The sequence below is a fragment of the Nyctereutes procyonoides genome, unplaced genomic scaffold (genome assembly GCF_905146905.1).
Source record: "Nyctereutes procyonoides isolate TBG_1078 unplaced genomic scaffold, NYPRO_anot_genome, whole genome shotgun sequence".
Lineage (NCBI taxonomy): Eukaryota > Metazoa > Chordata > Mammalia > Carnivora > Canidae > Nyctereutes > Nyctereutes procyonoides.
Genome location: NW_026575148.1, coordinates 7,287,031 through 7,349,826, shown reverse-complemented (window position 1 = coordinate 7,349,826; position 62,796 = coordinate 7,287,031). Strand labels below are relative to the sequence as shown.

Below are 62,796 nucleotides of genomic sequence, written 5' to 3'. Positions count from 1 at the left end.
TGGTTGTGGGTATACAGCAGTCTATGCCTAGTGACTTCAGCCAAAGCTGTCAGAGTCCTGGTTAAACCCTATGATATGTGTCTATGCATTTTCAGTCATAGCACTGGCGCATTAATCCAACAAATATTTATGTGAGCCCAGGCACTGTGCTATGTGGTGCGAATATATCCACCAATGCAAACACCATAAATTGTTTGATTCCAGTCATGCTAAGTGCTGCAAAATGAAAGGGCAGCAGCTATTTAAAGGAATAATAAGGGAACACAGCAGTGAGGGAATGGACCGGGTCTCCCTGGGGAGGTGGCATGGAAGCTTCTATCTGGGGGATGAGTGGAGCTGGATGAGAGGAGACTGTACCGGAAAGAGCACACCGGAGAGCCTTGAGAAGAAGGCCTTTGGTGCTCACTGAATGCCCATTTACCCAGATCGCTTCTCATTAACAAAACCATTTAGGTTCTGGCTTTTTTGTTGTTGAACTTGTTTTCTCAATGGCTGCTTTGCCCCTTATTTACTAAGCATTTCTGCGGAGATGAAGCCCAGACAAGATTCTCTGCTGGAGTCTAGTGCCTTATCACAGGCATTTTGGTAGTTGGGGTTCTTATCTGGCGGCCTTCTCGTGTTGCTAATAGTTCTGAAGAGAGTCTCCAAAATAGACTGTTATCAGTTTAGTGGCCAGTTGATCTCTCCCAGGTCGGAGAGTTTTTACATGGCAATGTTTACACTGGGGAGGAAAGTGACTGCCTTCCCCAGAAATTACCAGCCCACCTCCCCCCTGAAGTTGAAGGCTAGCACAGAATGAATGCATAGAAAGCCAAGATTAGCAAGTGCCCTGCCCTGGTGGAGGTTTCTGGGGTTGCAACAAGGAGTCTTGACCACAGGGATAGAGCCCTATCAGCCAGAGGCAGTTGCTCTGAGATAAAGAGTAACACCTATACTATTAAAATCTCCAGCCTCTTCTCTGGGCTGCCAGCAACCAGGCAAATCATCTGTGTAGTGTGACTCCTAAGGAGGTAATTGGTGGGCTCAGAGGAAATCCAAACAAGAGAGGAGGAGAAAGATGCCAAACATCAGAGAAGCTGAAAAAGAGCAGGTTAAGAAAAAGACAAAGGACAGATTTTAATCTTTTATTGGATGACCATAACAGTCATGGTTGGAGAGTTAAAAAGATAACCTGGTAAAACTGATTTGCTCAGGAGGAGTGTCCTTTAAGATTCTGTTCCCACCAGTAGAATATGGGAGGGGGGGGTTATAGTCGTGGATGGGAGCCTCGGAAGGATGTCTGGGATGTGAAATGGCGTGAACTTAAGGGTGGTGTTCCAGAACGAGGCACTGTCATAGTAGACTGAGGTGATTATCTGGTTGAAGAAGACAAGGCAATGAGGAATATCTGGCTCGGAGCACAGAGAAAGGGATGAAAATTTACCTTCTGTAAATAGGAATCTACTTCAACATTCTTAGAAGAGAAACTAAATTTCAAGGAGGCTGGGAGAAGACCTTGCTGGGTCCCCTCAGTGACTACTAGGTAGATCCTAGGGATCAGCACCAAGGCCAAGAGGGCAAGCTCCTGAGACATGCTGGCAAGAAGTGGGGTATAGTCGAGTGACACGGTTAGTATTCTTGTCCTAGTGCTGATACCATGTGACCCCTCTAGGCCTCTTTTTCCTTGAGATATCCCATCTCACGCTAAAAAGGGTTTAAAGGAAGGATTGAGAATATGTGTCAAAAAATTGTCTGGAAAAGGCACAAAGTAGTGTATGCTATAAAGTGATCTCTCAGAAAATATCCACCTTGCTTCCCAACTTTTGCTCATTTTGATTCCCAGAAGTGCTCTTGTTCAGAAATCATTTACAAATGCAAAAAAAAAATTAAATATTGTTCATCAGTTTCTAAAAGCCATCAAGTACATTTTGCTTAAGTTCAACAGTGTTTGATGGTCGCTGTGGCTCCGTGCTAAGAATGAGGAGAGAAGAGAAAAGCTAATTTCTCTCCTGACAACTTTGGACTATTATATGTTTATATTATACTTTATGTTTAGGATTTACAATAGTCACATTCTGCTCTTTAACCATAATTTTATGTGTTCAGTTCAGTTCTATAATTAAATGGATTCAAGACTCTACTTCAATTCTTTGACTCTAAGCCTTCCCCATTCTTGAGACTTTATTTTGATTCATCTCAGAGTTAACCAGATTCTGTTGTGCACTTTTTTCCATAATTAAATGTCTTCAATGGGAAATTTGAGGTCAGTGTCTTCTTTCCCCCTTTGTAGGAAACCTGCTTTTTCTGCCTAGATGCCCATGGGAGTCTTCTATTGTCCCTAAAGTTCAACTAACTTGAGTATGTGTCTTCGTGTTGATTATTCCATTACAGGTTTTCCCCCCTAAGATCTCTTTCAGTGTGCGGAGTCAGATCCGACTTTATTTCTGTGGTGTTGTCTTTCATTTTATTTTTGATATTTTTATTTTCTGCTCCGTTTGTTCTGTCTCTACTTCAGGAACACTATCATCCCATATGCTGACTGGCTGCTGGCTGTCTGGCTGTCCATCTTATACTTTTTATTTATTTGGGGATCCCTCCCCATTAATGCTATTTTATTCTCTTTAGTCTGGCCTCTGCATCACTGAATATGTTTTCAACAACATCTGTTCTGATGTGATCTTCATTTCTATTACCTTCTTCAATTCCATTCATCACTGATGAATGTTAGCTTACTTTGTCTTTTGCCTATTCTTCTTTGATCTTATATTTCACTTCAGAATTATTTCACAAAGACCTTGTGGATTTTTAAAATTGGGATTACAGACAAATATGCATCTGAAATTCTCTGGTTTTCTAGAATAATTCTTCTTCAGAGTATTATTCTTCATTTTCCCTTTGGTTTTTTAGTTTCTTTGCTCATTTTTGTTATTTTTATTTGCTTTTGCTGTTATTAATGGACGCACGTCTACTTGAAAACATAGATCCTGCTCTAAAGGGAATGCAGTTCTCTCCTGATTTGCTATTTGCTTTAATTATGGAGAGGAATCAAACGGTAAGCTGGAGCAATGGCAGGCTTCAAACTGGGTTTCTACTGGGCTTCAGTAGTTTTTAACCATATTTGCCATATTCTCTTGACCTCTCGAGTGAGCAGATGGCCCAAGCAAAATATAAGGATCATGGTGGAGACACCCCAGCACTCTGATCCTTTGTTGGGTTATTGATGTTTATCTGTAGCTGCTTGTTTGAATCAATCAACCACAACAAAGCTGGCTGCCACTGCCACCTTTTCATACTCCCTGCCTCACCTCCTAAAGAGGAATTCTATTTCGGGAAATAAACATGTCTTGCCCAGTAACTTCCTTCCATCTGTCTGACCATCCTTCTCTTCTCTGCAATGTAGAGCAAACCCCCTCAGTTCTTGTGCTAAGTAAAAGAGCATCACCTGGACTCCTGAGAACACTTACTTTCAGAAAACCTTGAATTCTAATTGGAACCCAAAAGGTGCATTTCAGCTCTTTCCAGCCTCCCTTGACAGGTACTTACTACCTATGTAACCTGAGGTAGGGTGGCATGATGGCAAGACAATGGGCTTCGGAGTCATACAGACGTGGGCTCACCTCTTGGACTGTACAATTACTATGCTCTTTCGATGAAACCACTCCTCTGACCGTCAGTTTTGCCTTTGGTAAAATACCCAACACTACCAACCTGTTGTAAGAACCAAGTAGAATAACGCAAGTCAGGATCCCTGCACAGGGCCAGGGTCACAGTAGGTGTTTCGTAAATGTTTATTTTCTTGCCAAATTAACTCTGTTCATGTTTCATCCCTTAATTGCTGCATCTGTTATATTAACTGTTTAACACATAGGAAGGGTTTTGTCTAAGATGAGTGTTCTACCCCCTTGGTAATTCTATCTGCTATGTAATTGTGTAATTCTTAACTGCATCATTGCCCTGTTAACTCTATCTCTGAAAAATCAGAAGAGGCCATCATGAAAGTGCTCCACAAACTGTTAAGGAATAGCCAGCACAAGGAAACAGCATTACCTTATAACGTCTACCTTATGTTCCATCCTTCAAAAAGAAATCGCAGCCCTCCTTTGAGGGGGAGAAACCTCTAACAGATTTGAACTGGGTTTTACCCTGCTGCGTATTTAGACAGTTTCCCTATCGACTGAAGGCTGTTTCTCTGAGAATATTCACAGTCTGCTTGAGGCTGCCTTGGGACCTTGCCAGCGTTTTCCATAGACACGCAACATTATACACACAAGAAGAAAATAGGTCAGAGTCCCCTGTAGCTGTGCTGCCTCTTTCCTCAGCTAAAGGTCATTCTTAATCCTTCCCCCGCTCCCAGAACGCTGTGTGCCGTGGTTTTTCAAATGTTCTAGGAAGGAAACGGCTTCTGCAAAGAAAAGCAGGGAACACATATTTCATGGGACCAAGGGACCCTAAATGTTTCCCAATTCCATCTAAAACTCTGCAAAGACCAGTTCTAGGGAAACCTCATGTGGGTCTATTTCCTATCGTTAGATTTTGAAATGATGTCCCTGGATAGGACCACGCTTGGAAATTTAGCTGTGACCCCCACCAACCACCCCCACCCCCCGACAGAGCAGGGAAAACGGGAGGATCCCACGGGCCTGCATCACCACACGGGCACAGAGGATGTTTCAATCGCAGCTGGAGGGGCTGCCACCAAACCCAGTGACTGCCGCGCTGGGGCCTAAGTGACACTGTCACGCTTCTCAGAAACCTGGAAATGAAGACAAATCCTGCGAATGCCACGGGGCACCCCCAGGCCTCTGTGGAAGATGTGGTGTGGGCACAGCACCCACGGGCCTGCTGGGCCTCGCTTCCCCAAAGCACCTGCTTCTCACCAGGAGCGCCGGCTGCCCCCAGACCTCGGCCTGCAGCAGAGGCCACCCTGGGACACCTCCCAGGGCCACTGGCAGTCCCCCCATCACCCCGAGGCCCGTCCACTAGCTAGACCACACATCCGTCACCATTTTAGAAAAGCAGTTATTTTCACCATTTGTTGTTCCTTGTGTCTGAGCTCATTTCCCCACTGCCTAAACCTACCACCCCAACTCGAATTCCCTTTTTCTATTCAAAGCAGTCCCCTCACCTAGCATTGACTCAGCCACTATCAAAGCATGTGTCACTCTCTTAGACATTTGTCTGGAAATGCTGTGTATGGTGACTCAGGAGCGAACAAGTAAACAGGAGCACACAGGTACCATCCCTTTGGGGTGACAGCCTTTATTTCATTTTCTAAAAGGGGTGCTTTTCCAGGCATCTGCTCATAACGAAAACAAAGACCAGACCTGTATACACAGACACTTATATACATACATGCATATATAATACATGCACCTATTTACATACGTATATAAAATTTGGTCGATGCTAACATAAGCTGCAAAAACCGTACACATTAAAAGAAAGCATAGCAGCAACATCTCCTAAAGATGATGAAATTTAAAACTACATCACTGAAAAGAGGAAATAGACCACCTTCCTTCTAGGATCTATTCTTTTGCTTCCTTGAGCACACACTCTATATGGATATCGCCAAATTGTGGATATCGGTACATTTCTGCCTTCTTTTAGCCACCCCCTCCATAAAAACAAATGATTCTCCCAAACCAAGAAATGGTCTTTTAGTAAGTACACATGCTGGGGTGGGACTATATATGTGCTCACTGTGAAACCGGTAAAAATGCCTGCTCGGCCCACACTCTGTGGCTGCCCAGGCCTGGGGGCTGGAGTTCTAGGAGAATGCCCAACCCAGGCTCATGTGGATGCCTGAGCTGACATTTCTTGCCTCTTCCAGTTCCCACTTTCAGGTCGTATCTTATGATGGGCCTTCTCTCCCCTTTGTCTGGCTGTTAGCCCATCCTTGTGCTAACCTCCTCGGCTTTCTTATGGGGCTTGGAAACCTTCAAATAAAGTCAAGATGGCACCTGGGTGGCTCAGTGGTTGAGCATCTACCTTGGGCTCAGGGTGTAATCCCGGGGTCCTGGGACAGAGTCCCCACAGGGAGCCTGCTTCTCCCTCTGCCTGTGTCTCTGCCTCTCTGTCTCTCATGAGTAAATAAAATATTAAAAAAATAAATAAAAATAAAGTCAAGATGAACCAAAGAGTTTATTTTGTCAAGTACTCTAAAATCTTGGCTCCCTGTTGTAGGACTCTCTGTTCACTGTAGCAAAAGCACAAAACAAGTATATGTTGTCTCTACTTCCCAGATGAATTTAACCTTCACTTCTCACCATTAAATAGAAATATGCCATCTGGGAATGAGCTGGGGAAGTTGGGTTTTATAAGTAGATACACCAAGAAGATGTAAGTCATGCTGTTTGTAGTACCCATGGCTGTCCTTTGAAACAAGAGCAAAGAAGCCACTCTGGCAGGGGTGCCTACCCTGGGGCCCACAAACCCCCAAGCAGCTCTTGGATAAATTTTAGGGGTCTATAAATTAGGATGGGAAAAAAAAACATACCTATTTTCACTAACCTATAACTAAATTTAGCTTTCTTTTAATTATGAAGGTAGGCAACAAACCACAATAGTTCCCTATGACTTTGTCACCATTAGTTCTACGAGCACCTTGAAATATCATTAACATTCATCCCTGCTTTAAAGGTGCAACGCTTACTAAACCCACCAGATCTTATTTAATGTATTAATAAGGAAGCACCTATATTACTATATCACACATTTTTTTATTTTTTTAATATTTTATTTATTCATGAGAGACACAGAGAGAGAGAGAGAGAGAGAGAGAGAGAGAGAGAGAGAGAAGGCAGAGACACAAGCAGAGGGAGAAGCAGGCTCCATGCAGGGAGCCCTATGTGGCACTTAATCCCGGGTCTCCAGGATCACGACCTGAGCGAAAGGCAGAAGCTCAACCACTGAGCCACCCAGGTGCCCTATATCACTTTTTTTTTTTTTTAATATTCTTCAAGGGCAGCCCAGGTGGCTCAGCGGTTTAACGCCGCCTTCAGCCCAGGGCATGATCCTGGAGACCCAGGATCGAGTCCCGTGTCAAGTTCCCTGCATGGAGCCTGCTTCTCCCTCGGCCTGTGTCTCTGTCTCTCTCTCTGTCGCTCATGAATGAATAAATAAGTATTTTTAAAAATATATTCTTCAATATAATTGGTTTCCTTAGCATTCTATGTATTTTGCTTCAGACTTTCAAGAACACCACTCTAAGAAGTGTCCACAGGCTCCACCAGACTTCCAAACAGAGCCATGGCTCAAAACCAAAGACTGAGACTCCCGCACTAGGGTTTCACAGAGAACTTGAGTTGCTGGTTTATAAATACATCATCCCAATAGGAATATGGCAAATGATAATGACTAATGCTTAAGAAATCTGATTTAGGCATGGGCTTCTAATAAGTGCTCAACCCTTCTGGGTCAAGAAACTTCAATGAAAGGGTGGAGAGAGAGAGAGAACCTGCTGTCAGCAAGCTTTCAGAACTGCAACGCAAGCCATTGCATAACCATAGGCTGGATTCGCTGGTTGGTCTCCTTTATTCAGCTTGCTGAGATTATGATATTCTTGTCTTCAAGAATGATTATAGGTTATGAGGCCTACAGGTTCAAAACTGCCCTCTGCGGCTATTTGTAAGTTCCTCCGACTCTTCATTTATTGCCTATTGAGTTCCCTGGTTCTTTGCCGTAGAAGTTCTAGCTTATTCCTTTGACTCAGGGTTTCAATTAGAACTTTACAACAAAAGATGGTTCTTTGTCTTCAAGAGAAGCTGACTCCACAGTGTCAGGTCCTACTGGACTTGAGATGACTCTTCCCTTAATTTCAGTTGATTCATATGTTCAGTGGCTGACTCAGAGGCATGGCTCAATAATGATGACATCATTTTAAACTTATAAAATTTGAAGGCAACCAGGGACAGAAATAGAAGGGAAAACATGTAGAATGGAATGATAGGAATAAAAGGAAAACTGTATAACAAATGAATGACTGCCAGTGGCCCTCTGTCTTGGGATAAAATAGTAACTTTACTAATAATAGCACATAATTTACATGTGAGTAGGGTTTATATAGTCATTATTCCATTTCAATGTCCTTAACAACTCAGCCAACAGTTACAAAAGCTGTAACTCAGAGAACAAGGACCAGCCATGGGCCCCAGCTTAGAAAGTGGGGCATGAGCCAGGGCAGGGCACTAGGCTTTCTTCTCTTGAGGTCTGAGCTTCATACAACACAAAATCTGAAAAGCCCAGAGCCCTTGAGGGTCCTGCTTGAGAAAAACTAATCAAAACACACAAGAACTATGTACTGACTGAAAAAGAGACTAGAAGCAAAACAGTAAACATCAGCACTCCCTGTTCCTCACTGTTTGTTTCTAACACTCACCAAAGATAGAAAAGGCCAGAGAAGAACTGTTGGCCATTTTAAGTGAAAGAAAGGATAATACATAGAGAAGATAGGATTTAGCAAAGTAGAAGTCAAAAACCATTGAGCATCTACTTTAAGTTGTATTTCCATTTTTAACAAGTTTCTTGCTTATCTTTTCAAAGGTTGGGTTTTTGTTCCCATATATGGAAATATTATACACGTATACTCTATTACCCACAAGGCAACAGGACCTATGATACAAATAATGATGTTTTAAATGGTTTTTAAATCCATTTCCTATTTAGTTCTCTGAATAATATCCAATGAAGATTATGTTGGCTTTATTCAAAAATAAGTAAATAACTACATCTCTTGGTTATTTTGTTTCTTATGTTCTCTCATCCAACTACAGGGAAAGCTTGGTGCTCATAAAAAGGGAAAAAAACAAACAACAAAAAGGACGACGGAGGGCCCCGTTGGTCTTTAAGCATTGTGCGTGTGAGCAGTTGCCCCACAGGTTTCCAGATCCTGATTTGAATCTCAGGGGCCAGAGCTGTGCGTGTTCCACAAAAGGCCCTTTGAAACTGTTCCCTTCCTGGTCTGACAAAGCCCTGGATGGCTGACCTTTGAGGGACACACACGTTGGTTTGGGTTGGCCTCTGATCTCCGTGAAGGACTATGAGCCATGCTCATCTGTCTGGGAGCTGCTGCCTACTTCCTCCATTATATTTAGCTCTTCGGTTATTTTCCTAATGAGCTGTCTGTTTGCCTCCAGCCTTCCAGCCAGAAAATGAATGTGTGCAAATTATAAACTAAGTACCCAGTGCTTGAGACCTACGAAGAGCTGTTCTACACATTCTGAAATCCACCCACTCGAGAGTTCTTGCTGGGGCTGTGTCTTTATTCTGTTTGCCCCGTTGGCTGGGCAGGATCACGACCCTCTGGCTTAGAGCCCTACGTTCTCTCAAATGACCACCTCCATAGCTGCCCTTCCCCACAACCGCCCCGCCTTGCTGTCTGCTAAGGTAGCCAAGGGGCAGATCAAGCATGAGCTTACTGTGGTGGCAATTCAAAGAGAAAGGAAAAATTAAACATATTTTAACAAACCAGGTAATGACCACGGGAGAATTTTTCACGATGATGATGTGATTTTGACTAGTCTATTTTGAATTGTGTCTGGTGGGGTGGGAGGAGAACGAATCTATTTTTTATTTGTGGGAACTCTAACCATTAGCCTCTACTTCTAGCATCCCACAGACTGGGTTTTGCCCTGCTCCACTCCTCAGTGAATCTCCCACCCAGAGTTGATGTGACTCAGAGAATTCGATCCTGTTGGAATCCTGTGGGACTAGGTGAGCCTCAAGCTGCCTTAACGTAGACTTTTCAGCTCCTCTCGCTTTAACCTTGCACAGCCCAAATAATTGGAAACTGTAGAAACTCACTACTTTCCATCTTTAAAGCCAAGTGACATTTTTTTGGGTGGTAGTTTGGAATTTTTATTTTCATGGAGTTGATGAACACCAAAATATATACATGGTTATGTCTTCACGGATAGAATATTGCACGACCCACACCTCTCATGTCTTATAAAAGACTTACATGCATATTTTAATTAGGTCCCATTATATAAAATGGACATTGATATTTTTAATTTTAAGACCTAGGAGGTGCTGTGTAATCAAGCTCTCTCTCTAAATCATAAGAAGTAGTTTGCACATCATGGTGGATAAACTCTTTATCAGTATGTCCATGAGAATCAACACAGATGGGCACATGGCTGCTGAGCAGAAGTGGCTTTCTGCTCAAGGTGACACCAAAAGGTTGATTTAGACACCTAGAGAAGATTTGGAGTTGATTTAGCAGCTGTTAGATACTGCCAAGTACTGAGTGCTTGATTTTTAAAAATCTTTATTAAATATATATATTTATGTATATATATTTGCACAAAAAATAAACCACATGGAGAGTGTACATCTTTTAGAGGACTTACATTAGCACTTCTTAGGGGAAAACAAAATGTTACCCAGAGCATTTGAGATACAGTGTAGTTTTTTTTTAAGACTTTATATATAGCTTTTAGAAATAGTTTTGGAAGTAATAAGATTACAGACCAAAAATTTAATGACTTGGTCTGCAGTGACAATTTTAAACTTCTATTTTCAGGGTTCAACCAACCAATACACCCCCTCTCCCCACCTAGACCTGTTTTTCCCCCGGTAACTTTGTGCTGGGCAGGAATGGAGGGACAGAAGTTGCAGGGTCTGCTTGACATTATGTGCCTACTTCTTTTCTAGCCCTGGCAGGAAGAAATCTTGGGGCTTGGGATTTTATAAACATTAGTTTCTTACTCAACGCTCTAGGGAAGGTAAATTCCAAGCCCTGGCAGAGGGGAATACGCCTCCCAATTTCCGAAATTGGACAGTCAGGCCTAGTTTGAACCATGGGCTCCAGCTGCACCAGAGTAAGCCTGGGTGGCCACACTGTGGCCACATCAAAGCAAAACACACATGCAATTTGGGGACATTTGCCCTGCAAGGTTTGATGGGAATGCGAGTGGGAGGAGAGGCAGTGACAGTCCGTACCTCTTAATTCTGGGTGCCCCATCACCCTGGGACCCCCAGGATGAACTGCTTCCCTCTGTGGTCTGGGACTCACTTGTCGAGACAAGAAGCTTGTTCAGCCTCACCCATGAATGAAGAGCAGATGGAGAAGTAAGCCTCACTGACCACTGCTCCCCAGAGTCATTGCTCTCCCACACCCCTCATGGAAAGCTCCCTACTGGGGGAAAAAAAAAATCAATCTTCTGGCCTTTAAATCTGCCTTCTGTCCAAGTCAGAGGTTGCCAAGCACAAAGCACTATGGGGGCTCCTATCGCAAAGCTAACAGGGCCCGAGCCACCGGAAGGAGAGGGCTGCTCTTTAAAAGCTTTTAAATGCTGTTATATTTTTACAACCACTTACTGAAGAGGTGAATTATTTTCTACTCCTCCTTCCCCAGAAGCACAACCATTAAGGTTACCTGGAAACCTGTCCAGGAAGCATGTGGCAAATAGCAACCAAGCAACAGAAACATCCGGATCTGTCCTCTAAAAGGAGATGGTATCAACAAGGTCATATTTGGGTAGAGGTGGACTAGGAAAGTTTATGGGTTTGCACGTCCTGGCTATTTGGGGGGGCTGTTTACACATGCGATTGGGAAGGGAGTTTGTTCTTAGCTTAGCTAAGATGGTCCAAGTTGGAAAAGAGATTTGAGATTGGATGCTCCCCATACTAAAGACCACCCCATGGAAGAAAGAAGCACAAAGAGAACAAAGAGGCATTGGAAGGCACTGCCTCTGATCTAGAACTTCCAGTCCATTAGAGATGTGATGTACACAGAGAATGACCCGAGGGCAATTTTTTTTTTAAGATTTTATTTATTTATTAGAGAGAGAGAGAGCACAAGCAGGAAGAGTGGCAGGCAGAGAGAGAGGGAGAAGCAGACTCCCCTCGGAGCAGGGAGCCCCATGTGGGACTTGATCCCAGGACCCCAAGATCATGACCTGAGCCAAAGGCACACATTTAACTGACAGAGCCACCCAGGCGCCCTTCAAGAACAATTTTTAAGTTTCAGAAGCACGATGACATACCATAAAACAACATCTCCTAGGGAGACAAGACTTCATTCCTAAAGTGATTTCCAATAAGGTCTTGAGAGAACAGCAAAGAAGATGGGAGAAAAGATAGGGTGGGGGCAGCTGACAAGGTATGTTCTCCAGACTTGGGCTCTGAGGACATGAAACAAAATAATGAGAAGAGGGTTGGACAAGAAATTTACAGTGTTGTTTATTTTGATGTTTTAAGTTTCATGACTTTATGGGCAAGAAGGGGAAATGACTCCTCTGTCTCTTCATGACCTTAGCTAGTGGAAAAAAAGCCTTCACATTGTGAAAGCTGGGTTTGGTTTTGTTTTGTTTTTTACTGTTTTTGCTTTTTTTTCTTTTCTCTCTCTCTTTTTTTCTATTTCTAAAGAGCTTATTCCTAATGTGTATTTCATTTCCAACCAACACCCTCTCTATGTCAGATGAGGTGATAAAATTTATAATTATAGAGAAGCAAAGCTGTGACTCAGCTCTTTCACCACGCAGCCTTGCCCACAGACGCGGGGCTTTGGGAACTCCAGCTGGCCTGAAAGCAGCAGCAAGGAGAGGGGACGGTGGAAAAAATGCAGGATGAATACTTGCTGTACCCATTCCCTCTTGCTTTACCCCAGAATATATCCTTCTTCTGCTTCAGCATTAAGAAAGCTAATTAACAAAACTTGTCATTCTGAAAGCTAAGCTATCTGCAAAACCCTGTTTTCTGAAAAACCAGATTTTTTCCCCCAAATAATTGTCCCAATGAGGCAAGCTATGGGACAATTCCTGGGCTTTCCACACTGAGGGCTTTCCGTTCAGTAGCCAGCAGTTTTATCAGGGGCATCTGGGAATCTGCGTGAGTCAGTAAAACACGGCCACGGATACTTGAGCAACCATGGAGAATGAGACACTAAAAATACAGACAGGAAATCTCCGCCACACAAACAATTCCCAGGAAGGGAAAGGGGGCGAGTGATAAAAGCCTGGCTCACATGCCACACACCTCTCAAATTACATAAAACCAGTTCTGTCAACCTGAGAATGCCAAACAATATTCCAGCCAGCCTCTTGGCCAGCGTGTTTCACAAATGTTGGACCCATCAGATACTAGCACTCAGAGAAGAACACTCACCTGAGCACTGGGGGACATGGCCAGGGGCTTGGCCCTCTTGACTTGTAGGAGACACCTCACCTCAGCCCCTCTGAAAATGGAATGAGGCACATATCAGGCCTGCACCTGGTCTTCCCCGCTCACCTCACAAAGGGCATGAGGTGTTTAAAGGCATGAGCTGCCAGCTGGAATCTTCAGTACACCTGTGATATATACCATGGTCTTAAAAAAAATTCACATAAGCCGTCTACAAGTCCTAGCTTCACATTCTCCAAAATGATGTGAATTCACCCTATTTATTCTACAAAGGCCACATAGTAAAAACGCCACACCAACGCATGGTTCTTTGAGTGAATACCTGTTGTTTCTGGCCTTGTTCTTATCTACTGCCCTGATAAATCAGGATCAATCCTAATCTCTTGGCATAGTTCCCCTTTGCATTTGTTTCCCACATAACACACACACAAAAACCTCACAAACTTATAAAGAATCCGAATTCTTTCATTTTCAACTCCAAAACAGGTCTCTGAGTGAGCAAGAACAGGATAGAATTTACATCACAAGCTAAGAATTACTCACGACACTGCATATATCCACGAGAATATATTACAAATACAAGCATCATTCTTCGTGAGTGCCCTAAGGGGTGGGAATGGGGGTGAGTTTATTTGAAATAAGCTAAATAAACTCTGCTGGGCTTGGTTTTCAAAGTGTTTATGCTTTTGTTTGCTGACTCACCTGAAACCTCCATGTCCTTGTGCCTGAGAAGTGCTCAGTGCTTATACTCACGCCCTTCCTGTGGACCCCCACCCAAGTCCACTAAAGCCAGAGTCCATGGGACAGAACCCCTCCCCCCATGAGCCCTGGAAGGAAAAGGGCAATCTAGAGAAACCACAGATTCCCTACCTTCTCCAGGCTCCAAAGATCATTTTTCTCAGCAAAAACCTACGGGAACCAAAAATAAAAAACCAGAAGCAATACATAACTACAAACACAAAAACTTTAACGAGACATAGAGACTTCTGTAGGAGAAGCCTTAGGGGGAAGATTGAGATTCGTGATTTCACAGGGTGTAAAAGGGGATCGGACACCTATAGGAAAAATCCTGGAGAAACAACTAGCCAAGGCCAGGAATGAGGATGTGGGGAACTTCCCCAGAATCTATTTCCCTCTGAATGTGGGAGAAGAGTCAGAGGAACGCGCTGGCAAGAGGCAGGTAAGAGAACCCCCTTTGTATGGCTACCCCAGTACTTCAAGGCCAGGCCAGCTGCTGCTCCCCACCAGACTCCTGCAGGTGAAAGCCTTTCCTGTGCCCCCCTCCTGGCAAGTTACCAAGTTAACTCTCTTCAGGTGCTTCTCCTGAGGTGAGCCCAGGGCATCATTCACACTCCCTGTTCACTTAACTCAAACCCTTCTCAGGCTTTCCAGATCTGTTCTCTCTCCAATTCGAACCCCATCTTGCGTCTCTTCCCCCATACCAAAATTCTGCCATAATCCTTAGAACAGGGAAGCCTGGGTGGCTCAGTAGTTGGGCGCCTGCCTTTGGCCCAGGGCATGATCCTGGAGTCCCAGGATTGAGTCCCACGTCAGGCTCCCTGCATGGAGCCTGCTTCTCCCTCTGCCTGTGTCTCAGCCATTCTCTCTCTGTGTGTCTCTCATGAATAAATAAATAAAATCTTAAAAAAAAAAATCCTTAGAACAGATCAACTCCAGTCATCTCCATTTTTTTCTAGGTGCTGGAGGGGGTGGACAACAACTCTGGGCAGGTCCCCTCAGTACACTCCCTCCTCACTCGCATTTCTTGCTCCCCCTCAGACCAAGTCACCGTCTGCAAGAACAACCCCCTCCTGGGCTTCCCTCCAGGATAACATTTTACAAGTTTCCCTTGAATTTCTAAAGGGCGTGCTTTGGGACGCATAAATAATATACCAGGCAAACCTACTTTCGGAGCTTAGGGCGACGACGACGACGACGACAACAACAACATCTCAGAATACAAATCTGTCACGAGTGGGTTTATAAAGATAAAAGTGCTCCTGAGATAGTGCAGTCTCTTGAGTGAGCACAAGTAGAGCTGGTGCCCCCGGGGTCAAGCGCGGGCCCAAAGCGCGGGCCGCCGTTGACGCAAACTGCGTCTGAGGCAGGGCCGCGGCCCGAGGCGTCGCAGCGACCCCTGGGGCCTGGAGACGGGCCCGACCCGGCGGTGAGGCGGCCGGCAGGACGCTTCGCTCGGCCCTGGGCGCCCCGCGGGTCTCGAGCCTCTGACGGAGGCCCCAGGGCCGCGGCCTGCCGGGAGCCTGGGCCGCGCGGTGCGCAGCGCCCCCTGCCGGGCGCCCCCTCACGCAGCGCGGGCCCGCGGCGGCGGCGGGAGCAGCAAAGCCCGGTCGGTGGCCCCGCCCTCGAGGGCACTCGCGACCCCCTCTTCCCTGCAGAGCGCGCGGTGTCCAGGTATACGGGGGGGCGTCGGGGGTCAGGGGGCGCCCGGGGGGGGCCTCTCAAAGGGAGGAGGGTGTCACGGTCGCCCCCGCCCGTGCCGGCTGCGCAGCGAGCTCCCAGCTGACAGACCCGCCGCCGCGAACGCGCCCATTTAACCTCCTGCCCGGTGCACGTCGCTAGAGGTCGCGGCCTGGCTCCCCTGGAGGAATCGCTCATAACCTGACCACGTCGCGGGAGGACCAGCAAACTAAGGCGTTTTCCCCGCTTTCGAAAGACGTCGCCCCCACGGAAGCAAAGCCTCGCCGTCCGTGGGCGGCGGGGTGGAGGCCGCGACCCGGGGCCGAGAAATCCAAGAAACGGGAACACTCGCACCTCAACGCCTGCCCGGCCGGGGCGGGCCTGTCGGAAAACTCAGACGAACCTGGCGCGTGGGCTCCTGTCGCCTGCTCCTTGGCTCTTCGGAGCCAGGCGCGCGCGTGGCACAATTATGAGGTGACTCTCCCTCCCTCAGAGGTCCGCGACCTGAAGCCGTGGGCACTTGGGGAGGCAGGAGGCCTGCAAGACCTGAGCAGAGGCGCTCCCGGGGAAGGCTGCCCCCTCGCCGTGTCGTGTGCAAGCGTTTGCGGCCAGCTCTGGGGATCCAGTGACCCACAGCCCGAGCCTCCGGGACTTTCCTGGCGGCCGGAGAATCAAGGCAGCAGCGTGGTGAGGCCCTACTATGCCAGGCGGCAGGCTAAGTGCCTTTTCTTTCCTCATCTAGTCCTCACCAGGGCCCTAGAAGAGCCGGCACTCTGCTTAGTCAGCCCTGCTTTACACAAGTGGAAACTGAGGCCCAGAGAGTTTAAGCAGCCTGAGGTATGAGGATAGGACTCAAACCCAAGTCTCTGTGGCCCAGAGACGACGCTCCTGATGCTCGCTGCTTCCCAGCTGGTAGCTACGCGTTGCTAGGCCGTGAACTATAGTATATTTTACTTGTTATTTCAAGGCCAAAATGACTCATCAGCCACATGACTACACCACCCATTTTCACTGACCCCTCGAGTATGAAAGCAGGACTTGAAGAGCTTTCGTTCACTTTGTTTGGAGCCAGGATGACAGACCAAGAGTGGTTGGAACACACAGTGCTAGGTCAGAGGTCAGGGGACAGACCTGGGCTCTCCCGGCAAAAACAAACAAGGCTCTGGGTGCCATGGTGGGGGGCGGGGGTCACAGGCTGGGGGTTGCGCTGTGCCTTGGACCAGATATGAAAAGTGGCTTGCCCCATCCTGGGCAGCTGGGGCTGGTGAGGGAAACGCCGTCCTGGATCCAGCTTCCAGTTTGCCACATACCAGCTGTGAGCCTGTGGCACAGACGTGAAGGGCAGCCTGTGGCAGCGCCGTCTCTGAGAACTTCAGATCCGGCCAGAGCTTCTCACTGTGAAGTGGCGATAATGACATCCATGCGAAATTGTTGTCAGGAAACGTGACTCAGGGTGGGAGAAAGTGCTGTTATTCTCCAGGGTCCTTTTTTCCTTTTTTTTTTTTAAGGTTTTATTTATTTATTCATGAGAAACACAGAGAGGCAGAGACATGGCAGAAGGAGAAGCAGGCTCCATGCAGGGAGCCCGATGTGGGACTCGATCCCAGGACTCCAGGATCACGACCTGAACCGAAGGCAGACGCTCAATCACGGAGCCACCCAGGCGCCGCAGGACTCCAGGGTTCTGCAGATATAGCTGGAGGGTTATCAATTTCACATTAAAAACAAAAACAAACAAATGTATTAATTTTGGCATGCACTTTTATGAGAAATAGTAAACAGATAGTATCTGTGGAGTCTCTTGCCCTCTGGTAAAAACTTTTGGACAGTTACAAAGTTTGAGGTTTCTGAGAGGCAGCGTGACCTGCCCAGTACCCAGAGTGACATGTTGACCAAAGCCGTCCCACACAGCCCAAGTTCACTTCTACCAACAGCAGCGCTACTGTCCCTATTGGGCCAACCAGCCCTGAAAGCAAAGAGCAAGTAGTGCCAGGTTTACATATAGAGGCTGTGAGGAGTGCAGGAGGGAGGAAGGCGAGAGAGGAGTGAATCCTGGAGCCCAGGATTATTCATGAGAGACATAGAGGCAGAGACACAGGCAGCGGGAGAAGCAGGCTCCATGTAGGGAGCCCGACGTGGGACTCGATCCTGGGTCTCCAGGATCAGTCCCTGGGCTGAAGGCAGCGCTAAACCGCTGAGCCACCCGGACTGCCCGAGCCCAGGCCTCCTGTGGAAGCAGGGCACCAAGGGCCCTCCGGCCTCTTTCTCCCTGGCCTCCTGAGAAGGCCCATCCTCCCCCTGCGGCCCCGCTGGCACTCTGGGTGGCACAGGCCTCAAGCCTTCAGACAAAGGCCTTCTGTCTAGGAGGTGCTGGGAAACGCCACACAACACAACACATTTCTTTCTAAATTGATTGTTTTTCCTAAAAGCTATCTAAGTCCTGGAAAGCCATTTCCATGAGCTGATTTTAAAATACCTTATTATGGTATGTGAAAAACCGTCAACAGCCTGAGTGTCTAGCATTAGGGGAATGGCGAAGGACAGGCTGGGGTATTCCATGACGTCCATGGGAGTTCATGAACACACACAGAGAAGTGCCCTAAAGTAAAGGAAGGCTTGGGTGGGGCTCTAACAGAAAAGCAGAGAAAGAAGCTGCAGGCAGAAGTGTCTTCTGGTGGCATCTGATCAGCATTGAGCCTAAGGGTGTGATGCAGTAGTGGCGGATACATGGTCTTTTGCATTTGTCAAAACCCACGGAACTGTATAACACAACGATAAACCTTAATATAAAAAAGGGATTTCAGCTAATAATAGTGTTTAGGGGCACCTGGGTGGCTCAGCCGGTTAGGCAGCTGCCTTCGGCTCAGGTCATGATCTCAGAGTCCTGGGATCGAGCCCCAACATCGGGCTCCTTGCTCAGCAGGGAGTCTGCTTCTCCTTCTCCCCCTTTCCCTGCTCATGCTCTCTCTCGCTCACTCTCTCTCTCAGAAAAATAAGTAAAATCTTTTTTTTAAAGAGCGTTTAAATATTGGCTCATCACTTATAACAGCTGTGCCACCTAATGCAGGATATTAATAACAGGGCAAGGTGTGTGCAGGGAAGGAGTTTATATGGGAAGTATTTGTAATATCTGTCCAATTTTTCTGTGAACCTAAAACGGTTCTAAAGAATGAAGTCTTTTACTTTTGTTAACAAACTAAAAATAAATGAATGAAAAACCAGAAGGAAATAATCAAAATGCTAACAGTCCTGGTTTTTGGATGATGAGATTATGACTAATTTCTTTTTTTGTTTTTACTCTTCAAATTTTCTACATTCTTGTTTTGTCTGTTTTTCCTTATGCATCACTTTGCCAACCAGGTAAAACAAATGTACAGTTTTTAAAATCTTGCCTGGGGGGCAGCCCGGGTGGCTCAGCGGTTTAGCGCCACCTTCGGCCCAGGGCTTGATCCTGGAGTCCCCGGATTGAGTCCCACGTCGGGCTCCCTGCATGGATCCTGCTTCTCCCTCTGCCTGAGTCTCTGCGCCCACCCCCCCCCCTCTGTCTCTCATGAATCAATAAATAAAATCTTTTAAAAAAAATCCAGCTACCCTACTGGAGAGTCCATGTGGGGATCACATGGAGAGGGAGATGAGCCCAAATGAGCCCAGCCTTCCAGCCACCCCTGCCAAAGAAGCAGACAAATACATGGAGCCATACTGAACTATCCAGGTCAGATCAGCCACCATCTGGATGTCCTGAAGGAAGGACCTCAGTTGACTCCACATAGAGAATCACTCAGCTAAGCCCTGCCTAAATTCCCAACTCAAAAAATCGTGAAATACGATAAAATGGTTGATTCAGTCACTAAGCTTTGGGGTAGTTCATTATGAAATAATAGATCACTAGAACAGCTCTTAATAAATGTTTGTTGCACTACAAAAAAAAATAAATGTTTGTTGCTGGATGGATGGATGGATGGATGGACGGACAGATGGATGAAGGACCATTGTATTTCCTAGAGAAATGATGCCCAGAGAGCTAAAGAAAGTTGTCAAAGCTACCACGGTGCACGTTTGTCATTCACCCTCCTCCAGGATCTGAACCTCCTTCTTTTGGAGAATCCCCTCCCATCTGAATGTGGCTGGAATACAAGAGTCTAGGTCGGAAGTAGGTTACTTCATTTGTTAACTACATCCAGGACTGCTGTGAGAAGTCTGCTGTCATCTGACTCTTGCTCCTTTAAAAGATGGTTTCTTTCTCTCTAGCAGCTTTTGGACTTTGCTATATGAAACTTAAATGCTCTAAAATTTGTCTAGATATGGGTTTTTCTGTGTCTCTCTGTGTGGTACACCACAAATCTAGTCAATCTGAGAACTTTTGAAGTTCTTTAATTCTGGGAAATGTACCTCCATCATTTCCCCAAACATTTCCTGTATTTGGTTTTTAGTTTTCTCTTTCTCTGGGACTTCTGTGATCTGGATGTTAGCGTCTCTACTTCTTTCCTCTTTATATCTTAATTTTCTTTTTATATTATTGTCTCTTTCTCCTTTCTTGTTCCCTTCTGGGAAAGTTCCCTTAACCTTATCTAGTTCATCCTTCAACCATATTTATCCTACTAATTATCTTATATATTGTGTTCTTTATTTCAACTATTGTATTTTAATACTTACTAGTTCCACTTAATTCTTCCTATGATCTCCTATGCTAGTTTCAAGTTACTAATATAGGGGCACCTGGATGGCTCACTGGTTGAGCATCTGCCTTGGGCTCAGGTCATGATCCCGGAGTCCTGGGATCAAGTCCCACATTGGGCTCCCCACTGAGAGCCTGCTTCTCCCTCCGCTTATGTCTCTGCCTTTCTCTGTCTCTCAGGAATAAATAAAGTCTAAAAAAAAATCATTTATATATTCTCATTTTCTTTAGGATATTTATCTCAAGCTCATTTTATATCCTCATTCTGTTCATTCTAATATTTTTGCTTGCACAGTACGTATTCTCCAATTTGGGGTACTTTCTGTCCTTTGAGCCTGTACTGAAAGGGGGAATCAGCTCCTCTCTGATACTGCACATTAGAAAAAGAGTTTAAGGAAAGGGAGGTGATGCACTCAAGCACTAGAATCATTGCTCCTATTCCCATTTGCAACACCTTTATGAAGAAGCACTATGGAGGCAGGTAGTTTGTTCATAATTTTTAAAATCTATGTTTCTTTCTTGCTTTTGTAGTTTTTTCAGTATTGATCTGGGGACAGGAGCTGCAGCCATGTCAGTTGGGCAATTGTCAGGAAGTACAGATTCCAAATAAATAATTAATTTCAACTAAAAGGACAAAGAGAAAAAGAGGAACTCACATGTGAAGCAAAATTGGTTCCCAGCTTGTGGGGGACCTGGATTGTTGGCTTTGAGTGTCCCTACTATCGTCTTTGCCATATAGTCACCCAGTGGTCCTTTTAGCTGACCTGCAGAAGCAGGTGAGCTGGCCACAAAGCAGTGGCAACTAGGGTCTTGGCCTCAAGTGATCCTGTCACATTTGTGTTTGAAGTTCCTACAGCACTCAGAGGTGGATTCAAAATTGCCTAAGACCTGTCTTCTTTGGTTATTTCAAACATGTACCAAAATGGCCAGAGCAAGTAGGAAAAGAAGGTGGACTGTCAGCTTTGGGGTGGACTTCACCAAGGAAAGCCCAGATTGGCTGCTGCCACTGTAGCGGTGATGGGCCAGGTGGACAGGGACAGGACACAGAGTTTCAGGTTACACAGAACAGCAGGTCTCAGAAACAATAGGGCCTTGTTCTGTACCACTTACTGAGAAGTGTCCTCGGTGTCTCTTTGCTCTGAGAAAGTCATTTCCTTGGTAACAAAGGCACGTCCTTGTGTGCTGTGCTGGGAGTCTACAGCAAAAGGCCAAGGCCATGGCGTGTATGCGCATTGCACTGAGCTCTTGAAACAGTTTTTTTTTGCAGATGCTTATATATCAATAAACTACCTTTTAACCCTGTTTCCTTAAAGAGTTCAGAGTTATAATTTTTTCTGACTCATAGTCCATAAGTTAGAAAGAATCAGAGTGACAAATCTTTTGAATGTCAGCATCTGAGCCTAACTAACACCTGAATGTTTCAGCTTCATCCCCACTGGTCAGGCTCAAAATCTTACTAGCCATTCCTCTCAATGCCATTGAAGATTCCTGTTCCTGACCCTGAATTCCACATCATACTTACAATTTTTTTTTTTAAGAGAGAGAGAGAGAGAGCACACGAGATTGCATGCATGCATGTGCGGGGTAGGAGGAGTGGGGGAGCAAGCGGCAGGGGACAAGGAGAGAAAGAATCTTAAGCAGGCTCCACACCCAGCATGGAGCCCAACGCAGGGGTGTGTCCCAAGACCTAGAGATCATGACCTGAGCCAAAATCAAGAGTTGTATGCTTAATGTATCCTAAGCCACACAGGCAACTCATGCTTATAAATTTTAAATTTGAGTTAGAAGCATTCTATCATCTAAAGTCTATGCATTGTTATTCATGTACACTCTTACAGAGATATAATTAAGATATCTCAGTGATATGTTGTTATACACAAGACACCAGTTGAGTGAATAAGATATAATATTTGTCACATAGCAGCGCTTTACATACACTAATTTATTTGTGCCTATCAACAAGTAAAACACAGACCATCAAACGTAACGGGCAACTGGCTGGCTCAGTGAGCATGTGACTCTTTTTTCTTTTTAAGATTTATTTTTTAATTTAATTTTTTAAATATTTTATTTATTTCTCATGAGAGACACAGAGAGAGGCAGAGACATAGGCAGAGGGAGAGGCAGGTTTCATGCAGGGAGCCCGATGTAGGACTGACTCCCAGGACCCTGGGAATCACACCCTGAGCCAAAGGCAGACACTCAACCACTGAGCCACCCAGGCATCCCAAGATTTATTTATTTGAAAGAGAAATAGCATGCCCAAACACATGAGCAGAGAGAGGCAGAGGGAGAGGAAGAGAGTCTCAAGTAGACTCCCCACTAAGTGTGGAGCCTAATGCAGGGCTTGATCCCACAATCCTGTTATCATGACTTAAGATGAAACAAGAGTCAGAAACTCAACCAACTCAGCCACCCAAGTACCTTGAGCATGTGACGCGTCATCTAGAGGTTGTAAGTAAAAGCCCCACGTTGGATGTAGAGATTAGAGATTACTTAAAAATAAAATCTTTTAAAAATGTTTTTACAAAGAAGACCATCAAAGGTAATAAATAAGTGGAGAAGAGATGGAGAGATTGATGGACGAATGGATGAGTAGATAAAAATAAAAGTTAAGTCTATTGATTTGCCAGACAAAGGAACACAGTCTAGTGAAAAAAATTCACTGAGTAAGAGTTCACTGATAGGAAAAAGAGTATTTAAAGTCCTGGGGTAGGGAGCTGTTCACATGGTTCTTGCTAAATAAGGACTGAAATCTAATACCCTGGAGAGGACATAAGGAGTCCACGGGGTTTAAACCCCACAATTGGCTAAAACAAACCTTACTGCTCATTATTTAGGAAAGGCTTCCGTTAGGAGCACTAAGAAGAATCTAGGGTCTCAGGGTCAATACAAGGTCACGGTGCTTTATCAGCTCCATCTGGCCTTTGGTGACAAAGACATTTGTCATTGTGATCCCTTCTGGGCAAGCACTGCTATAAGCAGAAAATTTCCCTTTACATTCGTCACCACAGCCTTTAATAGAGTGCAGGTATTCTTAACCCCACTTTACAGAGCAGTAGATGAAGACACAGGAAATGTTAAGTAATCTGCCCAAGGTCAAGATAGAATTTGAACCTGAGCAGGGGAGTTCAGAGCCCACCCTTGAACCTGATCAGGGGAGTTCAAAGCCCACCCTTGTAACCCTTCAACTGCTGAGCACAGGTCTAACATCAATATCGATATATGTTGCTTATTTAAAATAATTCAAGCTATTTAAATTATATTTATCAAACTTATTTCCCCATTTCTCCTAAATTAAGTGGACAAATAGTAAGTCAAAGAGTACCACAATTAGTACTACAACTACACACTAGGTTTAACTTGAGATCTGCCTTTAACCTTGGCAAACTGCTTTGTACATGTTGAATATTTTATGAAGAAAAGATGCAAAAGTGAAGCATCTCTTGGAGTTAGGGAAAAGCTACATTGTTTTTTCTCATTTGGGGAGATTTAATTTTGAGAAATGGGCAATCTCTGATAAATCTGACAACTGAGAAAGTTGGCTAAGCGGCCTAATGGAGTTTTTTAACTCCAAAGGAGTATCACCCAAAATAATGTAATGTGACTTTCACCTCACCAGTGAAAATTGATAAAAAGGCAATTCCAAAAGAGAAGTTCCCAAATTTTAAAGATCAGTGATATGGCATTGGAATACATGAACTACCTCCCAAGATGATTATTTTAACAATAATTATTAGGTGTACATAGGTCAGTGTGTTTATTGCAAAACTCTGTATGATGCAGCATAAGTGATACCTCATATGTACCCCAAATTTAAACATACAGACAACTGCATGGCTTCCCTTCTTGCCAAGCCTATGGGTTACAAACCCAAATATAGAGTGTAGAGTAAGATTTCATTAGGAGAAAGAGTTCTGGGGCCAAGAAAACCATAAGTACAGGACTATGGCATCTTTGAGGCTTTTTACAACACAAAGATTCTCAAATTCAGTATTTCAAAAGAGCTTCTGGCAGCTTGAATTATTTTTCAGCAATGAATTCACACTGAATCAGCTATATTCTTTCTCTAAATTTCTCTTGTAAGTGATGATAATCATTTATAGGCTTGTATTAAGAATCTTGTCACTGAGAACTCTTTCCTTACACTCATTAGCACTGAGCTCCAGGCAACTGAATTAACTAGCTTGGAAAGTACCTTGGACTCCCACTTCACCAGGATGCAAATAACCAGAGAGCTCAGAAAACCAGATTTATTTTCTGCACACTGCTTTTCTAGAAGGAAGTGAAAAATGACAATATTATGACTATTGTTAATACTGTTACTACTAATAATCATAATAATAGCTACTATAATTGATAAATACTACTAAAGACTTCACATTTAGTTTTCTTCTTTATTTGGATTTGTAACGTGTTACTTGCCAGAATGTAAAGGGTATAGAAGAAAACACAGCATCAACAAATTAAATGTCTCTGTGTGTGTGTGTGTGTGTGTGTGTGTGTGTGTGTGTTTTCTTTCGATTCCTTTCCCCAGTCCCTTGGTCTCTCTCCCCAGAGACCACCACAATGATTAGTCCAGGATAACAAAACAAGTATGTATCGCTATCCCGTCAATAATATATATACAGATATATGCATTAAAATATGTGTGTACAGTATACATGTATGTGTATATGTATTTCCATACACGAATATTTTTTCTGTTTCCCATGTGAAATACAGTATTCCAGTGATGTCTTCTTTCTTTTAATATCTCTTAGTCAGTTCTTTTATTTTTTTTCCTGGTAGGATTTATTTATTTATTTATTCATTTATTTATTTATTTTTAAAGATTTTATTTATTCATGAAAGACAGAGAGAGAGAGAGACAGAGAGAGAGAGAGGCAGAGACATAGGCAGAGGGAGAAGCAGGCTCCGTGCAAGAAGCCCAAACGGGACTCGATCCCGAGTCTCCAGGATCACGCCCTGGATGGAAGGCAGGGGCCAAACCACTGAGTCACCCAGGGATCCCCTATTTATTTATTTTAGAGAGAGAGTGAGAGCGAGCAAGCATGTGAGCAGGGGCAGGGAAGGGGCAGAAGGAGAGAGTATCTAAGTAGACTCCTCAATGAACACATAGCCTGACGTAGGGCTTGATCTCAAGACCCATGAGATCAGGACCTGAGCTGAAACCAAGCCAGTTCTTTATGTCAGCCTCTTTCTTTTAATGGTTGCATGGTATATTATTTCTGGATGTATACGTTTTTAGAAAATAGAAACTTAGATGGGATAAAAAGTTTTTTATAGATTTTTTCCAATCTGTTACATTTATAGCACTCTATCATAATAACTAGTGTGCTTTATGATGACACTCATCCCTGTTGGAATCATTAAGAAAAAAACTAAAATTATGTTTATGTTGGTATAGTCTAGTATGTTTATTGTAATTTTGCTTAAAATCATATTCCCCCTAGTATTCAAAGATCTGAATACTATTCACCCTACTATCCACCCGTTGGAAAGAGCACTGCTAGTCCTTCAGCACACACACTCTTCCTCACTCCCCACTAGATGGTGCTCACACACTAATGTCTCTACCTCGGCCTCGGGGACCCTTTCACTCTACACACTGTCCTAGGTTAGGCCGGACGCTGGACAAGGCCAGACTTGAATGAAATTGCACCATGTGAAGTATGTTTCTAAGCCCAGTAAAATGTCCCTAGATCCACAGAGTAAGGGCGAGAGCGGTAAGGCGCTCCAGTCAGAAAAGCAGAAGTCTACTCACAGTGGTGAGGAAATGACTAAGGCGGGTGGGGTACAAGTGACTGGCCCGGTGTTTTCCTCCTGGTGATGCTTCCAGTGATAGCCTAATCTCCCACTCCGGGGACTGGCCCTGTGATGCTGAAAGGCCAGTACCCAGCTCACAGAGACATCCTCCACGACCTTCCTACTACCTCAGCCTGGCCAGCACGTGCACTGGGGAAAGAGGGTCTGGGCAAAGGACCAGTGTGGGGGCCTCCTGCCTGCTGGCCCTGCTTCCCCCTGGTATGTGCCCTGGGGTAGCAGCTCGGCTTCTGCTAGTACAGGCAACTTGCCACAAAGGGCAAAACTCCAGACTTCCCAGGCTATGAACAAAGCTCCTCTCCCCATTTCCTGGAGTTCTTTCCACTCCATTCAGTTTCTGAAGTAACTTTTGAGCCACTTCCCAAAAGAAACACAAGGATATACCAGCTTCACAAAGAGACAAATCCCCATCTCTAGGTCAGTTTATAAACATGGGCCAGGGTGCATGTGGCATGCTCCCAAATGCTACAGTACCCACAAAAAGTGTGCCATCGTAGCGCCAAACTGTCATGGCGCTTCAAATGACCAAAGTGTCATGTCTAGAGCTGAAAAGACCTTGGCAAACATCTGGGGGCCCCAGAGGGCGTTCCAAAAGTCCCTAGAGCCCTAGGCCTTCAGGAAGTTACATCAGGGGAATCCCTGGGTGGCTCAGTGGCTTAGTGCCTGCCTTTGGCCCAGAGCGTGATCCTGGAGTCCCGGGATCGAGTCCCATGTCGTGCTTCTGCGTGGAGCCTGCTTCTCCCTCTGCCTGTGTCTCTGCCTCTCTCTCTCTCTCTCTCTCTGTCTCTCATGAATAAATAAATAAAATCTTTAAAAAAAAAAAAAAAGTTACATCAGGATTCCCCTGTGAGGCTGAGCTCTGCACAAGCTATATTTGAACCAAAAACCCTTCCAGTTGTTTCTGTTATTTTTCAGCTGGAACACCACTGGTCTAATCCAAACTGTTCACTTTACAAATGAGAACCCTGAAGCAGGCTGGGGACTTTCCCTAAGACATACACAGTGGAGACCAGTTTGAATATGATAAAGAAGGAAGAACAAGCAATGAAAAAGAACCACATTTCAACTGGCCAGTGGATTAGAAAAGAATATTTGTCAAGCCAGGTGAACCTAACAGCAGTGTTATATTTGCTTCTCAGGTTCAATTAAGAGATACACTTCCTCTTACCAGAGACACAGATGTGGAGCAAGACATATTTCATACTTACTAAACCCCAAGCCCACACCCACTGAAAAGTAACAGAATGCTCCTATCATTGCCCAGATGCATTTTTTTTTTCTTTTCCATCTCCTCACTCACTCTCTCAAAGCCATTTCCTACTCTTTGTCAAAACAGAGTCAAGAAAGAGGCAACACTCCCTCCTGCGAGCCTGATCCAAGTCTGATCAAGGCCTGGATCCAGACTTGGCAATGGAAACACTGGTAGATGTTGACAAAAAAAAATCCTCTCTCTTTGTCAACTTTTTTTTTTCTCTTTCTCACCAGCTTCTGTTTCCCCTTATTCTACAAATGTGAAATCCATTTCAGACTAGCCTCAGGAACTTGAGTCAAGAGGGGAGTTGGGAAAACCAAAAGCAAGCATGAAAGATCAAGTCTTAAAAAGTGGTGGGAAATTATCCAGGTCACAAGGAAGAGGACACTATTGCTTTCCTACTCCCCTGGGGAAGAGGAAACAGGAGGTGCCCTCTCACTTCCCTGCTGTATTCAGGTGAAGGAAGCCCATCTCAAACCAAGTTAAGCAAAAAAGGGCACCGATTAGCCCAGGCAATGGAAAGGTCCAGAGGCGGATCATGTTTAACTAGAGGCAGGGGTTCAAGTAACAACACCACCACCAATAAACAGGTATCTATTTCTCCGTCCTTTGTGTGCACTTTTTTTTTAAAGACTGATTGATTGATTGATGATAGACATAGAGAGAGAGGCAGAGACACAGGAGGAGGGAGAAGCAGGCTCCACGCCGGGAGCCCGACGTGGGACTTGATCCCAGGACTACAGGATCAGGCCTCGGGCCAAAGGCAGGCTCTAAACCACTGAGCCACCCATGGATCCTCTGTGCACTTTATTCTTTCCACCACCTCATCCTCACTTGGACTTTCCTAAAGGGAAGGCCACATGTCAACAGTTGCAGGCATACAAATGTAAAGCCTCTCAGGAAGAGAACACCCGTGTCCTACCGGCTCCCAGTACGGGGAGTTGCACCTCACTGGCTTGGATGGTATCGTGCACCTGTCTTTGAACACACTGGTTTGGTTCCAATGGGCCAGCCTGGGTCACACGCCCACCCCTGGCATTGGGATTTGAGAACTAACCAGAGGTCACGTCCTACCAGAACGGAGTCGTAAAGGACAGAAGCCAAACAAAGGGCCAAGGGGCGCTCTCCCAAAGGGAAAGACAGGTTCTGGTGCTGGAAGAAGAGACATGGGGCAGCCAAAAACCCTACCCGTGCCCAGGGCTGCTGCTCTCAGTGCTGACAGATCTGCGTCCCCGGGACCTCTGGCAGTCTGGGGGTCAGGCTGACAGCAGGAGCTGTCAGGTGAGCTCCCCGGGCCACTCAATTATGTGCTCGGCAAACAAATGTTCGTTTGCAGTAAGTTCTGAACTCGGACTGAGCTCACGCAGGGAGTCCTAATTGGGTAAAGTGGCTTCCAGGAGCCCCCGTGTCAGGAAGTACCGCAGGCTGACCAAGGCCCCAGGGCCTTCTTTTGAGCCTTGGCTGATTATCAGCTATTTTTTTCTTCCTTCCTGCAGACCCTGGGTCACCAGCTGCTTTGTTTTTCTGTCTACTTTGTTTCCTGGAGTTTTTCTTCTCCTCCTAAGTTTGATGAGGCCTAGAACATCCCTTCCAGCTACTGTTGATACTCCTGAAAACTTGGAACAGGGATCCCTGGGTGGCGCAGCAGTTTGGCGCCTGCCTTTAGCCCAGGGCGCAATCCTGGAGACCCGGGATCGAATCCCACGTCGGGCTCCCGGTGCATGGAGCCTGCTTCTCCCTCTGCCTGTGTCCCTGCCTCTCTCTCTCTCTCTTTCTCTCTCTCTCTCTCTCTCTGTGTGTGTGTGTGTGTGTGTGTGACTATCATAAATAAATAAAAATTTTTTTAAAAAAGAACTTGGAACAAAAAAAATTTTTTTAAGAGTTTTTTTTTTTAATTTATTTCAGAGACAGAGCATGAGTGGAGCGGGAAGAGAGGCAGAGGGAGAGGGAGAAGACTCCCCACTTCCCCACTGAGCAGGGAGCCCGACGCGGGGCTTGATCCCAGGACCCCAGTATCATGACCCGAGGTGAAGGCAGATACCCAACCGACTGAGCCACTCAGGTGCCCCCAAATTTTCTCCTTCATTAGAGACATACTGAGGACTGGGGATATTCCAAAGACTCAGAAGTCTCCGGTTTTCTTATGTTCACTATTCCTGATCATCACCCTTTTCAGGTTCCTAACCTTAAGGAGTTCCTGAACCTTCATGACATCTGTGTCTCCTCTTACATGCACGAAGTGGAACCCCCAGAATCTCTCTCCCACCCCCCACATATGAGCGCTCCTTCATCATGTCATGTAATCCTCCTCTCCTCTGAGGGAGGTTCCCATCTTGTGCAATCTAATATCATCCATCAAAGAGGACACCGGGGGCTGGAGAGATGAAGTCACCTACTTGAATTCACATGACCAATTAGTGATAGCAAGGGACTGAAACCAGGTCAGCCTGACCCTAAAGGCCTGATCTTGACCATGACAAGCTATCTTCCATGGAGCTCTGCTTCAGAAAGCCCTTTTTCATCATGGAGGCCTGAGGGCACAGAGTAACAGACCAAACAGGGGGCTACTGGAGCCCCCAGACTCAAGAGTGACATCTCCACCTCCAGTGGTTGTGGGGATGAGTGATCTCAATCTCCATGTCTAACGGTGCTCCCCTTCCCCACAGCCAACACAGCCAGAAGTGGTTATCACAATAGGGGTTTTCTCCATGTGTTACCCCAGCTGGGGCCTCACCAGAATCACCTCTGCTTGACATAGTTGAGTGTATCTCAACCTTAATTCATCCATGTGCCCTTCTGATGAGTGCAAAATTCTTACCACTGTCCCAACATCTAGATCAGTTCCCAGTGGTTTCTTCCCTTCCATTCTGTCTTTTGCATCACTCCATCTCTGAACTTTTTTTTTTAAAAGATTTTATGTATTTATTCATGAGAGAAACAGAGAGAGGCAGAAACACAGGCAGAGGGAGAAGCAGGCTCCACACAGGGAGCCCGATGCAGGACTCAATCCTAGGACCCCGGGATCACGCCCTGAGCAGAAGGCAGGCACTCAACCGCTGAGCCACCCGGGCGCCCTTGAACTTCACTGAACTTCACTGTCTGTAGCTTGAATTGCAAGAGAAATCCCCTTTTATTTTCTCCATGTATAAAAATACTGTGTGATAGATTTTTAGAATATGCCCACAGACACCTAAAATATTTAACAGCTCAGATGGCATGAACCCCAGCCAATCAGAATTACTGCGGCTCTTCCCAGCACACTGGCGACTACCACCCGAACACCTGCCCATCCAGCCAGGGGTCCCTGTGGTACTTCCTGAGGGCCTCTCTCCCACCATCACAGATGAGGATAACTGAAGTAGGTCCTAGTGTTTCTGCAAATGTTGCCACAAAACTCCACCAGCTAAGGAAGAAGCAAAAATGGAGGTTGCATAATTCTTTTTTTTTACATAAAACTTCCTTCCTGACCCATTTCTTCTTATACAATGGAAGAGAATTTTGAACCATGAGCAACAACAGCCAAGTGGGCCACCGGGTGTCAGGACGAGGACCTATTGTCTCTCAAGTTTCTATCAGGTGGCATCGCCCTACTACTCATCTCAAAATCCAACAATTAGGAAACTTAGCAGGTACCTATCCAGCAGCCACCCACTTAGTCCTCCCAAAGGAAGCTTTTGAAGTCATAAGGGCGTGGGGCACTTGGTTTCATAATCCATGAACATTGACCCAGTCCTGGAAGAAGCAGCCAACACCCAAGCCTGAATACTTCTGCTCCTGCTTTCATTAGACGAGGAGTGTACTGACATGACAGGGAACTTAGGGGCCTGGGCCCCTCCTGAGAACACAGCTCCCAGTGTAGAGCCTTCGGGCCACATCAGAAGTGAGGAGCACTGCTCGGCCCAGTAACACAGAAGGGCCCCAAAGAGATAGAGGCAGAAGCTGAAGGAAGGTAAAAAGTTTCATGGATATGATGCAGTCACTGAAAGGATTTATTGTTAAGCGCATGCGAAGACCCCTCTGATGATTCCCAGAAATATATGGAAGGTCTTCACAAGGACCACTTCTACAACTGGAAGATTCAGAGAGGAGGAAAAAAAAAACGCACAAATAAGAACAGTGAAACAGATGCTATATTTTGGTTCACAAAAAAATAAGGCATATACTGTTCAATCAAATTGTGTGGAGGAAAAAAAAAATTGTGTGGAGAGCCCGTGGGTCAGCGTTACCCGGAATGTAAAGGTGAGCTTCCATCCGACTAGTCCTCCTACAAGCACGTTAGAAGTAAGTTAAGCTATTTCTAGGATTCTGAAGAAGCAGAAAACTGAGCAATCGGCTCTTGAGATCTCTTTAGGATCACCTCAAATCTCCAGCACCTGAGCTGAAAAAGCCCCAGAGCTCCCCAGTATCAACAATTTCTGGATTTAATCGCTCTTGGGGCTCTGAGTGCCAGCTCCTGAGTGCCCTCCAGCCATGCGTGCGACACCCCGCCTCCCTCTCAGTTCTGGGAGAGAACCCTCTGGAGGGTCAAAGAAATGGATCCTAAGAGTACAGGCCGGCTGAAACAACCCAAAGCTCCAACCACAGGAGCTGGGTGGAGCTTTGGTTACGTGCGCTATGGTACGTCCACTAAATGGAGTACTAAGTAGCGTATATAAAGATGAGCCAGAGAGGCAGAGATGGGTTGTCACCTGATGGAAGCCAGGGTAGGAAGGTGAGCGCAAAGGCTACTGTTAAAAAATACATGAACTACTATCCTCAGATACATGGTTGCCTTTGGAGGAGGAACATGAGGTGAGGGGTCAAGAGTAGGAGGAAGTGTGTCTTTTTAAAGGATTTTGGGTAGCAGTGATCCAGAGTCACTCTGACACATTTCTAAGGAGGAAGAAGGGAGAGGAGAAGCTGCCCACACAAAACCATTAGGGAACCAGTTTCAGCTTCACTGAAGATGCCCCGGAGGAGGCCGAGGTGGGCTTCATATCCACACCCCAAGGAACCCACAGAGATGTCTGGTCCCACAGTCTCTTCAGCACCTGCTCCCAGGAGCTCCTAAGCTGGCCTCTCCCAACCACACGGTTGGCTCTGCGGGCTCGGCGCATGCCTTCTCCTTTCTCCACACACCAAACTTCAATCCCACCCCACCCCTCCCTTTAAAGCCATTAGATGGAAACTTTCTTCTTCAACGACCTACCAGTAAACTAGTAATCTCTGTGTGTGGTGGGTATCATTCCGCTACCCTGGAGCCTAAGAACTGCCACATTGATTAGTTGTTCCACAGAAAATGGAATCTGTCTGAACCCAGCCACCCTGCCCCCGTCCCTCCTTGGGATCATCGGAGAATTCTAGAGTTCTAAAGTTTCTGGGATGCAGGAACATTGAGCAGGGCCCCTAGATGCATCATGGTAGCCATCCCCATCTCCCCGCCCAGCGTCCTGGTCCCGGCTCCACCTGCAGGCTCTTCTGGTGGCCTCGCCACCTCCAGGCCATGTCAGGCCCAGGGCATTCCCCCTTGGTGTCCAGACCTCACCCCAAGGACTCTACCACTTCTTGCACTTGCTTCATCCTGGGTGTATGACAGGTCAGGATGCTGGATGGTGAGGGGCACACAGGTCCTCAGGATTTAAGACCTGCCACCCTCTCTCTGCCATCAGAGCCAGACCACTCCCTTCCCTTCAGAATGCACTTCCCATCCCCGTTTTACAGCTCCTTGCATTCCAGAACTAATATTTCCATCTTAAAACACAATAGAACAGAACACTGCCCCCTCCCTTGTTATCACAGGACACGATAATCTGAACCTCAGAACACAAGGCCCGTTTGTCCTGCCTGGGATGGGGAGGGAGAAGTCACCCACACCACAGAAAACCTCCCCATGGTCATTATCAACTCACTACTCTGTTACACCCTCCCCTCAATAAACCTTTGTGTTTTATAAAGGGGACATATTTTCCATAAATAAATAGGGATATTTTCAAAGGGAAGGAAGGGTAGCCGAAATCCATTTTCCTAGATTTATGGAGAGTAATTGTCATAGTAAAAGAGCGCCTCCCAGAAACAGCGCCCCCCAGAGTAGAGAAGCTTGCGGAGGTTTGGCAGTGAGGCTGGGTACGAAGAGCATCCTTGGGCCTCCTGGCCAGGACAGACCTCTGAGCGGGTCTTCCTCTGATGGAAGAAGGTCTTTGGTCGGAGCACAAACCCAAGGGGTCCAATTAATCCAGAGTGGGACCCAGGCTGGTATTTTTAAAGCTCCTCAGGTGCATCCCATGTGCAGACGGGACTGAGAGCTGGTCCCATGCGGCCTGAGCCTATAAATTTCGTCGGTGCTACAAACTGGCTTCTAAGTCCCAACCTGTATCACCGTAGCGTGTCCTCAAATAAACTTGCTCTGCGTGTTCTCTGCGTATTCAAGCTCCACACAGTCTCCAGAAAAACACATTTATTATTTTTTTAAAGATTTTATTAATGTAGTTGAGAGAGGGAGGAGGACAGAAGCAGAGGGAGAAGCAGACTCCCACTGAGCGGGGAGGCCTACTTGGGGCTCGATCCCGGGACCCTGAGATCATGATCTGAGCCCGAGGCAGATGCTTAACTGACTGAGCCACCAGGTGCCCCTAGACCAACACATTTGGATGCCAATGTCCCCTTTTAGCGTCAGGGCCCTTCCTGCTCCTGGGTCACCCCACAGTAACAGGTGTCGGAAGCGGAGCCCCCAGTCACCCTCACTGGGATTCGAGAGAGGAAAGCTGAGAACCTTTTGGCTCCCGCAGCCAGACAGGGCAGTAAGGAAAGCCGCAGCAGCCTTTGGGGCAGCTGCAGCTGTTGGGATCTGGGGTTGGGGCAGCTGAGGGGGCCTGGATGCGCCCCCATGCTGCACCTCTCACATCTGCAGAGCCGGATGAGCACTCCAGCTCGTCCCCCTTCCCCCCCGGCCGCGAGCTATGAAGGCCACCACTGCTTTCCTGCCCTTGTCACCATGTGACCACTTACTCTTGAAGCAGTGAAGACCTAGGAGGGGCTCGGGGTCACCCAGGCTGGTGGACAACGGAGACATCACTCGAGGTTCCCATGGAGGTGTCCCTGGAGGTGCCCCGGGTGTCCCCGGAGGTGTCCCTGGAGGCCTAGGACAGATGCACAGGACCGGTCCCACAGCTGGCCACTAACCTCCCCTGCACCACAATTTCTAACTTTCGTGCTTTAAAAAGCACCTTTCCCCAGATTTGGGGAGGGCATTTGGAAGACTAACAGGTGCGGCCCCCGCACCCCACTCGCCAGGTGGCTGAGGGGCCTCGGGCCGCAGTGGAGTCAGGCCACACAGGCCAGGCCGCAGGCTGCTCCGTAAGCCGCCCGCCAGCGCAGACCCGGGCCGGCCACGCGAGCAGCCTCGGACTCGGACTCGGAGCAGAGATTCAGGGTTCCCTCCTCCGGGATGAGGTGGGTTTTGTGGTTTTGTTGTTGTTGTTTTAAATATAATAGTGGGAATTTTTAAAAAGATTTTATTTATTCATGACAGACACACAGAGAGAGAGAGAGGCAGAGACACAGCCAGAAGGAGAAGCAGGCTCCATGCAGGGACCCCAACGTGGGACTCGATCCCAGGTCTCCAGGATCACACCCTGGGCTGAAGGCAGGCACTAAATCATTGAGCCACCCGGGCTGCCCCTGGGATGAGATTTTCATGGTCAGAAAACAGCCTCAGTTTCTGAGCACCCTCTGCTGCTCTCCCATGCAGACTGGGCCTCGCTGCCCCCTGGCCCTGCACGCTGGCCCACCCCTCAGGGCCACAGGGTGGCCGCCCGGCCAGGCTCAGGCATTGCCAGCCATCAGGTGACAACCTGCCTTCTCCACAACGAGTTTGATCTTTCAGTAATTCAGAGTCCAAAAGAGGATCCTTAAGACTCCACACTGACGATAGTAGAGAAATGACTCTTCCACGGCCCTGAGAAGGCTGTGGTTGGTTTGTCCCCCTCCCCACTGCCCGCCAGCCGCCCAGGGGCTCCCACTGATTGACAGAGACTCTCTGGTCCAGCCTGCTAGCCCCGTGGCTGCGAAGTGTGGGACTTGGGCCTGGGCCATTCCCTCTGTCCGTTAGGCCCCCCTGTCGGTCAGCTCCCAGCAGAGGCAGGGTTACTAAATGTGGGATGTGTCCCCTCATGTCTGTACTACCACCTTCTGGGTCTCTGGGTTCCCAGGAGGGTATCGAGAGTGACTATGCAACTTTCATTTTTGGTCCTTATTGTTTCTTCTCTCTCTTTTTTTTTTTTTTTACAATTTTATTTAGTTATTCCTGAGACACACACACACACACACACACACACACACACACACACACACGGGGGGGGGGGGCAGAGGGAGAAGCAGGCTCCATGCAGGGAGCCTGAGGTGGGACTTGACCCCGGGACTCCAGGATCACGCCCTGAGCCAAAGGCAGATGCTGAACCACTGAGCCACCCAGGTGCCCCTGTTTCTTTTTTTTTTTTTCTTACATAAGTAAGACATGAATACAGTGTTTCATTTGTTTCAAATACTATAGGAGACTACAGAGCAATGCTGAAACCCGGCACCATCCCTCCCATGGCCACTTTCCTCCCCAGAGGCCACACTGCCCACCACTTGCAAGGTCTCTTTCTAGGCACTGATGTCATATGTAGTACATGGATCCATGCACCTATGTCTCTTTTTATTTCTCATTTTATAGATATTATTTTGCAACTTTTAAGACTTGATTTTACCTTGGTTTTTCACTTGGAAACCTTTCACGTTATGCTGTATGGACGGGGGAGCTCATCCACATACATGCATACACATCACACACGCTCGCATAGATACCCTCATAGCCTACATTGTGACCTTCACACAGAAGATACTGTCCTGCATACGTGATTCTGCAGTTTGATTTTTCAGACCCTAGAAAACTCAGCACAGACATAGCTCCCTCATTATTAACAGCTGCATCCTGTTCCATCATTTGGATGCGCCAAAATGTATTAACCAGAAGCCCACTGAAGAACATTCTTACTCCATACATACCTGTCACCTGTCTTCGGTGGAGCCTCACGGTGGAGGAATCATGAAACCAGCGAGTTGCTGTGTGGAGACAGGACGCAGGGCCCAAGCGGGTGGAGGGAGGGCCCCTGGACAGCTGTTTCCACTTGATTCACCTGGAGATTTTGCTCTATATTTCCTGTCAGCTCAGATCTTTATTTTCCAGCTTCAGCTCCTTTCAGGTTTACCTCAAGCACCTCCGGGCCAGTCACTCCCTGTGGCGGCTCCACATGCCTGTGCCTAGCGGTTGTCTCCGGGTGGGCCCAGCTGTCCTTTCCCCCACAGGTGCTCTGTCCCTGTGATTCACTGCCTGTCAGCATCTCATCTCAGGTGGAAGGAATGGTTTTTGCAACCGGTTGCACCTGGACGTAGCCTCTACTTCCATAGAAGGCAGGTGCTGTACAATTAATTGATAATCTGAGATCAGGAATTTAAGGTTTGGATGCACTGGTAACTCCTTGACATAGGTGGTTTGCTTTCCTCTACTCCGGCCTCCCCGGGCAAACAGACCTCGGACCTCAGTTAGTTGTTAGGGTCAGTAGAGCCAAAGTAAAGTTGTGTTTCCCAAGAAAGGCTTGAAAAGGCTTTTAACTTTATTATTTTGTTTCAGCTGCTCCTATTTGGTCACAGAGTCAACTATCCACCAACTGTTTGCCTAGGAGCCTGAATTTCCTGTCATTGGGCATATAACTTTTTTTTTTTTTTAATGTTTTAGATCCCTGCTACTGAACTAGATTCTCATCTTCATTTGGCCCTCAACTCCTCCCATTCCGCTCTTTTGTGATCTTCTCCTGCCTACCCCTGCCTCCTCTCCAGCCTGGAGCCCATGCCTGGCTGTTCCAGCCACGTGTCAGAGTCTAGAGTCCCCTGTCCCTCGGGCTCTCACTGTGCCTCCTGGGCTTGCCCGGAAGCACACCCCACGTCTGTCCCTACCACCCAGGCATTCATCCTGAAGATGTGCCCCTCTTCTCCCCAAGGTCAACCCCACTGCCTGCCCTCTGTCCCCTGCCCTCAGTTCTAGTCTGTGACCTTGCTCCATCAGCCACCCTCTTTTTCACTTATATCCACCCCCCTTCAACTGCTTGCTTTCTCTTCAAAAACAAATTTTAAAAATGTCCTCAAGTCTCCCTCATACTAAAGACTTTTCTCAACCCTGCTATTTCCTTAAACTATCGCCCTATTGTCACTTCCCCTTCTGCCGAAGTTCTTTAGAGGTTAGTCTGCACTGTTTTTTCTCCACTTTCTTACTGCCAATCACTACTTTACATAAGTAACAAATGAAGCACAAAAGCAATACCCGCACATGGTACAGATTCAGTGAAGAAGGTATGGCATGGAAAATAAAGCCTTTGTCCAGGAGGGAGAGATGAACAAGCAGAGCACAGAGGATTCTTAGGGCAGGGAAACTACTCTGCATGGTGGATATAAGTCATTATGCATCTGTTCAAACCCACAGAACGTATAACATCAAGAGAAAACCCTAATGTAAACTATGGGCTTTGGGTGATTATGACTTGTTTATGGAGGTTCCCCGGTTGTAACACGCCTCACTCCGGTGGGGGATGTTGATAATGCCCAGGTTGCGCGTATGTAAGGGCAGGGAATATATGTAAGAAATCTCTGTACCTTCCACTCACTTTTTCTGTGAAATTAAAACTGCTCTTAAAAAGTAAAATATAGTTTAAGGGGCACCTGGGTGGCTCAGTCTGTTACGCTTATCTGCTTTCGGCTCAGGTCATGATCTCGGGGTCCTGGGATTGAGCCCCATGTCCTGCTCCTTGTACTGGGAGGGGTATGCTTCTGCCTCTCCCTGCCTGTGTCCACTCTCTGTCTCTGTCTCTCAAATAAATAACATCTTTTTTAAAAAAGTAAAATCTAGTTTAAAAAACACACACCTGAAATTTATATAATGTTAAATGTTAACTATACAAAAAAAAAAAAAACCTTCTGAGGAAGTATCATAAATAAAGTAGGGCTCATAGTCAACTCTGGAGGCAGAAGGTAGAGCAAACTGGCCTTTTCCCCTTACAGATGGCACAAGGAAGCACGGAAACAACCCTGATTCACACATATACATATATACACTCCACATGTGTACACACACACACACACACACACACACACACACACTCATATTGCTCCATCCCTTCCCAGCTGTATGCTCTGAGGATCTTTGAGCTGAAGGTTGACCATATCCTCAGTTGATCCCAAGTGAGCAGCTTACCAGAAGTCTTATCCTGACCTGCAAATGATGCTGGAGTAATTGACTCTCAAGCCTCGCTCTGGTATGTGGGGTGAGGTCCAAGGTGCCTAGGCCTTTGTGTTGGTTCTCCATTGCAGTGCAACAAATCACCCCAAAACGTATCCACCTAAAACAACAGGCATTCTTTTATCTCATACATTTTTTGAGAGTCAGAAAGCCAGAAACAACTGGGTGGTTCTGGCTCAGGGTCTGTCATAAGATTGCAGTTAAGACCTTGGCTGAATTGTAATCATCAGGGGGTCTGGGCAGGTTTGACTGGGTCTGGAGGATCTCCTTTCAAGATAACCTATTCAATAGCTGTTGACTAGAGACCTTGGCTCTTTACCACATGGACCCCTACACGCGGCTACTTGAGTGTCCTCACACTATAGCAGCTGGCTCCCCCTAGAGTAAGAGATCCAAGGAAGAGCAAGATAGAAGCCACATATTAAAAAAAAAAATATATATATATATATATATATATATATATATATATATAATTTATTTTAGAGAGAGAGAGAGGGAGAAAAAGGACGGAGAAGGGGAGCAGACAGAGAAGGACAAGCAGACTACACACTGAGTACAAAGCCCGATGTGGGGCTCAGTCTCATGACCCTGAGATCATGACCTGAGCCAAAATCAAGAGTCGGATACTTAACCAACTAAAGCCACCCAAGCACCCCCACAATGTCTTTTAGGACCTACTCTCAGAAGTCACATCCATCATTCCTACAACATCCTGTCGGTTAATAAATGGCAGCCCTTTCAATGCAAGAGGGGCCCACCACACAGGATACAAATTCCAGGAGGCCAGTAGCACCGAGGGCCAGCTTGGACACTGGCTCCCAAAGCTCTACAACTGTACATCTGCCCGGCCCCTCACTCCCACCGGGGCATCCTTGCTCCGCTTGGTAGACCTCAAACCGCCAACTCAACAGGGGTCACTTGTGATTTTAAGTAGTCTGCAAACTCCCCGAGTCTGCTCTCCTATCTGCAAACGGCAGGTACCTGCTATAGGGGGATATTTATTTATTGCATTATTTTGATGAGCTGCCTTGGGCAAGGAGTAACAGGAAACTGCTAAAAAAACATTTAGGCCTGGAAGGCGCTGCACCTCAGTAAAAAACATAGACGAAACTGTGTGGAACAGGAGAAGCGGCCCATCTTTGATTTCAGTGTTTTCAGCTTGGTCCGACTAAGCAAGATGAAGTTCCTATTGGCGGCTGACTGCTTCTAAGAAGTTTGCCCTGAGAGTTGGCCATGAAAACTGCAGGTTGCCCCGCCGCATGCATCTTCCCCTTCCTTCTTCCTCGAGAGCTGCAGCTTCGCTCCGGAGTCCACTCCTCCCCAGCAGAGCCCATCCCCTGGGACAAGCTGAAACCATCTCCCTCCAGCAGTTGGCCTGATCTTCTCCACAAGGAGAGTCACCCCATTCCTCTTGCTAATCTCTGGGCCCGGAATGAGCCTACGCAACCGTTCGGACCAGTGATACAAGGGGAGGCTTACTGTGGGAAAACTTCTAGCTTCCTCAGGACATTTTTGTTCACAGAGTTGAGGCATCCCACCACCAGGCCGAGGGTGAACCCATCCCAGGCCAAGGACAGGCAGATGGAGTCAAGGCCACTGAATTATGCCTGCCATAAAGCTGGCCCTATTCCTGGAGGGTTTTAAACAAAATCTATATTATAATTCAAACCAGTTTGAGTTGGGATTTTTGTTCCTTGTGGCCAAAGTCATCCTTCTAAGAAACACAAGAGTAATTAAGCAGGACAGAAATGCCCCCCTTGCCTCTGATGCAGCTACCTTGAGAAGGATGGGGGAAAGCACCCCCTGCTCTTGATGGTGAAACGGGGTAGTGGACAATAAAATCAGAGTGCCGCATGCGGTCCAGGGGAAGGCCGACTACCGGTCCCTTCCTGCTGGTCCAGAGAACTCGGCAAAGTGTTCGGGAAAGAGAGACCCTGACTGTGGGGTGGGCAAGCGAACCAGTTCCGGCCCAGGGGATATAAGGCAAGTCTGCTGGGGAAAAAGCATGGGAGGAGGAATGCCCTGCCTGTGCCCCCCTGTACCTCCCACCTTTGAACACAGGTGTACAGATGATGGCTGGACCAGCTGCAGCCACCAGGGAAGGACCCAGGAAATCCCAGAGACGCCTCCCCAGAGCCCCTGATCACTGACCCTCGGAGCCACCTTCCTGCCTCCCAACTTCGTGAGAGCCAAGGAAAATAAACCCCTAATCAAAACTAGTTTTAACTGAGTCTTCTGTTAATTTACACCTAAAACATCCAAATTGAGATATCCGGTTGGAGGCTAGGGCTATAAAAAAACACTGGGGAATTATATTCTGCGTGATGCTCTAAAATCTAAATCCATGTGCTTTCCCTCGAAGTACCCAAGAACTCCTTCAAGGAGATCCGAGGCCCAGCCCAGGGGGGAGCCCTTACCTTTCCATCTGTCTCCAGTTGCGAGGCCAAGATGGAGATGCTAACAAAATCTAACAGAGAACTGATGAGGGCTGGTTGAAGGCCGGCAGACAGGATGAAAGAGGGGGACAGGGGAGGCTAAATCCTTAGTCTGATCACTCTGTATAAACAAAAGCAGGGGCATGGGCAGGGTTGGGGGGGGCAGGGAGTGGAGTACAGACCCTCCCAGGTCAACAAGGCAGGTGCTGGAGCTCATGGGAACATACGTAGGTATGGAAGAGAGGAGGGTGCCTTCGGTTTTGTTCACACTGAGGCTAACATGCCTTAGGAACCCCCAGTGGGTCTTCTCCATAGGCCACGAGCTATCCATTCCTGAGGCTCAGGAGAAAAATCTAGATAAGAAAAATAAACTCTGTACTCATCAGCAAACAGGTGCTAGCTGGAGCCACGTGGGCAGATGACGTCTTTCAAGGAGGGTGTGGGATGGTGGTGAGTGACAGTGAGAAGACAACCAAGCCACAGGATAGACCACATGTGTGGGCAAAATTCTTGAGAAAGAATGTGAGACAGGATGCCCAGAGATACAGGAAAATGACTTTTCAAAGAAGAGAGCTTCAAGAGGGGACGGTGACCTGCAAAGGGGGCAAGTCAGGAAAAGGCCTGAAAAATGTTCATTTGTGACCAAATTTTCCCCGGCCCCATCGGCCTGTGATACACGCGAGGTCACACCGGCAGTACGAGCCACCGTTTCACACGCATCACCGGCCTGTGGCCAACCCTCTGCAGAGCCAGGACTCCCTGAAAACGAGTCCTCGCTTCCCGTTGTTTCTCTGAGGGCCTGGGAGTGGGGTGCACAGGCCCGAGCAGAGTGTCCATGTGCTGGCCCCCACACCCCCATCTGACGCCAGGGCCCCCCGCGGCCCCCCTGGCGCAGGGCCTCCGTCTCTTGCTCTGCCAAAGCCACACACCTTGGTGATGCCAAAGCAGCGGAGTATTCTTCTAACTTCTTCCCTGAGCTGGAGCTACGGCATTTTCTGAGAAAAGAAGAGGACACACCCTATTTGTCATTTGTTGGAGTTCCGTGGCTCACACAGCGCCTCAGGCCAATGCCTTCTCGGCAGGTGGCCATCCGTCCCAAGGCCTGGGAGCCAGTGCCCAGGGCTGAGCCTGGGGTGGAAGACAGTCTCCCTGTGATCCCAGTCTCTGCCCCAGGGACCCAGCCCCCCAGGGACCCTGTGTCCACTCCATCAGCTTACCAAACGCTCCCTGCACACCCACACTTTGCAGTTAGGCTGTCAGGACACCTGGCCACCCTGTGACTCAGCAGAGGGGCGTCAGCAGGATGGTAGGCAGATGAGGAGGTCAGATCGCAGCAACGGGGGGGGGGGCAGTGAGAGGTGGTGGCGAGGACTATGGAGAGCAAGCCAACAGCAAGTTTCCTGAGCCCTGGCTGTTGGCAAGGGGTAGAGCCAGGTGAGCAGGGTCAAAGGAGATGAAAGCTGGTGGTGATGATGGTTTTTAACAAGGAACAGAGTCGCAGCTGTTGAAAAAAGAGGCACAGAGAGCCACAGGGGGACCCAGACAGTGAGCAAAGAGGGAACAGCCAGGTGCAAGGTCTGCCCATGAACCCCAGGCCCCGGGGAACAGAAAACAGCACCCCTGAGGTCCCTGGAGAGACCCCGGCCCCAGGGAGAGCCCCCTAAAGGAAGGGGAGATGGGCGGAAGCCAGAGAACCGGCTCTGTGCTTCTGCAGGGGGGAGGTGACCCCGCAAGCTGCTCCAGGCACCCCGAAGCCCGGTCTGTCCGTGGCCGGGAGCTCCCTGGGGAGCTCCTCTGTGTGACTCGAACTCTAGGCTTCTCCCTCTGTCATTTGATCTTAGTGACGATCACAGCTGCATCTGGGAGTCCACCTTCTTCCCGCGGCCCAGTCCCTGATCCCCACACCCCCTCCCCAGGGTGGAGGCGCCCCTCACTGCCCCGCCCCCAGCTTCAGCGGAGAACTTCCCACAGAAAAAGATTCACTTCTAAAGGTGGGTTTTCCTTGGTGTATGTATTTAACTTACTGCGCCCCGAGGGGTCAGAAGGGCCTAGAACGGAAGGCCTAGCTGCCCAGGAGCACTGCGGCCGCACAGGCCGGAACACCACGCAGCCCCTGCTCTGTGTCTCAGGACCCTGGACGTGAATGTGGTGGCCGAGTCATTGCACCGCTGCATTCCCCAAACGGTGAAACCGAACAGCCACCATCCAAGGGTCACCCAGAAAAATACCCTCCTTGAACCCGCAGTGTGAAATGAGGGTGCATGTTGGAACGTGCTTTCATGGCAAGGCGGTGCTCAAGGGTCACAAATTCCAAGGCTGTGGCAACAGGGAAGCAAGTGTCCCCAAGGCAGGCACTGGCCGATGGCTTGTGACAAGCCAGCTGAGCTGGACACTTCCCCCTCCACCACCCCCACCCCCGCCGCTGCCACAAATGGACCTACCCGACTTCGCAGGGAGACAGGTTGCAAGACCAGATTCCTCCGCGACCTGGAGAGATTTTTTAAGGGTTGGGAACTAGCTCCCCAAGAGCAATCAGGCTGCAAACACCCCTCCACCAGGCCAGCCACCAAGCCCTGGGAGCCACGTCAAGATGGGAAGCAGAGTCACAATTTGGGTTTCACTTCCTCTAAGAGGATTTCAGTGTTTCCTGAGTGACCCTGCTTCTGCCGGAAGACGCGAGGACCCGGCGGCGAGAAGCCAGTGCGGGCTCCGTGTCCTCCCCGGTGCTGGTCTGCAGACGTGATCCCCCCCGCAGACGTGATGCCCCCCCCGCAGACGTGATGCCCCCCTGCAGACTTGATCCCCCCGCAGACGTGATGCCCCCTGCAGACGTCATGTCCCCCCGCAGACGTGATGCCCCCCCGCAGACGTGATGCCCCCCGCAGACGTGATGCCCCCCCGCAGACGTGATGCCCCCCGCAGACTTGATCCCCCCCGCAGACGTGATGCCCCCCCGCAGACGTGATGCCCCCCGCAGACTTGATGCCCCCCCGCAGACGTGATGCCCCCCCGCAGACTTGATCCCCCCCGCAGACGTGATGCCCCCCCGCAGACTTGATGCCCCCCCGCAGACGTGATGCCCCCCCGCAGACGTGATGCCCCCCCGCAGACGTGATGCCCCCCCGCAGACGTGATGCCCCCCGCAGACGTGATGCCCCCCCGCAGACGTGATGCCCCCCCGCAGACGTGATGCCCCCCCGCAGACGTCATGCCCCCCCGCAGACGTGATGCCCCCCCGCAGACTTGATCCCCCCCGCAGACGTGATGCCCCCCCGCAGACGTCATGTCCCCCCGCAGACCTGATGCCCCCCGTGACGTCATGTCCCCCCTGCAGACGTCATGCCCCCCCCGCAGACGTCATGTCCCCCCCCCCCCGGTGACTTGCCCAGGCTCTCCGCCGAAGGGCGGGCGGCGGGGGAAAGCCGCGGACCACGCCGCCTGCGGGGCAGAGCCCCGGGTCCACCCCAGCCGAGGGTGCCCGCCCTGCGCCCGCGCACGCGGAGCGGGCTCTTTAAAACTGGAGCAGGCCGCCGGCGAGCCCCGCCCCGGGGCGGCCCCGACACCCGAGCCAGCCGGCGGCCCAGCTTCCAGCCCAGCTGCCCGGGCGCCCGCGGAGCCGAGGAGCCGAGCCGGGGCGGCGGCGGTCGGCATGGCCCAGGCGTTTGTGAGCAGCAGGCTGCAGCCCGGGAAGGTGGTGGTGTTCGTCAAGCCCACCTGCCCCTACTGCCGAAGGGCCCAGGAGCTGCTCGGCGCGCTGCCCTTCAGGCCGGGGGCTCTGGAGATTGTCGACATCACGGCCGCCGGCGACACCGGCAGCATTCAAGACTATCTGGAAAAGCTCACGGGCGCCAGGACGGTGGGTCCTCCGAGGCCGGGCCCGGAGGCTCCCCCGCCCCCATTCCCTTTCCCTGTGGGGCTGAGCGGGGGATGCGCCGGGGCCCGGGGCGCTGGGGGCGGGGGGTCTCTCGGCGAGGACCCCATGGGGACGGCAGCTGGGCTGCAGCCCGGGGCGCTGGGGGGTCTCCCGGCGAGGACCCCAATGGGGACGGCAGCTGGGCTGCAGCCCGGGCGCTGGGGGGTCTCCCGGCGAGGACCCCAATGGGGACGGCAGCTGGGCTGCAGCCCGGGGCGCTGGGGGGTCTCTCGGCGAGGACCCCAATGGGGACGGCAGCTGGGCTGCAGCCGGGGCGCTGGGGGGTCTCTCGGCGAGGACCCCAATGGGGACGGCAGCTGGGCTGCAGCCCGGGGCGCTGGGGGGTCTCCGGCGAGGACCCCAATGGGGACGGCAGCTGGGCTGCAGCCCGGGGCGCTGGGTGGGTCTCTCGGCGAGGACCCCAATGGGGACGGCAGCTGGGCTGCAGCCCGGAGCGGCGGACCCGGTGCGGTGCGTCAGGCTCGCGGCCCCAGCGCTGTCCCCGCGGCTTGAGCCCCCGCCGGCCTTTGTTTCAAGCGCTGCCGGGAAATGACAGTTTGCAGCTTGCGGCCGGGTGGGAAGTGGGGCGCGGGGGCAAGTGTGACCTGCGCGTTGAACGCCCTCTCTCCCGTGTCCATCCGGCCGAGGGGGACTTGCCGGCCTTCGGTCTTTCCTCTAAGCGCCCTTTAACCACAACGCCCTTAGTTCCCTCTTCCCTATCTTAACTCACTCCGTCCCCTGGAAAGACCCTAAAGGGTCACGATTTGCTCCTTCTTCCATGTTACAGATGTTTCCAGGCCCGCCCTGGTAGGGAGTTCAGGGGCCAGAGTCCCAGCCTGGATTTCACAATGGCTTGCAACGTGATCTTGGGCCAGGCGCCACCTCAGGGATCCTCAAGGACCTTTGGCCACCAGACCCGACAGGCAGGGGACCTCCAAGTCCCCTTGGCTCCCATAGATTGTGAGGCCCTCTAGGAACTGCTTTTCTCTACTGGAAAGGCTTCCTCTTCCTCAGCACCCCCAGCTTCTGGGGGGTATGGCCAGATCTGGCACCGGGTGGGGTAGGGGCCACGGGCCCCCCCCACCCCAGCCCCCTTCAGGATGCGCGTCCTCTTGGACACTGTGTCTGCAGAAGCACATTACCTGCTTCAGTTGGACTCCCAGGCTTTTATCTGGGTTCTGAGCAGGAAGCACGGGGCAGGGCGGGGGGGGGGGGGGGGGGGTTCTCCGCGCCTCTCCTCAGCCATCAGTCTGTTGGCACAGAGGGAGGCTACACCTGTTGCCCTGTTGCTCCCGGGGCCCCCGCTGTGAGCTGAGGACTCCTGGGCCTGAGCGAGAGGTCCTGCAGCAGAGGCCATCGTGGTTAGAGACGCCAGCTGCTTAGGGACCAGCTGGGCGGGCTGCCCCGGGCCTGCGAGCCAGAGAGCAGCGCCAGCACTGCCCGGACCCCGTGACGGGTGCGTGCCTCACGGCGTTTCCCAGATGTTGCTGCACGGTGGCATCACACGAAGAGCGCTGTAAAAACTCCGGCTGCCCAGGTCACTCCCCTCACCAGTTCAGCCACACGTTGGAGGTGGGAGCCAGGCATCAATAGTTGTGAAGACCCCCACACTGAAGGGTACAAGGTCTGTCCCAGAGATGGGGAAGTTCTGAGGATCTCGTGGGCAACGTGAGGACTGTCGTTAATAAATACTGTCCTGTATGCTTGCGGTTTGCTGCGGGAGACCGAAGTGTTCTCACCACACACATAAAAAGTTAACTATGTGCGGTGGTGGACGTGTTAATTAACTTGATCGCGGTGATCATTTCACAATGTGCATGTATTACCAAACCATAATGTTGTAGACCTTAAATATCTACAAACTTAGTTGTTCATTATACCCAATAAGGCTGGAAAAAATAATTTTTTTCCTACCAAGGGGGGCAAAAAAATTCCAACATCCAACAAATCTTGAGAGCCGCTTGTCAGCCTAGCAGCATCTTTTTAGCAGGAGAAACCTCTTCCTGCATTCGACACATTGTTTTTCCCTATTTCTTCATAAAGCAACAATTTGTCTTGTAGTCTTTTAAGTCTGTTTTTGAATTTTTAAAAGGGCCTTCCATGGGTTCCGGGGTCCTGAATGCATTCCTCCAAAGGGGAGAACAGATCCTTTTACGGTGTGTGCTTTACGTTCCCTCACAAGGAAGGGTTTATACCTGAAGAGACTAGACACTTGGAAGTCGTTGCTGTGTTCCTTTCCCTGTGATGACCTCCGGCGACGGGCACACAGTAGGAGCCCAGCAGGACCTGACTGATGCCCGGAGCCCATGTCTTCAATCAGGCCGTGTACTTGAAGAAAGTGTTTGGGGTTTGCTCTGGCCAAAGCTCCTGGCTCAGCATCTTCATTTATTCTTTCTCTCATGCTCTTCCTTTCTTCAAGTAGATCCGAGTTTCTGACCTGTAACCTTTTCCTTCCCTCTAAAGAACTCCTGTGAACATTTCTTGCAAGGCAGCTCTACTGGCAACAAGGTTCCCCCATTTTTGCTTATGTGAGAAGGTATCTCTCCTTCACTTCTGAAGGTTAGTTTTGTTGGATGCAGCAGTTTTTTAAGCACCAACTACATATAGCGGCACTTTTCTGGCCATTGGGAAAGTGCCAGGAACAGAACAAACAAAAACTCCTGCCTTTGTGAAACTTGCATTCTAGTAATCACAAGAAGTAATAAAACAGTTTGTTGGAAGGTGGCCAGTGTAAGCACTGCTCTGGGTAGGAAAGGGAGGTGGACAGTAGGCATCAAGGTACAGTTTTAAGCAGAGCCATCAGGGCCTCGTTGATTTTAGTAGGTCTCTAAGGGAGGTGAGAGGGCCATGCATGCAGAAATTTAGCGGCAGAGTATTCCAGGGAGTGGGAAGAGCAGGTGCAGAGGTCCTGTCATAGAAACATGCCTGGCAAGGAGGCCTGTGTGGCTGGAGCCCTGTGAGTCAGGAGGAAAGGAGGAGGAGATGAGGCAGTGGGGTGTAGCCGGGAAGGCTTTTCAGGCTGTCCCAAGGACTGTGGCTTCGGAAGTGCAACGAGATCCCACTAAAGAGTTGTGAGAGGGGGAGTAACCCAACCTGAGTTTTGAAAGCGTGGGTCTGTGGGGGAAAGTGAGCGCAGGAAGGCCAGCCTGGAGCTGGGAGACATCTGGAGGCTCTAGCAGTTACTCAGATGGAAACTGCTGGTGGCAGCACCCGGGGCATTGCCAGGGAGGTGGTGAAGAGTCTGGGAAGCAGCGGGGTCTGTCTCCAGGCACCTGGAGCCGGGCTGGGGAGGGGCAAGGTGCACCAGGGAAGTCCAGGCCCCAGGGTCCTGCAGCTTGTTTGAATGGTGGCAGTTGTCTCTCTGCTGCTTGATAGGAAGAGGCGCTCAAGTTCCTGGAAGAGGGGGCTGGGGCTTGCAGGGGAGCCCCCAGAGCACGGGTGTCTTCACCTTCCTCAGCAGATAGCAGCCGGGTCACCACAGCTTCCCACACTGGCACGTGCAGCCTGGAGCCCAGCCCCTGTCGCAGGTCCCAGTAACTGCTGTGCTTTAAGTGGTTGCGCTGTGGCCTCCCCTGGGGGGTGGGCGTAAGGACAGGGGGGCCTCTGGGCTCGCAGGCAGACCAGCTGCTTTGCCAGGTGGGGCCTACAGTGAGGACCACTTGCTCCTCGGGGCCTCCTTCCAACGGGTTCAAACGGTCTCGGCCAACAGCCCCGTCGGAGGTGGGGATGTGGCAAGTGGGAGGCATAGTGACAACCGCTCCGCTCTTTTTGAAAATGTAGAAGTTCAAGAGTGACTGCATCTGCTTGTTTAAAGCTCACATGATTTCGGGGCGCCTGGGTGGCTCAGTCGGTGAGGTGTCTGACTCTTGGTTTCAGCTCAGGTCATGATCTCAGGTTCATGAGGCTGAGGCCTGCGCCGGGCTCCACGTTCAGTGCAGGGTCCACCTGAGATTCCTCTCCTCCTCCCTTTCCCTCCCCCTCAGCTTCTCCCCCTACTCCTGTGTGAGTGCCAGCACGCATGCTCCCTCGCTCCCTCTCTCCCTCAAATAAGTAAAGCTCAGATGATTTCTATTTCATCAGGCAATGCCTCTGAAGAAGGAGCTCCGCAGTACAGTGACATTACAATTACACCGGGGCTCTGTTGCAGTTGCTGCTACCCCGACCACCGCCTTGTGTTCCAAGGGTGACAAAAGCCAAAAGATCCCCAATAATTTGGAGCAGTGGGAGCTTCGGGTTTTCTAAAATAATGGACAGGACCCAAAGGAAAACTTAGATTTCTGCCCTCATCTTCCCATAGCTGTTCCGTCTGCTGATAAAAATACGTTGCCTTGCTGGGTTTCCCACTCAGGAAGTGGCCACAGGGCCCCGGTGGCGAGTGGAGCAGGCGCTGCTGTCTGGGACTGGAGAGGACATCGGTGCGCTTCGTCACTGGGATGCAGTTCGGTGTGCTCATGCCCAGTCTCCAGGCACAGGAAGTAGCCCTGGAAACATAGTGCAGGTTCTTTTACTATTTGGCCTTGATTTGTAAAGCTCACTCCCACCCAGAACCCCTTCTTAATAAAATCACTGTAAAAACTTACCTGAAGTAGTGATTCAGCCCTCTTCCTCATCTCCCTCATGTTTTAAAAAATTCACTTGACTTGTTATGCCTTTTTGAGGAAAATCAAGAGCTTTGAAGGTACTTTCACTGCCCTCTGTCTTTCATCTCTCCTGCCAGTTCTGGTAGGTTCCTAGGGTTCAGGAAGAGGGCCTGCTGGCTTCTGACAGTCAGGTGACCTGTCCTGCGCTTGTTTCTTCACTGCCTGTCAGCTTTTCTTTACAAGTTAGCTTGGAAGTGGTCTGGGCCACCGTGAGAGGACTTCCTCCTCCCTTGGGATTCTAAAAACACTCTGGAAGCACCACGGAGGGAGCCCGAGTGTGACCGGGGACGATCGCATTTGGCAAGTGTAATGACTCTGCCGGCCTGGCCTGCCTCGGGTGACCCACACGTGCCAGGGGTGAAACCAAAGCAGCCTTCCGTCCCGGAGCTATAGCACTTGAACATATTATGATAGGCCGGAGACAGAAAACGGGGGAGCCCGATACCCCCCCTCCCCAGCTGAGGACAGAGCTCACAACAGAGACAGATGACTCTGACGGACTGGAAATCTTACAGTCAGGGGCTGGGACCTGATGCAGATGCTTTTCTAGCTGTGTTGAGAAACCAACTCCTTCCCGGTTGTCATGGCTCAGCGTCAGGGCTCCGGTGTGGTTCCAGCTACAGAGAAACCAGAATGCAACCAGGGTGGTCTAGCTGCAGCAACCAAAATTCTTTCCCTGAACTGTGTTTCTCGAGAACGAAAATTTTAAGGTATGTTGACAAGTTAGACCATCTCAACGCACAGCATCCTCCACATGAAGAACATCGTGGCCTAGGAACATTCTTTGGTGAATAATTTTACGATTACAGCAAAGTTCCGACCTGAAAGAATATGCAAGAGGAGGTTGTAAAGCGATTTTTAAAAGCTTTGGAATCGCGGGGAACTTTTAAAGGAAGGGAAAAAAAATGTCATTCTTTCTAACCTAATAGTGACGCTCCTTACCCATCTCGGTTTGCTTGCTTTTTTAGGTGCCTCGGGTCTTTATCGGAAGAGACTGTATCGGTGGCTGCAGCGATCTGATAGAAATGAATCAGAGTGGGGAACTGTGCAAGAGGCTACAGCAGATTGGAGCTCTGCAATAATTACAGGTGAGAGAAGGGTGGGGTGCCGGCCAGGGACACCGGGAGATGACAGAGTTATCCTGGATTTTATTACCCTCCAGAAAGGCAGTTCAGCTAGAGAAAGAGTGATGTGGGGTGACTTAAAGAACTGTGATGTCATTTATGAGTTTCCTATTTTGCAAAGAGATTGTGTGGACAGGAGGAAATCCTTTCACTCGACCTTCATTTCACAGATGCTTACTGAGCACTTACTATGTGCACACATTGTGTGAGGGACGGAGAGTAGAGGGATGAGCCAAATGCTAACACGGAACCTCTGTTCTAGAGAGGTGGACCCACCAAAACCAAGTAAGCAAATAATTCCTGAAACAAATTAACAGAATAACGTGATGGAACAAGGCAGGGGGTAGGAGGAAATGTAGCTAATAGGGTGAAGGAAGGCCTTTCTCAGCTGGCGGAGCTGGGACCTGCTTGATAAGGAGCAGCCATGTAAAGATAAGGCCAAAAAGCTTTTAGGGCCAGGGAAACAGCAGGTGCGAAGGCCCTGAGCTGACAAGTATGGACTATCCAGGGAACAGAAAGCAAGAACAGACTGAGTGAAGTGCAATGAGAAGGAAGAGTAGCAAGAGATGGGGGCAGGCACCAGGGCGCACAGGCCATGGTAAATAATTAGGATTATTCTAAACACAGTGTGGAAAACGAGGTAATTTGGCATTACCTGTGTTTACACTGCAAATCAGTTCAATCTGATCGGCTTCCCAAATGTCAGAACAAAGTTTCTTACAGTTGCCACTCAAAGGAGACCCTTGGCTGAATGGAAAGCCATGGGGTGATGAACTCTTCAAAACAGAACCGGGGTACTTTTGGGGTCTTGCCCCAGCTCTTGTTACTGTTCACTAGATGCTAAGTAGGCCAGTTCCACTGACTCACAAGCAGAGAGAGACTCAGTGTTTTTTTTGTTTTTTTTTTTTAAGTCAAAGGAGACTTTGACCAATGTATGGTTCATAGACCGAAATATCTTTGGGGGGTATTTATTGCCCGTGAATTAATAATTTACCCTTGAGCAATGTGTGTGTGTAATTTGTTGTGGTCACTCAAAATAGCAACAGAAGTCAAAAAAAAAAAATGAGTACCTTGAAATGAAGTAGTCAGTTTTAGGAAGCTCCTAATCACAATTCTACAACGTCCTCGCAGCAAGTGAACACTACGTCTGCTTGTGTAGCTTTCTGGCCTCGCCCCACATATCCGAGCACTCAAACCCCAATTAACTGTGGTGCTAAATGTTTCCTATTCTGGAACACTTTGGAGCAATTTAGGCTTAGAGTAAAAATGGAAGAAAACTAATGACTTTGCTGGGAAGATATGAAAGACCATTTCCCCAACTACATCTGTATTGGGGGGGGGGGCCTTAGCACTCCCCTTATTCACAAGGTCTATTTGCATTGTCCTCCAGCATTCTAGGATCTCAGTATTTTACTGCCAACTGTAGCTCAGGGCCATTTGTAACAGAATGTGCTTAAAAGGCAAGAGTAAGTGTTGTGGTAATGGGAAAAAAAAATGAGGGGAATTTACCTTTCCAAGAAAATCCACTTGTTTGACTTTTGTTTCCCTGGCAGAGCAGACCCCAGGATGATATCCCCCTGAGAGCTGGATGGCATTTCAAATGATAACCACACTTCCTGGCGGATGGATCCGGGGCTAACAGCCACAGCAACCAACTGTTTATTTAAAATTCTGAAATATGTTAACCAAAAAAAAAAGGGGGGGGGGAGTGATGGGGCTTTGGGCACAAATAGCTTTTTGTTCTTTTGATTCAGTATTAAAAGTAGACCAACTTGCCCCAAACCACAGGTCTGAGAAAGTTGATGGGTATCTTATGTTTCTTCTCGATTGGCCCTTTGGGTTCCAAAAGACCATGACAAGCTATGGCTTGGGATTCACTCAGTGACCCAAAAGGTGTCCTTTCTCTTTAGCACGTGTCTCTTCGTGACCGCTCTCCATATGCTAGGACTCTTCTACCTCAGAGCCAGTGTTTCTCAACCAAGTTTATCCCAAGTTGATCAAGTTTAGGATGAATCTGTAACTGGTTTTCTGTTACTGCCTGAAAGTTACTTTGTTGAATTTGACTTTATAGAATTTGCATCATGAAAGCAACTGGTATTTTGATATGCTTTTTCAAGCTACATGTTTCTCCCCAGTCATGATCCCCACCCCACTCCACCCTATCTTGAGAATCATTGCTCTGAATCAGTGTTCTTAACCTAGACAACTCAGAGAGCTCCTAGGAAATGTTCAACAATTCCAGGAAGGGTCTAGAGGACCCAATTTGAGAAACACCACATGAAAAATTAAGCGCAGTTGGTCTTCACTTGGTGCCACAGAGACAGGGGTATAAGCACAGCTGCTGCCTTCATGGGGCATCTCTCTTATGCACGGTGGTCATCCAGGTAATCCTCAATAAGTGTGTCTTAACTTGTTTAAATCATGAACAAAAGTAAAATACAACATCTAAAATGTTATCACAGAAAACTTGCAAACCCCTCTCCTTAGAATACGTCTATGAAAGTGGCCATACTTGAGAGGCGTGGTCCTAAATGATTTTCTCTCTCTCTCTCTCCTTTTTCCCCCTTCACTCTTATGGTGCAGTTTGTTCTAGAAATGCAATATTAATTTTGCTGTTCCTAATGTGAATGGTTAAATGATGGTGATTTTTGTCTATTACTTTTCTATATCCTCAATACCTTAAGGAATCATGTTAATGTGAAGTACACCGCATTCAAACTGTATTCAGTCCCCGACCATTATAAATAAAGGCACATGCTATTGTCCTTCACTGAGTACAAATGGGTCGTGTGATTTTTAAATTTCTTATTGAAATGACAATTTGACTATGTCAACACTAACCTAATGAATAATGTTTAGAATCAATAACAGTTTCATTTCACATTCTGTTTTTCCCTTTCTTGACCTAATACCCTTCAACCAGGTTGCTGTGGATGATTGTGCAGGTTATGAACTGCACAACACTGGGGCTGCCCCCTGGAGGTTGTGCAGTAGGCAACCTGCACAGTGTGTAATCCCCTCCAGACCGTTTGCCCACACTTTCACATTTCGTCCTGAGACACCCTGTCTTCACCTTTGATTTACTTCCAAAATTCTCCTTTAAGGCCTGATTTACAGACTATCTCCCCTGTACCTCCTCTCTCATCTCACTACCTTTTGGCAAAAAAAAAAAAAAAAAAAAAAAAAAAAAAAAAGCCATTGCTCTCTGTGTCCTAAAGCACTCCACATATAGGTACTTCAAAACTCTCATAGCGGGGATCCCTGGGTGGCTCAGGGGTTTAGCACCTGCCTTCAGCCCAGGGTGTGACCCTGGAGACCCAGGATCGAGTCCCTCGTCAGACTCCCTGCAGGGAGCCTGCTTCTCCCTCTGCCTGTGTCTCTGCCTCTCTCTCTCCCTCTCTCTTTCATGAATAGACATTAAAAAAAAAAAAAAAACCCTCTCATAGGGCTGAACTGCCATGAATGCTCTGTTCTGTTCTCTCTCTTGCCAGATTCAGAAATACTCAAAGGCAAGAGTCTCCACCTAAACATCCTGTGTGCCCAGTTTCTAGCACAGACGATCTCTTTCATCAAAGCCATACAGGCACGAGGCTTAAGATGTCAAACAATACTGGACGCCCTTCCTTCTCCGCCCATCCCAAAGCCCTGTTTTGACCACACATGGATCAGTTCCGTTGGAGCCTAGTTAGAAACATGCCTGAGTGCGTAGACCGCACAGTTCTGGGTAAACTATCAGCCACACGTCTGGCTCCCAGGCTGAGGAATGAAGCGCCTGTGGAACCGAGGCCCTCCCGGGGACTGATGAGGCACCAGACGCCCATGTGCCCCTCCCGAGGTACAGGTACCCCCTCCCCGCCTCCGCAGAGGGGGTCACTAGCTCACTTCTGCTGTAATGGTGCTGGGGCTTCTCTATAGTTTCACGCCCTAAATATCCCTCAGCAACACATTTTAGTTTTGAAAAGCGTTAGCAAACACAGCCGGGCCGGGTAGGGCAAGGGCGGGGTCCCCCCATCAGGTGAACGGGCCCTGGGGAGGACAGTGGGCCTCGAGCTCCCTGGCGGTACCCGAGGGGTGGCCCCGAGTGCGTGCCGGGGAAAGCGCCCGTGGGAACGAGGACTGGGCATCCCGGGGAAACAGAGTCAAGGGAAGTGGGCCGCTGCGCCTTTTCTCCGGTCCACCTCCAGCTCCGGGGGGCACCAAAGCACACTGCCCTGGGGGGGGCCTCAGTCAGCAGGTGTGGTGGGAAGAATGAAAGGGTCACCCGCACAAGGCACCCTCAGGTGACCGTGTGCTGCGGGCTCTTCTGGGCTCTCCGCTCAAGTCACGGAAACGAAGGACAGGCGACACTGGAGAGCCCTCCACGGCCCCGCTCTGGGCCGCCGCCTCTCGGGCCTGGCCCGGCTCGCTTCACTGTCCCCCGAGTACTTGGTTTCTCTCCTGGGCTCGAGCTCCTGTTTCCCCCTTGCCATATGTCTTTTTTTTTTTTTAATTTAAAGATTTTATTTATTTATTCATGAGAGACACAGAGAAAGAGGCAGAGACACAGGCAGAGAGAGAAGCAGGCTCCCCACAAGGAGCCCGATGTGGGACTCGATCCCGGGACCCCAGGATCATGACCTGGGGTCCCGGGATCGAAGGCAGATGCTCAACCCTGAGCCACCCAGGTGCCCTCCATACATATTTCTTACAGCTAATCTGCTTTACCAAAGACGTCACACTAGGGTGGAAGCTTGTTTCTCTCTCTGCCGACAGGCGAGAGGCAGGCCGGAAGCTTTGCTCCACCGAGTCACAGTCAGCCCAAGGGTTATAGGCACCACTTCTGCTCACAGCCCATCGGCCAGAACTCGGTCTAGGCCCCCAGGGAGCTGCAATGGGTCCCCACTGGGAAGGCCCGTGCCGAGCTAAAACTCCCAGAGGTCTACACCTAAGGAAAGGGGAGCATGGAAATGAAAGTGAGCAGACTGTACCTTTGTCTTTCTTTAGCCTTCTTTTTTATTCCAGAAGACCATATATACTCCATGGCTTTTAAGAAAGCATGGAAGGTATGTTTTTTTGAAATCTGGCTTGTCTAACAATGTTTTTTAGCTTACCCTCATATTGACTCCGAGTTCCCCTGTCGATAGCTTCTAATTGGAAATCGTTTTCCTCCAGAAGTTTGAAGACACTGCCCGTTGTCTAGTTTTCAGTGCTGCTGTTAGGTCTGAGGCCATTCTGATTCAGTCTTTGGTAGAGGACCTGTTTGGTTTTCTTATTTGTTTGATACTCTGGAAGGTTATCAAATCTTCCCTTTAAGCCCCATGCTCTGAAATATGACAGCGATACGCCTTGGTGAGGGTCTAGTTCTTCTCATATGTTTTGGGACCACATGGAAACTTGGAGGGTCCAGAGGCAGTTTTATTGGGTTATTTTATACTTTCCTCCCCTCCATTTTTCTCTGTGTTCTCTTTCTGGAACTCATAGTAGTCAAATATTGCTTTTCCTGGACTTGCCCTTTAATTTTTGTTCTATTTCCTCTTGTTTGTTTGTTTGTTTGTTTTCCCGGAGGGAATTACTCATCCTTATCTTCATATTTTTCTAGTGAGTTTTTCATTTCTGACATCAGGTTCTTAACTGCCAACAGCTCTCCAGTGTTATCTGAATGTTCCTTTTTTATAGAATTGTCTTAGTTCCATGAGTGCAATAGCTTATCTGAGATTATTGTGATTTTTTACCTTTTTTACCGAGTTTTTTCCAACTATGATTTTTTTTATTTCCCAGAGTTCTTCTTAGTTGTGTTTTTTGTTCTTGTTTTTTACTTTTTTCTCTTGTTCTGGTTTTATAAATCCAAACACCTTTTTTTTTTTTAATCTCTCAAAGATACTAATTACACTTGGAGCTTTTCTAAAAGCTGTATTCTCAGTCCTGCATTATCTCTGGTCTCCCTGAGTCCCTATTTTCTATTTCTGCTTTATATTTGAAGGCCATTCTGTGCCCTGCCTGAACATTTGAGATCTGGCTGTTGGCACCTATTTAAGCATGAGGTTAGAAGGCTTGTGGGCAGGGCAGCCCGGGGGGCTCAGTGGTTTAGCGCTGCCTTCAGCCCAGGGCCTGATCCTGGGGACCCGGGGTCAAGTCCCATGTCAGGCTCCTTGTGTGGAGCCTGCTTCTCCCTCTGCCTGTGTCTCTGCCTCTCTCTCTCTCTCTCTCTCTCTCTCTCTCTGTGTGTGTGTGTCTCTCATAAATAAATAAATAAAATCTTAAAAAAAAAAAAAGACTTGTGTGTGTGGATTGGGCTCATCAACTGGTGACCTTCACCACAGTCTTTGTGAGAAAGTTACCTTTGCAACAAGGCCTCCCACCTGACATTCCCTATCCCTCTTCCTTATTTTTCTTTAGAGCAGTCATCACTTAATTCAGCATGTGATTTATTTCGTGTGCTGTCCATCTTCACTAAAATGAAGCCAGGGATTTGTGTCTGTGTATTCACTGCTGTATCTGCAGCACTAAGACTGGTTGCACACGGTAGGCATTGGATAAATAGCTCTTAGATGTCTGCATGAATAAATGAATGAGTGATTAGGTGAAGATCCCCCAGAGGTCCGTTCCTGGATGTTTTTAAGCCAGTGAGTCTCCCCAGTGTCACGGCGGGGGTTGGGGGACCCTATAGCCGGGTTCTGGCTGCTGAGCAGGGGAAAGGGACAGGCCAGCCTGGGGGTGCGCGGTCTCTCCCGTCATCTCCTCTGGCCGTCAGCTCCCTGCTGGGCAACCCTGCATGATGTGCAGGCGTGGAAAGGGGTGTCACCCGGAGGGCGCCAAGAGCTTGGCACCAGCTGTGGGCAGAGGAAGCAACAAGGATAACCAGGCAAAAAAGTCACAGTCAAAGCTCTACACCCTGTTTACTTTAAAAAGAAAGTGATTCAACCTCTTGCACGTGTGTTGTTTTACTAACTGCAGCCATAGGTCCATGGCTTCCATTCTGCCCCCCCTGGGGGGGGGGGCGGGGACACCTACCAGCGAGTTCTTCCAAGTTCAAGGCTGTCCAAAGATGGCCCTAAGGGGAAATAACACCTAGGCTGATAAATGGGTCAGCGTGCCCCCAGTCATGCTATTTATATCCCAGGTGAGTATTATTAGACCATGATCTTAACATTTGGTTGTAAGAGAAAGCCACGTTCCCCAAGTCACTGTACCCTTGCAAATGTTAGCAGGTCCTGGGAAATCTGTTAAAGAACCGGCCTCCCAAAATATTTTAAGTACGATTTCTTTCTTATATTAATAGCAGTCTTTTCTTATTAAATACACTAAACATTTGAAAGGGTAAAATGTAATTAATGGAATTCTAGTTTAACAGGTGATACTTAAACATAGGTCTAAAAATAAACAGACAAACAAATAAATAAAATAAACAGAGGTCTATATTTACACACAAATTTATATTTGCTGTCCCCAGGTGACTTTTCTGGTGAGCTGTGCAAAGCTGAGGTGGGAGGAGAGAGGCAGGGGTATTAGGGGAACCAATGGAAGTGCAGAACTATGTGTCACCTTTCTGGGGTTGCACCTAGCATAACTGGGGTTTGATGCCTCTGGTTCTTTCTGTCCAGTCAAGGTCCTCCCTCCCTGCTAGCAGGGCTGTAGCCTCTGGGTGCCTGCAGCTGAGCTTTCTCAGGAAAGAGCAAAACAACTGCCTTCTCGATTTTCTCTTGTGTGGCTTGTGTGAAACTTGGAATATTTTATAAGTACAATTACAGGCTGTATTTAAGTGAGGCTTTTCTACGCCTTTCCTTATTATTCTAACAAGCCATCGTGAGGATCAGATATGAATGTTCTTTACCACGATGTGCCCTGACTTCTAGCCAGAGGTGTCAAACAGGGACCAGAGGATCCGCTCTGGGAACGAAGAACCGACAACCCCCGGGAAATCAGAGAATTCAACCGGAAGATGTGGCCACGAGGGCTGTCCCCTAGCATCTCGAGTGCAGCCCCTGTGTGTGGCAAGAGTGTGCCCATAAAGCCGACTCGGATTGCCTTCACCCAGTCGCTTGCTTGGAAGATGTCCCTCACAAACCCAGTCAATGGATGATGGGAGAGGGCCTCAGAGTGCAAGGGAAGGAAAAGATGGGCTACAGGCTGCCTCCCCAGAGGGAAGACTGTGGGTAGCCTGAGACAGGCAAAATGCAGACTAACCCGAAAGGAGCTGTGCTTTTCCCAACCCGGGAAGCCTGAGGCAGGCAGCACCATGGAGGGGATAAATGTGGCTCTGGACCACCTTTGAGGATAACTTACCCCACCCAGGTATGGCCCATTGGCTCAAAGACTGTCCTTAATATAACCGGAAAAATTCCCCTTGTCCAAAGGAGGGATGGAACAGTACCTCTTCAAACACACCCCGAGCTGGCAAGAGAAGAGAAATCCCCCTTTATAGGAACTTGAGGAGTGAGGGATATGTGTTCCCTACTAATGGGATCATCTTCAGTATGAGGCCTCTCCTCCCCACTGGTTATTCTTTGACTTCAGGAGAGTGGACCCTATGGCCTGCAGAACCCTGGCATGGTCTCAGGACTATTGAGAGGGTCAGAGAATAAACACAGGTAATCCCATTTTCCACAGGTATACATAAAGAGGTGCCTTTCTATGTATCTTTTACTGCATCTATTTTTTCTACTATTTTAATAACAGTAAAACTGGTTTACCCAATTAGAAGGTTTTCTTGGTTTATTTTCCTGTATGGCAGCAGAAGCAACAGGAAATAAAATATAAATTCATTTAAAGAATCACTGCATGTAGGGGCACTTGGGTGGCTCAGTGGTTGAGTATCTGTCTGCTGCTCAGGTCATGATCCTGGGGTCCCGAGATCCAGTCCCACGTCGGGCTCCCTGTGGGGAGCCTGCTTCTCCCTCTGCCTGTGTCTCTGCCTCTCTTTCTGTGTCTCTCACAAATAAATAAATAAAATCTTAAATATTTTGATTAATTATATGTACATGCAGTGATCCTTTTTTAAAAGATTTTATTTATTTCTTATTTAATTTATTTATATAATTTTTTTAAGTAGGCTCCACGCCCAGCGTGGAGCCCAGCATGAGGCTTGAACTCATGACCTGAGATCGAGACCTGAGCTAAGATCGAGTTGGACACTCAACCGGCTGAGCCACCCAGACACCCCAATACTTAATTTATTCTAAAAAAAAGAGCATCCCAGCATTTCCAGTACCTTTTGACCATTACTGTTTTCTCTGTCGATGGTTAAAGCACAACCACTATACGTGGAGAGGCTGTGGTCTGCTCCATCTTTTAATACTGAAAACATGAGGAAGGGAGGTTGTCCACAGTTTGGAAATATTAGAAACTATTGCCCTGTAGCAAAGAGATGGCTAACAGCACTAGTCCTCAGTCTTCCTACTTAGATCAGAATCTAGAAAACAGCTGCAGTCTAAAAGCAGCATCGGGTAACAGTTAACTCATCCGAAGGTCAGTGTATAATGCATTTTATCCCATGTTTCCTAGGCATTTTTAAAGGGCTATAGAATACCAATTGGCTGACAAAGAATCTAAAAGTCTGGATGTTATGACAAAAGGAGCTTAGGAAAAAAGACCCAGCTGCTCTCACCCGGTGCCAAGCTCATTCTAGGTTTTGAACATGTTTTCCACTCATGTGATCCTCACAGCAGCCTGATAAGCTGAATACTATCACCATAATTTCCATTCTAAAGATGTAAAACCTAAGACACGAGAGAGGTTAAGTAAATTGCCCAGGGTCTCTCTGCAGAGCCAGGATTTGAGCCTAGTAGGCTTCAGGAGCAGATACTGATAACCATGCTGCCCTTCACTAGGCCTTTCATTGTGAAGAAGACCTACCTGTGTTTCCTGGTCCAAAAGAATGACTAAAGGGCCTCTGCGGGTCTCTGAGCACCAAAGCACAACCACAAGAAATGATCTGATACTTTCCCAGCAGGGACTGTCTCTGAGCTCAGAGTTTCCTAGAGTAGGTTCTTAAAAACAATGACTCCATGCCACATGAAAAAGGAGGTCTGATGGTCAAACGAGTTTGACCACAATGTGAGCTACACAATGTGCTGGCTGCAAGATTTGCATTCATTTTGAGAATCTAAGCGTTTTATCCGATAAACTTTAAAAACTTATGCACTTGTATCCAATTCAATACGTAAGAAAAGGGATCCCTGGGTGGTGCAGCGGTTTGGCGCCTGCCTTTGGCCCAGGGCGCGATCCTGGAGACCCGGGATCGAATCCCACATCGGGCTTCCAGTGCATGGAGCCTGCTTCTCCCTCTGCCTGTGTCTCTGCCTCTCTCTCTCTCTCTGTGACTATCATAAATAAAAAAATAAAAAAAAAATTAAAAAAAAATACGTAAGAAACTTGGAAGTTGATATTCCATCTTAATGACAATGCTGAATAAACCAAAACAGTATCAGTGTTCTTGAGATCCATAAGAGGAATGAAGTCACAGGGTAAACCACTGCCTCCCAAATTGTTAAGACAGACAGCCAGATGCAGAGAATCACAACTGACCAGAGCAGGGAGCTCCAAGAGTGTTAGTGCCAGGCTAGGGAAACCTGTAACTGTCGAATTGCTGGAGGCTCTGTGTGGACTACAGGCCACCCCCAGACGACTGGGGCCCCCACACTTTTGTGAGCTTTACTTCTTGAAGTTATAACCAGCTTCTCACTGTAAATACTGGAGAAAAGTCCCTTCATGCTTCCAGCAGGGGAAAGGGGGAAAAAAGCGTCTGAAGAATTCCAGAACACTCTGTTTTTCCTAACAAGGTCTATTCTTAGGAGTTAACTCTAACTGGGGCCTAAGCGGCTGGGCTTTTATCAGAAACTAACCGACCTGGGGGAGGGGAAACCCCAATTTCAACCCCCTGTAGTCTTCCACAAGGGAAAAAGGAGATACCCAACTCTAGTCTGGCCATCCTATCCTACATGGCTGAAGGAGGGGGCTGACACGTGAAGTTTAGAATTCAGAAGCATGGGCTCACTAAAACCTGAAACCTACTCCAAGGACCACAGAAGGCTTCCCTTCCCTTCACACATCATACCACCACATTACTATAGTCTTACTTATGGCAAGTACCTAGTACATCGTGAAAAAATGGTAAGGCATATTAAAAGACAAAAAGCACAATTGGAAGAGAAATAAAGCACAGATTCAGATATAGATACGGCAGAGATGTTGGGATTATCAGACTGGGAATTTAAAAGAACCATGATTAATATGCTAAGCGTTTTAGTGGACAAAGCAGACAGACAGCAGGCAAGAACAAATGGGCAATGTGAGTGGAGAGTTGGAAATGCCAAGAAATGGAATGCTAGAGATCAAAAACACTGCAAGAAAAATAAAGAGTATCTATGCAGTCTTCATAATTGATCCAAAAGATAGCAGTTTACTCAAAATAATAATAGTAACAATATATTTAATTTCATATGCTCAGGTACATATATGGACATATGTATGCTTATGTATAAGTAAAATGAGTAACAGCAACGATACAAGGGATGGGAGGGTGATATTAGGATTAGTTTGTTAGTTACCTGTGAAGCAGTACAGTGTTATTTGACTTGGATTACTTGTAAATGTAGATTTTAAACTAATGCAACGACTAAAAAAAGTAAGAAAAAAAAGAACCGATATACAATGAAAGAAGAGAAAACTAAGTCTTATATAAAATGCTCAGTTAAAACTACGAGAGGCAGGGATCCCTGGGTGGCGCAGCGGTTTGGCGCCTGCCTTTGGCCCAGGGCGCGATCCTGGAGACCCGGGATCGAATCCCACATCGAATCCCACATCGGGCTCCCGGTGCATGGAGCCTGCTTCTCCCTCTGCCTCTGCCTCTGCCTCTCCCTCTGCCTCTCTCTCTCTCTCTGTGACTATCATAAACAAATAAATTAAAAAAAAAACTTAAAAAAAAAAAACTACGAGAGGCAGAAAAAGAATCGAAGACAAAAATAAGAACAAAGAATAGGGCAAAAAATAAAAAGTAGTAACAAATAGGACAGATATTAATCCAAGTGTATCAGTAATCACTGAATGTCAATAGTCAAATTAGGCAATTTTATTTTTTTTTAAGAACAGTACTTTTTTAAAAAGGATTTTATTTATTTAAGAGA

General features: G+C 48.1%; 2 protein-coding genes and 1 long non-coding RNA gene across 5 annotated transcripts; 2 read left to right on the top strand and 1 right to left on the bottom strand.

Moving 5' to 3' along the window:
• Positions 1–13,924: 13,924 nt before the first annotated feature.
• Positions 13,925–20,596, top strand: LOC129501632 (uncharacterized). The gene is made up of 6 exons (XM_055312796.1): positions 13,925–13,945; positions 14,138–14,284; positions 15,024–15,078; positions 15,213–15,516; positions 15,687–16,359; positions 17,031–20,596. Exons 1-6 carry the CDS (start codon positions 13,925–13,927, stop codon positions 17,049–17,051), a joined length of 1,221 nt encoding a protein of 406 aa, XP_055168771.1. The 3' UTR covers positions 17,052–20,596.
• A 17,948-nt stretch (positions 20,597–38,544) lies between these two features.
• LOC129501673 (uncharacterized) lies at positions 38,545–43,511 on the bottom strand. The gene is made up of 3 exons (XR_008662786.1): positions 43,460–43,511; positions 41,948–42,013; positions 38,545–38,683 (listed from the first exon to the last, which is right to left on the bottom strand). It is a non-coding gene; the product is annotated as an uncharacterized LOC129501673 (long non-coding RNA).
• A 973-nt stretch (positions 43,512–44,484) lies between these two features.
• On the top strand, positions 44,485–53,465 carry GLRX (glutaredoxin). 3 transcript variants are annotated; one of them, XR_008662785.1, is made up of 4 exons: positions 44,485–44,874; positions 50,540–50,659; positions 50,866–50,980; positions 52,249–53,465. XR_008662785.1 is itself a non-coding variant. In XM_055312869.1 (3 exons), exons 1-2 carry the CDS (start codon positions 44,668–44,670, stop codon positions 50,651–50,653), a joined length of 321 nt encoding a protein of 106 aa, XP_055168844.1. In that variant the 5' UTR covers positions 44,485–44,667; the 3' UTR covers positions 50,654–50,659; positions 52,254–53,465. The 3 variants fall into 3 exon arrangements, 2 of the variants coding, with proteins under 2 accessions (XP_055168844.1, XP_055168843.1); XM_055312869.1 differs by lacking the exon at positions 50,866–50,980 and having other exon boundaries at positions 52,254–53,465; XM_055312868.1 differs by lacking the exon at positions 50,866–50,980 and having other exon boundaries at positions 44,514–44,874.
• Positions 53,466–62,796: the final 9,331 nt, after the last annotated feature.

Bases quoted from the DNA above. Each gene is read 5' to 3' on its own strand.
- LOC129501632 (XM_055312796.1), top strand. From the start codon at position 13,925: ATGAGCCCTGGAAGGAAAAGG. The intron at 14,285-15,023 runs GTAAGAGAACCC...TTCGGAGCTTAG, and splicing joins AACGCGCTGGCAAGAGGCAG to GGCGACGACGACGACGACGA. The intron at 16,360-17,030 runs GTATGAGGATAG...TTTTTTTTTAAG, and splicing joins GAGAGTTTAAGCAGCCTGAG to GTTTTATTTATTTATTCATG.
- GLRX (XM_055312869.1), top strand. From the start codon at position 44,668: ATGGCCCAGGCGTTTGTGAGCAGCAGGCTGCAGCCCGGGAAGGTGGTG. The intron at 44,875-50,539 runs GTGGGTCCTCCG...TTGCTTTTTTAG, and splicing joins AGCTCACGGGCGCCAGGACG to GTGCCTCGGGTCTTTATCGG.